Consider the following 60,948-nt stretch of genomic DNA (forward strand, 5'->3'; position numbering starts at 1 on the left):
TCCTGGCTTGTATGATGGTGATGCTCATTTACAAACCATCATGTGATGTCTAGACAAGAGTACACACAAATATGCACACACAGATTGTATGATGATTATGTGAGAATGTTAGTGAAACAAGGGTGCTGACTGCAGAGGACATAATGTAGGCTGGAGAGGAATGAAGGTAGTATGTTCCGTTGGATTTGCAACATCAGAGTGCATGACCGACAAAGCACAGCTGTGTTCAGAGAAAAGTTGGGCATAAGAGAAATTAAATGTGGTATGCAGGGGAGGAGAATGCATTGGTTTGGACATGTGATGTATATCAATGAAGACAGCTGTATACAGAAGTGTCTGTCGCTGAAAGTGGATGGTACCCGTGGAAGAAGAAGACACAGGAAGACATGGGATGAAGTGGTGAGGACTGATCTTAGGATGATCAGAGGAAATGACAGTGGACCGAGATGTTTGGTGATATGAGGTTCTAGAGAAGACCTGTCCACAAAACTAGGTGCTGGAAGAGTTGTGTCCCACCCACATGTAACAACACATTTTCACCCACTCTACCTTAAAAAATCGAATTACAATTCCTCTTCTAACTGTATCTTTCTTTTCCTTGCATTTCCTCTTCATAAATTATGATTGATTTTCAATCCCCTTTCTTGCCCTCACTGCCCTGTTCACTCTATCGCTGCTCCATACACCCCCAACACCCACACTCACACCTATTTTTCTAACCAGGTTCTAAGCACATATTCTTGTTGGTTGTGAGTATACCCTAGAACTACATCATCTCTCTTCTACTCTCTCTTACATTTTTGCCGTTTCTGACACACACTCTCTCTCTCCTTCTGTTTTTCCTCTGTCTAGGTATCCAAGTATCTCCTTTCCATCAGCATACTTATTTCTAGCCTCTTTCTTCTACCTCTCTCTCACTGGGTAACCATGTACCTCCTCTATAGCAAGACATCTATTTCTGCCTCTCTATTTCTCTGTTACACTCTAAACATTCATCACAGTGGATCACCTCTGATGCCCTCCCTGCTGTGACAAGACACCTGCTTCTGTCTCTGTGTCTTTGTTACACTCTAACCTTTCATCTTCTGACACAAGTTCCATTTCTCAAATGTCCTGCCCCTCTCATAATCCCTTATCTTGTGAGTTACTTGGTTACCCTGCCAGTGCTGGTGCCATGTTAAAAACATCCAGTCCACACTGTAATGTGGTTGGTGTTTGGAATGGCATCCAGCTGCAAAAATCATGCCAAAACTAACTTCACCTGTGCTAGTGTCACATAAAAAGCACTGAGTCCACTCTGCAGAGTGGTTAGTGTTAGGAAGGACATCCAGCCATAAAATCCCTGCCAAAACAGACACAATAGCCTGGGGTAGTTTTTCTACCTGGATGGCTCCTGTCATCTGTCCTACCCATGCATGCATGGAAGATGGATGTTAAACGATGATGATGATGACATATATATTATTTTGCATGGGTGTAGCAATACTAATAACCAGTTGTTAGAACTCACTATACTTATGCTTTTGAGTATAGTGTCATGTGAAAACAAGGCATAATATCAATGAATGACAAAAGAACAGGAGTTACGTAATCACCATTAGCTTACAGCTGTTTTTGCTACATGAAGTAGAGCTCTCAGAGCTGGGTGCTTATGCAACATCCTACACAGACACACACACACAAATAAACTCATCATTTTCTTTCAATTTCCATCTACCAAAGCCATTTGCAAAGCTGTGGTTGACCCAAGTCTATAGTAGATGACACTTCTCCAAAGTGCCATGCAGTTGGATTGAAGCAAGACCACATGGTTGAGAAGCAAGCTTTTTAACCACACATATGTGCTCAGCCAAGCCTCAGAACACACACACACATTTATTTATTTATTCCACTTGATGAAGAACCTATACACAGCTGTTGCTGAAAAATATTCAAATGTTTTATGATAATTTTAAAGAACAATCTTCTGTAATGGTATATGAATATAAACTCAGCAATTCAAAGCTGGCGTGCAGTGTAGAAACAAATGTTGTGTGATCTACTATTAAAGCCTGTTAACCTTCATCCTTGTGTTATTTTACCCTTTATATATATATATGCTCTTTCTAAAGTGGCTGCTATGAGGAGGGTATCCAGCTGTAGTAGAAATGCTCCCAAAAATAGAACATATAAGCAAGTTGGGGTTTCCCAACCTGTCTAGAAGGGCAGTAACTCCAAATGAGAACTGACTTGGACTTTGATATCCAATCCAACCTATATCAAAAATGGGAAGGGGACATAACTATGTTAAATTTTAATCTTTTCCTCACCTCAACAAGTAATTCAAGCTAACAAGAAACCTAATAAGCTATAGCTTAACCTGCTAGAAATAGTAGCCAAATGTCCTTCAAGTCAAACCCTACTATCCTGAAAAAGAAGACAATTGATAATTTAGTTCTAGACATTCCTAAGAGGGATGGTCATGGTTGGAATTCCTTTGCTTACAGGTCTATTCATTTAGAATGATCTGGAGTTAAATAAGCATCAAAATTATTTTAAACAGAAGTAATGATGTTTCTGCCCATTGGGAGGGTACGATTGATTAAATTAACTTGTGTTACTAGTATGTTATTTTAAATATGTCACAGGTCTTCATTACATCTGAAAAATCAACTTGTTCTTTGTCTAGAATACATAATTTAAAGCATATCCTTTCTTGAATCACAAAATTCCACATAGTCCATGCTTAAATTTAGTTTCTATAGTTGTAAGTGAATTTAAGATGAATTTACCTACTGGATAGAAAGCCAGTCTGTCACAAGTAATTCCCTACTATGGTACAGAATAAATAAAGGAAGAAAGATGGGAAAAAACCAAGACATTGTAAAATAAACTTTCTATTTAGAAATATCAAAGCATCTTTCATTTCTAACAATGAAGTTAATCATCATCATCACCATCATACCTCCATTTATTCTGGCATGGGTTGTTGGGTCTGTTCCAGCTTAGAATCAAGTCACATGTTCGTCCTGGTTCTTCCTCATTTGAGACAGGCAATACCAAACTAAAATATCAATCATTTGTTTTTACAGAAGACATACTTTTGTCATGGTTTATACTAGATATCTTCCCTATCACCAATCATTCCATAGTCCAAAACACTGCCCCATCATCATTTAACGTCCGCTTTCCATGTTAGCATGGATTGGACGATTTGACAGAGGACTGGTGAACCAGATGGCTGCGCCAGGCACCAATCTGATCTGGCAGAGTTTCTACAGCTGGATGCCCATCCTAACGCTAACCACTCCAAGAGTGTAGTGGGTGCTTTTACATGTCACCGGCACAAGGGCTAATGTTGTTACAAGTTCCGTGTCCCTTACAGTCTGTGGTCCTTACTCATCATCATCATCATCCTCATTTTAACATCTCTTTTTCAGTGCTAGAATGGGCTGAATGGAGTTTATTGTAAAATAAACTCCATTTCTATGACCAGATGCCCTTCATGTTGCCAATTCTCACCTAATTCCAAATAAAGACATGTTTTTGTAGCATGTTGGAAATGAATAACACTGCTAATATGCTAGTGACATGCATTAATAATTATCATGCAATATTAAGACGAGCAGAGACAAACATACACACACACACTCATCCACCATACATGCACACATACAGAGCTTTGGTCAGCTCAGGGCTATAGTGGAAGACACTTGCCCAAGGTTTCATGCAGTGGGACTGATCCTGAAACCATGAAGTCGGAAAGCAAACTTCTTACCTATCCAATCATGCCCATATCTACATTGATATAGAATAAAATTATCAAAGTCAGTTCCTGAGATGAACACCATTTCACCAATGTGACCCCATTGATTGATAATTTATATAATGAAGAAACCTAACTTACATTCTATACTGATGCCATCTGTTAGTCTAAGATTGATCTAGGATGATTTTTATAGTCTCTGTTGTCATGGCATTTTCTTACTGCAATAAAAAAAAAGAAAGAAAAAAAACAAAGATTGTTTCAGATATTATTATAATCAAACAGGCTGTGAGGAGGTTTTAAAGTGTTAGGTTACTGTACTTATGGGAATATGAGTTTAAATCAGATTACAATTTTCTACTAATGACTGGAACCTAGCAGTCTTGTACTTTAATCTCTCTACTAAGCAATTATAAACATATTCTTTTATTCTTTTACTCGTTTCAGTCATTTGACTGCAGCCATTAAAGGATTTTAGTCAAACAAATCAACTCCAGGACTTATTCTTTGTAAGCCTAGTACTTATTCTATCAGTCTCTTTTGCCGAACCACTAAGTTACAGAGACATAAACATACCAACATCAGTTGTCATGTGATGGCAGGGGTACAAACACAGACACACACATAAATATATACACACATATATGTACAACAGGCGTCTTTCAGTTTCTGTCTACCAATTCCACTCACGAGTCTTTGGTCGGTCCAAGGCTATAGTAGAATACACTTGCCTAAGGTGCCACACAGTGGATCCAAACATTAATGGCTCTAGTGTTAAATATGGCACCTTAACTTATCATAAAAAAAGAGATAATAATTGTTTCTAATTTAAGCACAATGCCAGCAGATTTGAGAAGGAAGAGGAGTAGTCAATACCAATACTTTACTACTTTATTTTATTGATCCCAGAAGGTTGAAAGGTAAAGTTGACCCCAGCAGAATTTGAACTCAGAATGTAATGAGTTGGGAGAAATACTAGTAACTATTTTATCTGACAAGCAAACACTTTTGCCAGGTCACTAACCTTATTAATATTAATTCTAAGGTGGCAAGCTCGTAAAACCATTACCATGCTGAGCAAAATGTTTAGCTGCATATCTTCTGGCATCATGTTCTGAACACAAATGCCACTGGGGTCAATTTTGCCTTTTGTACTTGTCAAATACTGGGGTCAATAGATATGACTTACTCCCGTCCTGAAATTACTGGCCTTGCACCAAAATTTGAAATCAAAGTTAATTCTTTCTAAAATGGGCAGAAGGCCTGAAATTTTAAGAGAGGGGGGGGCTAGTCAATTACATTGACCTCAGTGATCAACTGGTACTTATTTCATCAACTTGGAAAAGATGAAAGACAAATTCAAACTCGGGAGAATCAAAACTTGGGACATAAAGACAAACAAAATGCCACTAAAGCACAATGTCCAGCATGTTGACAATACGGCCAGCTCACCATCTCAGTAATGATAATAACCTTTTCTACTATAGGCACAAGGCCTGAATTCTAGAGGAGAAGGTCAGTCAATTACATCAACCCAGTGCTCAACTGGTACTTATTCTATTGACCCTGAAACAAAGAAAGGCAAAGTTGACTTCCATCAAATTTGAACTCATAATGTAAAGTTGGACAAAATGCTTACCAAATATTTTGTCAAACATGCTAATAATAATAATAATCCTTTCTACTGTAGGCAAAAGCCTGAAATTTGGGGGAGTGGGATCTAATTGATTGTATTGACTCTAGTATTCAGCTGGTACTTATTTCATTGAAGTTGAAATGATGAAAGGCAGTTGGCTCTAGTGAGATTTGAACTCTCAACATAACAAGTCAGAAGAAATGCCACCAGACCTGTATTTCATATGACACTAAAACAGTTCTGCCAGCTCACTGCTTTGATGATGATGATAATGATAACGATTTCAAATTTTTGTACAAGGCCAACAAGTTGGGGGAAAGGGTAAGTTGACTGCATCAACCCCAGCACTCAAGTGGTACATATTTTATCAACCCTGAAAGGGTGAAAGGCAAAGTCAGCCTTAATGGATTTTGAACTTAGAATGTAAAGGCAGATAAAATGCCACTAAGGCAGCGAGCTGGCAGAAACATTAGCACACCGGGCAAAATGCTAAGCAGTATTTCGTCTGTCTTTATGTTGAGTTCAACTTTGCCTTTCATCCTTTCAGGGTCGATCTAATCAACTGGCCCCTCCCCAAAAATTCTGGGCCTCGTGCCTAGAATAGAATGTACATTTTGAGGTGCAGGAGTGGCTGTGTTGTAAGTAGCTTGCTTACCAACCGCATGGTTCTGGGTTCAGTCCCACTGCGTGGCACCTTGGGCAAGTACCTTCTACTATAGCCTCGGGCCGACCAAAGCCTTGTGAGTGGATTTGGTAGACGGAAACTGAAAGAAGCCCGTTGTATATATGTATGTGTGTGTGTGTGTGCGTGTGTGTGTGTGTTTGTGTTTGTCCCCCCAACATCGCTTGACAACCAATGCTGGTGTGTTTACATCCCCGTAACTTAGCAGTTCAGCAAAAGAGACCGATAGAATAAGTACTAGACTTACAAAGAATAAGTCCTGGGGTCGATTTCCTTGACTAAAGGTGGTGCTCCAACATGGCCGCAGTCAAATGACTGAAACAAGTAAAAGAGTAAAAGAGAGAGAGTAAGCATTTTGCCCAGCATACTAATGATTCTTCCAGCTTGCCACTGTAATGATGATAATGATAATAAAAATCTTCAGTTTGTCATGAGTGTTTGAGTGCTATACTTTTAATGAATTTAACTATGGAAGAAAACCAAAGACATATTTAAATATAACTAACATAAGGAATCAGTGTTATGAAGGTTTATAAATTTATACAGCAAAATAGCAATAACAACGCTTACATAATGTGGAATTTCTACGGGTCCTGCTAATAATTATTGTAATGTTAATATAGCTACATTTCTAGGATGGTTTTAAAAGAGAAACGGTAAATGATATAGTTCTTATTAACAATTCCTAGGAGCAATGAACATACTCACACACACACAGAGGGAAGAATTTCCAAAATTACTTAATGGTAGGCGGGGCTAAGTAAAAATGAAAGTCAAAAGCTCAACAATCTATGAATGCAATTGGTCAAGGAGCAATGAAACAGATTAATCAAAAAAAGAAATATATATATATGGGTGGAGTTAAAATACATCCTTGATATTACTACTTAATAACTACTGTTATGAGGGCTGTTTATAGAGATGAAAGAATTTCCTTAAATACCAGATAGTTGTTTGTCAAGCACCAAACTGTAAGTTGACAGGAAACTAATAGACAAGAGAAGAAGGGTCGGGGTGAGGGAGTAGTAAATAGATTTATCATTTTTTTTTTTTACCCCTTGTTTACTTTTGTTTTTGTGTATTTAAAGCTGTAGTGAAACAATGAATTATTTATGTATCTCAATACAGGAAAAACTCAATTACAATATTACTTAATAGGTTTTGCACTTATAAACATACACCATAACACATAAAATGTCCCATATAGATGAGTTTTATATAAGGTGTGGTTGTGTATAAGAAGTTTGCTTTCCAACCACATGGTTACAGGTTCAGTCTCACTGCATGGTACCTTGGACAAATGTCTTCTACTATAGTTCCAGGCCAACCAAAGCTTAAGTGAGTGGATTTGCTAAAAGGAAACCAAAAGAACCATCATCATCATTGTTTAACCCTTCTGTTACCATAGGAGTGGCTGTGTGGTAAGTAGCTTGCTTACCAACCACATGGTTCCGGGTTCAGTCCCACTGCGTGGCACCTTGGGCAAGTGTCTTCTACTATAGCCTTGGGCCGACCAAAGCCTTGTGAGTGGATTTGGTAGACAGAAACTGGAAGAAGCCTGTCGTATATATGTATATATATATATATATATATATATGTATGTGTGTTTGTTTGTGTGTCTGTGTTTGTCCCCCTAGCATTGCTTGACAACCGATGCTGGTGTGTTTACGTCCTCGTAACTTAGCGGTTCAGCAAAAGAGACTGATAGAATAAGTACTAGGCTTACAAAGAATAAGTCCTGGGGTCGATTTACTCAACTAGAAGGCGGTGCTCCAGCATGGCCGCAGTCAAATGACTGAAACAAGTAAAAGAGAGAAAAAAGAGAGATATGTTGCCTGTTTCAATTAATTTTTTAAATAATGAAGAATTTAATAAAATACCTTTATAATTATTAAGCTTGGGTCTGGAACAAATTACCATAAAATTTTGATAAAAAATTATAATTGAGACCACTTTAAAATGTAAGTTTATGCCACAGAACCCGAGAGGCCTCATGTGGGTTGGCATCTAAAGGGTTAACATTCACTTTTCCATGCTTATATTGGTCAGACAGAATTTGTTGAGGCAATTTTTTTTACAACTGGATGCCTTTCCTGTTGCCAACCTTTGCCTGTTTCCAAGGTAATATTCCTTATAACCAGACATTTTTATGGGAGATTAGAAACAAAGGGCACCATGATATTTGTTCCACTAATGAAGCTTTGGTTGGATAATGGTTATAGTAGAAGATGTGTACCCATGGTGACAGACAGTGGGACTGAATCTTGTGTATGTGTGTCCTTGTTTTGAAATTGCATGACGGTTGTAAATGAGAGCCACTGTCATACGAACAGTGTCATTCATTTCTGCTATTCTACAGAAACATGTCTGGTCATGGTGAAATATTACCTTGCTTGGAAACAGGAAGGGCATCTGTCTGTAGAAAATCTGTTTCAATAAATTCTATCCATGCAAGTATGGAAAAATGGATGTTAAAACGATGGTGAATTCACCTAATATTGAAGTTTGGGAACAATGTATAAGCATAGGAATGATTGTGATTAAAAATTTCAGTTCCAAACCACATATTTTTTGATTCCGCACCATAGTGTAGCACATTGATCAAATTTCTTCTATTAGCACCCAGAACCGCACACATACATACATCCACATCTGTGTGTGATCATCATCATTTAACATCTATCTTCCATACTGGCATGAGTTGGACTGTTTGACAGGAGCTGGAATACCTAGGAATGTGCCAAACTCCACCGTCAGTTTTGGCACGGTTTTTATAGCTGGATGCCCTTCCTAATACCAACTATGTTATAGAATGGAGTGGGAACTTTTTATGTTACACCAGCACTGGTGAGGTCTCCTTTAGCATGGATTTATGGTTGGATGGCTTTCCTAATGCCAACCACTTTAGAGTGGACTGGGTGCTTTTTACAAGGTACAGGTACTAGTGAGGTCATCACATAACTTGAAAGACAAAGATCCCTAGACTAAGGGGTGGGAGTGGTACTGAAGGAAGTGGCTTAGTGCCAGGTGATGAAAGGTTAAACTACGATAGAGGAGCAGAAATAGGCACCTTGCAGTAGAGAAGATACATGATTATCCTAGTCAGAAGGAGAGAAAGGGAGAGCAAGAGTAAGAGAGAGTTAAGGAAATGGTGGTGATGTGCCAGGACATACTTTCAAGGTACCAGTCGTAGAAGTAGTGTGGGGGAATGTGCTGCAACAGTATGCAACTACCATTTGTTAATCATTACCTACTCCTGGTGGATGACACCTTTGCACCACTCAGGGGACAACCCCAAAACCCATGGGTCTGTTTGTGTAGTTGTTGCTGGTGGTGGCGTTTATGAGGTTAGAGTGCAAATTCTACCGCAGTTTCTCTTAGCTGCCTTCTATGACAAGCGAAGGAAATGTTGCATCTATTCTTTAACATACTGGTCCTTACACAGTATTAGAGTAATGTGAAATGAAGTGTTTTGCTCAAGAACACAACATGCCACCTGGTCCAGGAATTGAACCCATGATCTAGTGAATATGAGTACAACACTCTAATCACTAGGCCACATGCCTTCACAGGGTACAACGATGTGAATATAAATGGAACAGTAGAAGATTATTCAGGGTGCATGAGTAGGGAGTCGAAGAAGGTGCAAAAAGGGAAGAGGGGAGGGAAAGTGGGAAATACAGTGAGTTATGAAACATGAGTATGTAAAGGATAACAATGATACTATTGGCAGAGAGAGAAAGAGAGAGAGAGAGAGAGATAAAAGAGCAGCTTTGGGCTGCAGAAGTGCAGAGAGAGAGAGAAAAGTATAGTGCATGATGTTTGTGCCTCTCTTGACATCATGCAAATAGTTGTAATTGAGTGCTACCATCAAACAAGCAGTGTCCTCCATATTCAGTCTTCTGTGAAAACATATCAAGCCGGAAATATTGCCTTGTTTGCAAACAGGTGAAGGTTATCCACAGGAAGAGCATCTGACTGCAGAAAATCTGCTTCAAGGAAGTCCATCTGATCCATGTAAGTGAATATCAAAATGATGATGATGATGGCGACATATTTGGAGAAGTAAACATTAAAAATGGTGATGATGGATCATAACTGGCACTCGGTTATGATGACAACGAAACAGTCCGCTCATGAAATTAATGTGCAAGTGGTTGAGCACCCCAAAGACATGTGTACCCTTGATATAGTTCTCAGGGAGATTCAGTATAACACAAAATGTGACAAGGCTGGCCCTTTGATATACAAGTACTACTCATTTTTGCCAGCTGAATGAACAGGAAAAACATGAAGTGAAGGGTCTTGCTCGGGGACATGATGCACCACTGGGAATCGAACTCACAACCTTATGATCATGAGTTGAATGTCCTAACCACTAAGCTATGCACCTTCACTAATGAAACACACCTCCAGTCATAATTATATAGTCTAGCTATAAAAACCAGCAACAACCTATTAACTGTGCATTTAAGAGGTTCGTTTCATAATCACACAGTTTGAAGTTCAATCCCCCTGTACAGCGCCTCAAGTGCCTCCTATTACAGATGGCAACTGTATGGGAGCCCATCAAAGGAATTCTTCCTTTTCTTGGGTGCTAGATACCACTTGGTCCACGGGCTAGAATTCCTGTTTGAGGGTAATTTTCTTCTTTACTTCCATGCCTGTAATCCTTTAGACCCTGTTCCTCCCTTGATGAAGCCATTAAAAATATAACCATTTTTTTTTTCAGTGAAAAGTCCAACTCATTTACTGTTGTAAAGTTAGAAAAATAGGTTTTCTATATTTGTTTTTAGCTTTACAACTATAGTTCAATGTTTATAAATATGAAACAGTATATTTATTAGAGCAAGGTATTTTACATCTGGATAGAGACCATTCCTGCTGCTAGCCATTCAACTATGAAATATGAGTGAACTGGTGAGCCATACTATGCTGTAGTTTGACTTGCGAGAAATAGTAATCAAACATCCTTCCAGTTACTCACTACCATCTTAAATAAAAAGAGGTAATATTTATCCCTATTTAAACATGGATGTTCCGTTAGAACAAACAATACTGCAGTAGATACCATGAAAGAAGTTCTCATATTGGCTTTATAGTGCACAATGCACTCGTTTATATCTCTAGCAGGGGGAGATAAATCCCTGCCATTTCCAGCACCAAGAACACGTGATTTCAACCTTTTTTTATCTCCTCAGTGATGGACAATGGTGATGTCGATCATCATGTCTCATATCTTAGTATCTGGTCTCCCTTAATAAAGAAGGGTACATTGGACAATATATCCATTTGTTGCAGTCTTTCATGAAATCCAGCATTCTGAGATCAAACCTAATCACTTCTTTTCATATATCTATGCGTGTGTGTATGTCTTTGTGTGTTTCTTATATTTGTGTTCCTCTGAAAAATCACTGACGTACATGTGGCAGTGTTGCCATTTCACCTGCGAGTAAACAATTTGTTGATTTTGTACCTTTGAAAATATGTGGAATAAGAGATCCATTACTTGAAAAAACAGGTAAGGGTAAGTGACACGAAGGTCATCCAGCTGTAAAACAATGCCTCAACAATATATTTGTCTAACTCAAGCTAACATGATAAACAAACTAATCAAGTATACATGAAGGATCTCCATATAGTTTCTTATTTCTTTATTGCCCACAAAGGGCTAAACATAGAGGGGACAAACAAAGACAGATTACATCAACCCCAGTGCATAACTGGTACTTAATTTATCAACCCCAAAAAGATGAAAAGAAAAGTTGACCTCGGCGCAATTTCAACCCAGAACATAACAGCAGATGAAATAATGCTAAGCATTTCACCTGGCGTACTAACGTTTCTGCCAGCTTGCGTCATACAGTTTCTGTTTACCAATACCACCTAAAAGGTATTGGTGAACTCAAAGGTATAGTTGAAGATACTTGTCAAGAAGTGAGCTGGAACTCATACCTTTCACCAATATTAAGAAGGGAAGTTTTATATCAGGAAAAGATGTAAGCATCAGTGGAAATTTGGTGCTCTTTGAACATAGTTCATGGAGATATAGGAGTTTCCTTGTAACTGTTGATGTTAGATATAAGTGAATTTGGAAACTGGTCAGAAACCTGTATCAAATGACACTATTGTTTACAATTGCATGGAAGGAAAGTGGAAAGCAAAGAATAGAATTGGAAACTTTTGCAAGTGTCAATGGGAGTGCAGAATGGTACAGGCTGTGGTGTGGTGAGCCTTTTTTTATTGTTGAAGCCATCATGTACTCTTTGTGTTAGGTTTGTAAGTAGCATGGTTGTTAAGTGAAGTGGTTTCAATTCCTGTTGTGATTTGGAGACAGGATGTTGGTGTTGGTGAAGTTCATCATATTATTTTTGATCTTTTACTTGTTTCAGTCATTTGACTGTGATCATACTGGAGCACCACCTTAAAGGGTTTCAGTCGAACAATTTGACCCCAGGACTTTTTTTTAAACTCTTGCCAAACTGCTAAGTTACAGGGATGTAAACACACCAATGCCAGTCGTCAAGCAGTGGGGAGGACGCAAACACAGACACAAAGATACACATACACACACATATATGACAGGCTTCTTTCAATTTCTGTCTACTAAATCCACTCACAAGGCTTTGGTTGGCCCAAAGCTATAGTAGAAGACACTTGCTCAAGGTGCCACGCAATGGAACTGTATATACATGTATACATATATGTATCATCATCATTTCACCTCTGTTTTCCATAATGGCAAGTCAGAAATATGAGTCTTGCAGTAAATGAGATACATGGCTATATCAGTAGGAGAGAGCACAGAGAGAGCTATATATATATATACAAATTGAGATAGGGGTTGTAAATGCAACCCTCTATGGGATAACGTATATCCAATATACTGCTAGTGAAGTACCCAACAAAGTTAATACATAAATGTTAATGATTGCGATGCAATCAATTCATTTACTGTATTATATGGGCAAAGGTAAAATGATTTACCACAAATTATTAATACAAGATAAGAAAATGGAGAAATACATCTAAATCAAATATCAATTACCAGATAATACTCAATCACATACTTTATTAAACCACCACATAAGAGACTGTAGGATTAAATATAAAAAGCAGAACAAATCAGGGGAGCAAAAGAGAGAGAGTCAATTGATAAGACTCAGAGATTTTCAATATAGAAAATACTTAGTAGTGCACAAATGATTTGAACTTACACTCTGAAACCTTCCCCTATTGGTTGCATATCCTTGACCTTTTGTGAACATCTACCAACATTATGAAGTAATTCTGAGACCCCCAGAAGCAGATGTCGGACCTGTAACACCATACCTTCTCCCCTTAATTTTCTGTGTCTTTGTGTAAGTTTGCTCTGTTAACATATAAATATCTATATATTTATACATAAATATTCATCATCTGAATATTTTCAGTCTTTGCTTTCTCTCTATTTGCATGTATATATGAATGCCTATTTTGCATATATAGCCCAAGTAGTTTTATTTGCATCACTCTCTCTCTCATATATATATATATCAGCAGCATTTAACATCTGCTTTCTATGCTGGCATTGTATGTATGTATATATATAAAGCTGAAGTTGTCTGTGTATGGCAGGTTTGGTAGCCTTCAACTAACATTATCTCCTCCGAGACCCTGTGGCGCAAGTTGAACAAAATTGAGAGTATGATAGAAGAAGAAAAAAATTCAAATCGGATCATGTTAACACCAAAAATTATTTACATCAAAAAGGTGCTTTTTTTCTATGGAAATCCCTATTTTTTAATGATTTTTGACTGCTGTCACCATTTTTCGGTGAATTTCAACCAGAAAAATGTTCACTTAAAGAGAATAACAAGCTACATAATGCAAAATTTTTACTTTTCAAAAATTCCAATTCTAAAGGGTCAAAACAAACTTGAGCAACGTTGGGCGATACTGCTAGTATATATATATATGTTAGCAGCGTTTAACATGTTTTCTATGCTGGCATGGACTGGATGGTTCAACAGGGGCTGGCAAGCCAGATGACTGCATAAGCTCTACTGTCCGCTTTGGCATGACTTTTATGGCTGGATGCTGTTCCTAATCTCAACCACCTCACAGAGTGTACTAGGTACGTTTTTCATGACACAAGCACCACTTCGATTAGCAACTATACGAGGAACCAGAGTATTGTCCTGCAAACAGCAGTGTACACAAGAGAAACTTGGAAAAGGATTGCCAAGATCACTTCCAGGGACAGAATCACAATCTCTGGAGTCATGAGAAGAGTCAATCAGCACAGCCTGCAGGAGGTTGTGGAGGAAATAAAAGTGAAACTTGTAGGTCATATTTTCCAACTGCCAGAAGAATGAATATCCTATTTCTTTACTATCCACAAGGGGCTAAAACACAGAGAGGAATATCCAAAACAGCTATACTATGGGTAGCAATAGAAGGATGAAGGAAGAAAGGGAGACCCAAGAAAACATGGTGTGCCACCTTCAAAGAAGATCTGAAGTAGCTATACTCAAAATCAGAATGATTGTAGATGTCTTACTGCTTGATGTACAAGCTAACTATAGGCAAGGAACTAAGGCTACACAGTAGATGCAGACATGGCATAGGAGCAGACATGGTTATAAAGTTGAGAAGTTTTTCCTTAACCTTATGGTTTTGGGTTCAGTCCCATTGCACGGCACCTTGGGCAAGTGTCATCTACTATAGACCCAGGCTAACCAAAGTCTCATAAGTGGATTTAGGTAACACAGACTGAAAGAAGTCTGTCATATGTATATGTATATGTATGTGCATATAAAATTTTTTACTTTTTAGTTCTTTCAGTCAGCAAACTGTGACCATGCTGGTGCACTGTTTTGATGGATGTATTCTTTTATTCTTTTACGTGTTTCAGTGATTTGATTGCAGCCATGCTGGAGCACTGCCTTAAAGGGTTTTAGTTGAACAGATTACCTCCAGAACTTATTCTTTGTAAGCCTAGTGCTTATTCTATCAGTCTTTTTTGCTGAACTGCTAAATTACGGGAACATAAACACACCAACACCTGTTGTCAAGCAACGGTGGGAGTTGGGGTGGGGCAAACACAGACACAAATTCTTATATATATATATATTAATTGTTATCGCCATATTAATATGGCATTCTTATAGATATAAGAATAAACGCTGCCGCTGATTAGCTCCATGAGGCCATCGCCTTAAGATAGCTATTGATACACAATCTGTATCCATTATAACCTTCGAACAAGACGTCAGTGGCGACACCTGCTAGGTCTGACTACGCTACATTGACAAGGGGCAAATACCCTGAAACGCGTCTGTAGCTGTCGGACTGGCAGTGTGAAGCGGCTGACCTCCCTTGTTCGAAGGTTATAATGGATACAGATTGTGTATCAATAGCTATCTTAAGGCGATGGCCTCATGGAGCTAATCAGCGGCAGCGTTTATTCTTATATCTATAAGAATGCCATATTAATATGGTGATAACAATTAATTTCCAGTAACGCTGCCGTAATCTCTTTTATAGAGACTTAGTAATTTTAATATTTCTATTATTGAAAACAAGTGGATGTATTCCACTGAAACTAGGTAAATAGAAACCTTTGAACAGAGACGTCAGTGGCGACACCTGCTAGGTCTGACTATGCTACATTGACAAGGGGCAAATACCCTGAAACGCGTCTGTAGCTGTCAGACTGGCAGTGTGAAGCGGCTGACCTCCCTTGTTCGAAGGTTATAATGGATACAGATCGTGTATCAATAGCTATCTTAAGGCGATGGCCTCATGGAGCTAATCAGCGGCAGCGTTTATTCTTATATCTATAAGAATGCCATATTAATATGGCGATAACAATTAATTTCCAGAAACGCTGGCGTAATCTCTTTTATAGAGACTTAGTAATTTTAATATTTCTATTATATATATATATATATATATATATATATATATATGTATATATACATACACACACACAATGGGCTTCTTTCAGTTTCCATCTACCAAATCCACTCACAAGGCTTTGGTTAGCCTGAGGCTATAGTAGAAGACACTTGCCTAAGATGATATGCAGTGGGATTGAACCTGGAGCCATTCAGTTGGGAGGCAAGCTTCTTACCACACAGCCACACCTGCACCTATAACAAAAAAAAGAAATGGAAAAGAGACCCCAGTACTTTTTGTAAGCTTAGTACTTATTCTATTTTGAAGAACTGCTAGGTTACAGGGACATGAACAAATCAACACTAGTTGTTAAGTAGTGGTGAGCAAACACAAACACAACAGGCTTCCACAAAGTTTCCATCAACCAAATTCATTCACTAGACATTGGTTGGTTCAGGTTATACAAGTAGTAGTTGACATTTGTCCAAGATGTCAACCAGTAGGCCTGTACCTGAAACCTCATGGTTGCAAAGTGAGATTCTTAACCACACATGCATGCTTTTGTCTCGAGATGTGCCGAAGATTTTCTATTTTGGATATATTTGGGGTACTTAGGTCTGCTCAAAACTTAGTGCTTGCTTTTTCCATGGGTATGAGTAAGTATTTCACTTATATCTCACGTATTTATCGCTGAAGAGGGGAAAATTCTTATGAATTAACCCCGAAATTGAGACCAATACGGTAATAACGGATTTTTTAGAAATTTCTATCGGTTTGTTTCGAGACGCATAAATTATAATGGTTATAGACAATTTTTGTCTTTTTTTCAGCATATTTGGCATTAGAATTTTTCTTTTGCCCTTATCTTGTATATATATATATATATATATATATATATATATATATATATATATATATATATATATATATATTTATCATAAGAGATATATACACACACCCAGCATACACTCTAAAGTAGTTGGCATTAGGAAGGGAACCCAACCACAGAAACCAAGCCAAAGGCAGTGAGTTGGCAGAAACATTAGCATACCGGGCGAAATACTTAGCGGTATTTCGTCTGCCGCTACGTTCTGAGTCCAAATTCCGCCAAGGTTGACTTTGCCTTTCATCCTTTCAAGGTCGATTAAATAAGTATCAGTTATGCACTGGAGTCGATGATTTCAACTTAATCTGTTTGTCTGTCTTTGTTTGACCCCTCCGTGTGTAGCCCCTTGTGGGCAGTAAAGAAATAAGAAACCAAGCCAAATCAGATTACTGAATTAGGTGCAGATCTCTGGCTTGCCAGCTCCAGTCAAACCATCCAACCCATGCCAGCATGGAAAACAGACATTAAAGGATGATGATGACATGTAAGACAATTACAATGAATATGGAGATAAGTACATTTGCATTTTTTTTTTCCTACAGTCGATTATACAGCATATTTGATTTAAATTTGTCCAATGCATATTTCTGCTGCATAGGCAACTAACAATTGCATTTGCATCCAGTTACTTATGACTGGTTATTAGTCTATACAACTTTAATCAAAGTCAGCACACCATAAATTCTTGATTTAACAAAATTATTTCCTCCTCTGGAGGATATGCCATAATTATCAGAGACCAGCTCATGAGAAGGGAGATAATCGCTTGACTCACTCCAAAGTTGACATGACATGACATGAAAAGCACAGGTTATTGTCTGGACATAAAAGGACAGCCCTTGACACATATTTCCGGCTCAAACGCCATCACCAGCATAAAAATTGTCCAACCTTATTTCTAGTAGCTAAGGGACGTGCGTGAGTGCGTTAGTGTACCCTGGTCTCGATTTCGCATGATAGCTGTAAACGAGTATCACAGTCATACAAATGGTGTCCTTTACTTGCAACCTTCCGTGAAAACGTATATGGCCACGGGGAAACCCTGCTTACTTGGAAACAGGGGTGGGTTGATGACAGGAAGGGCATCTGGCTGTAGAAAACTTGTTGCTTCCACAAATTCCATCTAACCCATGCAAACATGGAAAAGTGGATTATTAAAAGTATTGTTTTACTTTCTTTACTGTTTTCTGTGTTGGGAATGTTATGGAAAAGGTGCAAGTATTTTTGCTGTGTGTGTATGTATGTGAGAGAGAGAGATTATTGTAATTTTCTGATGTTGATGGTAAGGAAGGGACATGAGGAAGCTACTAAGTGGTTGCTTGACATGCAAAAAATTGCTGCTAAACTCCCCTCAAACAGTAATTAACGGTCTTAAGATAGTTGACTATATTAAATATACAGGATAATCTGTGTCTGTGGAATATGGTTGAGACCAAAATAGAGGAAAGAAGTGACACAGGCAACTTGTAATTTCGAACTTATTTTAGGAGGACAGAGGCATGAAGGGAGAGAATAAACAAGTTACCAAAATACCACAGGAGAGAAACGAACACGTTCATTCACTTCACAGTAAACATAATTATTATTATATAAAAAACTGCTTCATATTTCATTTCCTCTATAGCATCAACCCAGCTTACTTGTACAATAGCTATCTAAATTACGATTTTAGTGTAGATTACATGTCTAAAATACGACACACGTGTACGTTAAAATATGGCACAGGTGTTGTCGTTTAGGTGTTTAAATAAGGATTCAGTTGTAATTTAGGTGTCTAAACTACGGGTCAGTATTAGTTTAGGTATGGAAAATACGATTAATGTGTATGTCTAAATGTACGAATACAGCTCGGGTATGTTTTAGTGTCTAAGTAACAACTCAATTGTAGTTTATACATTTAAAATGCGGTTCAGCGGTAATAAAGGTGTCTAAATCACAACAGAAGTGTACTTTATGTTTAAAATAGTGACAGCAGTTACAGTTAAAAATAACATAAATTAAACAAAGGTTTGGTTTTATCTCTATTTTAAAGTCTCCGGTGTTAATTTAATAAAGAACATAAATCTTGTGTTTTAAATTTACCAAACAACATGCTTCGATATTTCAAAACATAATTGGTTATGTTTTATTCAACTAATAAAGAAGTTGTTAGAAATTAATAACAGTCTAGCTCCTCATTCATTCATTTTTACCAAATCTGACTTCAACTTTCATTTCTTCCATTAAAAGCCGGTAAATATACTAATTAAATTTAATTAAACAAGACTAACAAATTTTCTGCTTTATATCAAGTTAGGGATAATGTTAACCAAAGTTAGAAATTTACTATTATTTTTCCTTGTATATTATTTAGAACAATAGAAACCCCACAAATTATTTTAGACACTATAACTACAGTTTAAAATAAGTAATTTGCTTTTAAACTGATGTACAAACAAAATTAATTTGTTTATATATTTGACAAACTTCTATGACGCGGTAAAACTCACGCTTCTTCAATTAACAAAATGTTACCTTCAAGAACTGGCCTTTCCCCTTTGTAGATCTTGTACTGTTTTCGAATCTTCCCAAGGTCGAGGCCCTCGAATGTTCTCCCAAGTATCAAGATCCTCCTTTTTCATTTCGTCGTAGATTTTCTCAAGTGTTACTGGTTCCTCTTTAGCTTCAATTCCTGTTTTTTCGGCGATTTCCTTAGCAGATGTGATTTCCGATTTCCTAAACTGATACCTCAAAGTTGCGTATTCTTTAAGTAAAAAGGAACCACCCACGATTAAAGTGATGAACGGAAGACCATGCCGTACAAAACGACTCTTGACAAGGAGACGGGAACGTCCCATAATATATCACAGACTTACAGCAGTAATAAAGACATTTATCTGTTCCGGGGAATTTATAGATTTCAATCACTTAGATTATGAAAGGAATTTTTGAGGGTAGGTGAAGAATTATCGATGGTTCTAAAGAATATGTATAGACAAGGTATATGAAAGATCACCAGCTGAAGGTTTTTACTTTGAAGTAGCAAGGGACGTAACTCTGAAAGACCGCTATTATTTGGAGAATTTAATGTTGGTGGAAGTTTTAGTGTTGGAAACTATAGAAGTTGCAATGTATTGTTCCAGCAACTTCTGGGAATAATAGAGATAAGGGAGAAGATTACAAAGGTGTAAATGAGAATGACAATGCGGTGAGAATGATGTCTGACACTTATATCAAGAACGAGAGGCTACACAGTGCTGAGGTTTAATTGAGAGTATATAATGTTGAGATTTAGCTATGGTCTGAGAGTGGACAGTGTTGAAGGTATTTAGTGTTGTTGCTTAGTGAGAGTATATAATGTCGACATTTATCTAAGGGTACGCGATATGAAGGTTTAGTGTTAAGCTGCCATGTATTGTTCTAGCAGCTTCTGAGAATCGTAATGATAAAGAAAATGATGACGAGGGTGACGATATGCTGAGAATTATCATCATCATCATCATTTAGCGTCCGTTTTCATGTTGATATAGGTTAAACTGATTGGAAGCGGTAAGCTGGGGAGCTGCACCAGACACCAGTCGGTTTTGGCTTGATGTATTGGGTATATTTTTCTTGCCACTGGCACAGGTGCCTTTAAGGTGTCATTAGTACAAGTACCTTTCATGTATCACCAGCACTGCCGATGACTACAATTTCACTTAGCATGACCATGTCTTCTCAAGCACTGTAAATCACCAAAAGTCTCTGTCACTTGTCATTGCCTCCAAGAGTCTCAACATCTATAAACCATATTTCACCACCTTGTCCTATATCTTCCTAGATCTACCTCTTTCACAGGTTCCCTCCACAGTTAGAGATTGGCACTTCTTTACGCATCTGTCTTTGTCCATACGCATTACATCACCATACCAGCACAGTCTTTGCTCTTGCACACTACATCTGATCTCTTACATTAATGTAAAGAATGAAAGGATATATATAGTGGATGGATTTGACTTTAACACTCATTTGCTGTGTAATTTGCTGATAGGAAGCAACAAATTAGATCATGGCAAGATTCAGACCCTAACCATAGAAAGACAGCATGAAATAGAGTTTCTAATTTAGACACAAAATTAGAATTTTAAGGGGAAGGAGGTAAGGGGATGATATCAATTCAGTATTTACTAGTACTTTATTCTCTCAACCCTGGGAGCTTGAAAAACAAAGTTGGCTTTGATGGGATTCAAACTCAGGAGGCAAAGAAACAGAGTAAATAATGCAAGGCCTTTTTTTACCAACAATCTAATGATTTACTAAAGCACTAGACATTTAGTCACTCATTTTACTAAACCTCTGGATCAGGTAAATATATAAAGAGGTGTCTAGAGCATTGAATAATATAAACATATAAGATAGGCATTAACATAAACACACACACATATGTATGTATGTACGTACGTACGTATGTATGTATGTATGTACATGAAGCCCAGTTACAACTACAGCCGGCTATTACCAGTAAAGGTTTTAGTTGCCAATTTTGTACAAGACATTGTAGATCTTTAGCTGGGCTAAAAAGTCACATTCGATCACAGCACCAGTAACAGTTAAGCTTCGTGCAATGGCCATACTCGATAACGAGGGGGCAGCCATAATAATGTATGTATGTATGTATCATCATTTAATGTCTGTTGTCCATACTGGCATGGGTTGTACAGTGTGACCAGAGCTGCAAACTGGAGGGCTGCACTAGACTCAAGTTTGATTTGGCATGGTTTCTATTGTTGGATGCCCTCCCTAATGCCAACCACTTTACAGTGTGTGCTGGGTGCTTTTATGTGGTACTGCATGGGCGCTTTTATGTGATGCTGCCATGAGTGCTCTACACCACCAGAAGGATCAGTCTTAACACTTCTGCTGTGGGGTAGAGGTCTTCTTGAGTATGGCCAGATGCCAGGTATCTTGTTCCTTTATTATCTCATCTGAAAGGTTCAATCTTCAGTACTTCATCTCAAGTCTTCCTGGGCCTCCTACTTCTACATGTTCCATCCAATTTGAGAGATTGGCACTTCCTTATAGAGTTATCAGTATCCATCTGCATCACATGACCAAATCAGTGCATATACACACACACATATATATATATATATCAACAATTGAGGGTAAAATTAATTAATCAATTTCACCAAGTGTTCAGTATGTAAAAGGACCATTTAAGGCGAATTCAAAATATTACATTATATAATTAGGGCTTAGTAAAATAAATTACTTTGCCACATACTGGACTTAGTAGAAATAGCAGCCAAAAAAAAATTTTTTTAGCCATTTCTACTACTTAAAGAAAATTTCTCTCAGATAATGTTTACTCCAGACAGCTCACGAAGGTTTGGAGGTAAATACAGAAAAATATCACAAGTACATAGATCGTTTGAGTACGTCAACGTTTCAAGATTAGCCAAATAAAATCAGCATTTCTTTCGTCAGCTCAAAATTTCTTAATTTGGATTTGGAAACACTAAAAAGAAGGAACTTTACCTCTTGGCGAACTTGTCGCTTCAAATGAACCAGCTCCAACTGCTAGTGCCAACAAATTCAAAATTTGTTGGCACTAGCAGTTGGAGCTGGTTCTTTGAAGCGACAAGTTCGCCAAGAGGTAAAGTTCCTTCTTTTTAGTGTTCCAAATCCAATTAAGAAATTTTGAGCTGACGAAAGAAATGCTGATTTTATTTGGCTAATCTTGAAACGTTGACGTACTCAAACGATCTATGTACTTGTGATATTTTTCTGTATTTACCTCCAAACCTTCGTGAGCTGTCTGGAGTAAACATTATCTGAGAGAATTTTCTTTAAGTAGTAGAAATGGCTAAAAAAATTTTTTTTTGGCTGCTATTTCTACTAAGTCCAGTATGTGGCAAAGTAATTTATTTTACTAAGCCCTAATTATATAATGTAATATTTTGAATTCGCCTTAAATGGTCCTTTTACATACTGAACACTTGGTGAAATTGATTAATTAATTTTACCCTCAATTATTGATACTATAATTCATTTCTCTCTGTCATACTGCCTTGGTTCTCACGGTTAAAATATAACATTTGCTAGATAGACCACGTGGGTGGAAAAGATTTGCAGAGATTTACGCCTGCGCATTTTGAATTTGTTGGCACTAGCAGTTGGAGCTGGTTCATTTGAAGCGACAAGTTCGCCAAGAGGTAAAGTTCCTTCTTTTTAGTGTTTCCAAATCCAAATTAAGAAATTTTGAGCTGACAAAAGAAATGGTGATTTTATTTGGCTAATCTTGAAACGTTGACGTACTCAAACGATCTATGTACTTGTGATATTTTTCTGTATTTACCTCCAAACCTTCGTGAGCTGTCTGGAGTAAACATTATCTGAGAGAAATTTTCTTTAAGTAGTAGAAATGGCTAAAAAAATTTTTTTTTGGCTGCTATTTCTACTAAGTCCAGTATGTGGCAAAGTAATTTATTTTACTAAGCCCTAATTATATAATGTAATATATATATATATATATATATATATATATATATATATATGTAGAGAGAGAGAGAGAGAGAGAGAGAGGGGTTATGAGAGGTAATAGTGTCAATAAGACCCAGAGGTGTCAAGTAATGCTGAATAAGTGCTATGGACAGACCATAGTTAAGCTCCAGGATCAGTGATTATGTGAATAAGGAGTCCAACGTAGGTCATATATCAGCATGTGTATATATAAAAAAACTTTTTTTCAGAATGAGATAAAAAAACCAAGGCTGTGAAGAATTTGAACATTTATAAATAGGTCTTACAGCTGTTTCCAGGATATTTTATATATCCCTTCATTGGAGACACTGTGAGAAAATGGTTAAGCAATAGTTAATTTGGATAAGATATGAAATAGAGAGTGAAGTGGAGGAATGAAAATAGATGTGAGATATGCAGGGATATTGCATTTGTAGATCCATTATTTAGGCAGAATGGTATACATATAAGATTCCAATACCTTGTGAGTAAATACTGACAATGGTAAGAAACCTACCTTTTGTCAGTTAAATACAGCATGATATGATCCGTTCAGATATTTTGTTGGATGGTCATTAACTGTTCAGGAGTTCCTCTGCACTTTGACAGGTCTTATTTTTCATCCCACACGGTGTCCAACAACACCCTCCTCACCAAGCAAGCCTGGTGGCGTTGCCAGTTTAGTCGCTGATGACCCAACCATGTGACAGGTTGTACTGGATTACATGCTACAAGTAGCATACAATGGGCTTCTTTCAGTTTCTGTCTAAATCCACTCACAAGGCTATCGTTGACCGAGACTATAGTAGAAGACATTTTCCCAGGGTGCCATGCAGTGGGACTGTACCTTGAACCATGTGGTTGGGAAGCAAGCTTCTTTATTTCAATATTTTTCCCATAAAGGCATTACATGCGGGGACATATAACAATAAAAAATATATAAAAATAAAATATATTATGAATGACACATGAAAATAAACATGAAAAACAAATTAAAATTATGATAACATGCGTGATAGTTGAAAATGAAAATATGAAGAGTGTGCTACTCACTCCACACTGAGCAACACTACTTGCTGCCTCTGAGTCCTCGTTTCCTTTTAGTCACTGTTCCAGTTCTGCTATCGCTCCATGACTGCACTCTCTCATAACCTTTTTCACTGGGGTAGGGGTCTTCTAAATCCTGAGGTGTCTGCTCTTTTTTCCTTTTTTACCTGTGGGAAATGGGGTGGGTGGGTTTGGGTTAGGGTTAGGGTTAGGGTGGTTCTGAGTGGTCTTGGGTGGGATGGAGTTGGATTGGGGTACCACATCACACTCAGTGTTTTTTTTTTTCTCTTCTTCCCTCTGCTCTTTGTTACTCTCCATTCTTCCTCCTTCTGTCTTTTCTTTTCCATCTCCAAAACTGTTTCTTCTGCTACTGACCTTTGTAGAGGACAGTATGCTCTAATATGGCCTGTTTGGCCACATTTAAAACAACGTGGTACTCTGCCCTCTACCCACACTCTCAGCACAATTTCTCCCAGCATCACCGTCTCTGCCAAACTCTCCAGTTGTCCCTCCTCTGCCTGTATAATTAGTTCTAGTGTCTTCGCTTTCCACCCTCCTTCTTCCATTTCTGTGGCTTGAAGGACAGCCCCCTTCTCCACACTTCCAATAAGGACAGCTGCCGCCACCCCAGCCACTTCTATATCAGGTGGGATTGCTTCTACCCTTACCTTGGAAGTCTTTCTTGCAAGGTGTGTGGGCAGAAGCACTACTTCCTCTGTTTTCACCACCACACTCGCCAGCCTCCTCACCTCCTCTACTGTCCAAAATTGTACGACCATTGTCCCATGTCTCCTTCCTTTAGTTATATATGTTATTTCCTTTGACCGCTCCCTTAGCGCCTTTTCCAGTTCAGCTTCCACCTGCTTGGCCTTTTTACCTTTTTACGAGAACACCTTATAGGTGATCATTTTCCTCTCCATAATTCTTTGGGGGCGGGGTGGGGGGAGCAACAACCTCATGTTGCCACCAACCTTCTGTACCATCTCATACTCCTTCAGACCAGCCAAGTCCAACTCCCTTTGCTTCATCCCCGTGGCCTCAGCAAAACTCCTTGTCTTCTCCAACACTCCGTCCATCTTTATGACTGCCCTTACCAGCTCCTCCTCTGCTGAAGACAACTCAGACTCGCTAAGGTCTGAATACATTTTCTAAGCAGCAAAAAAAAAACCGTCCAACTCTCAACAAATTCACACAGCAACTACTGGACAACGCATGTGCGGAAGCAAGCTTCTTAGCATACAGCCACTCCTATGCCTACATATATATATATATATACACACACATGATGGGCTTCTTTCAGTTTCTATCCACCAAATCTACTCACAAGGTTTTAGTTGGTCTGGAGCTATAGTAGAAGACACTTGCACAAGGAATCTTGCAGTGGGACTGAACCTGAGATCACATGGTTTCAAAGCAAACTTCTCAATCACAGTCATGCCTGAATTGTATTGAAATCTTTCACTGACATCCTTTTATAATTAACATGTTCTGTGAAGGCAAAAAGACAAAACACATACTCATGTGTGTGTGTGTGTGTGCGTGCGCGCATGCACATACATACACACATGCATACATACACATATACATACACACATGCATACATACATATATACATGCACACATACATATATACATGCACACATACATGCCTGTATGCATACATAGATACTTATATATATGCATACATACATATATGCATGCATACTTATATATATGCATACATACATATATGCATGCATGCATACATACATGAAGGGCTTCTTTCAGTTTCTGTCTACCAAATCCACTCACAAGGCTTTGGTTGGTCTGGGGCTGTAATACATCTCACTTGGCTAAGGTGCTGTAAAGTGGGACTGAACAGTCATGTAGTTGTGTAGCAAACTTCCCATCCAGCAGCTATATAAACACACACACACATCACAGCCATGTCATCTAGAGTTGTAAGATAGATACTGCCTAACCAGACTAACACTATAAATACTGAATATAATGAGTAAATCATTTTTTAATCCTTTATAAGTATGTTCATTTAATGCATAAATTCAGTGAATAAATAATAAATAAATAAATTTTTTAATCCAATTTACATGGAATATTTTTTTTATTGATTATAAGTAAAGATAAAAAAAGAATTTTTTTTTACAGAAATTGTATAAAAAATCAGATTAAGCCATTTGGCAGTTTGGCTGATTTGGGCAAGTTGGCAGGAGGTCAAAAAATAAAAAAATAAATAGGTCAGTAATTATAAAAAAAAAAGAAAGAAAAGAAACATCTTTTGCATGCAAGGCAGTTAAAAAGTCTGGAAATATGAAATATTGCAAATGTTATGAATATTATAGGTCTATAAAATAAAGTTTATAAATGAGTTTGGTTCAGCAGGTAGGTTTTTAGTGATTTTTTTGATATTAGACAAGCACAATCTCTCTGTGCCTTTTAATCTTAATATAGAGACCATTTAAACTATATTAGTTTCATGTCCTGTGAGATCACATCAAGAATGTATTAAATATGTTACCATAAGGGCAAAAAATCGTTCTACTTTTTAAGTACCATTACAGAGTGTGAAGTGTGTTCATGTTTGTTTGTTTTTGAAAATTTCACTAATTCTGAGAGATATGCATGCCTGTATGCATGCACACATGAACACATTCATATATATGTATGTTTGTACATACACTAGTCTATTTATGTCATACCTGCCATACATATCTTATTTCTACATGGAAAATGAACATTGAATTGACAGAATTATTTCGCCCTCAGAAATAATACTTTATGATTATTTTTTTAAGCATTTTACTTCTGAATGCCATTTCTACCAAGGTCAGTTTTGTTTTTCACTCCTCCTGGGTCAATAAAATAAAGCACCAGTTGAGTACTGTTTTGTTGATGGTATTAAAATAATAATAATAATGAAATTATTGTATACAGTGCTCAGGTGCACCACAACTTATCAAAAGTGCATATAAAGCATATGCAGTAATATACAAATGTCTGGAAAGAGAACAGTGTATGAGTCAGATACATGCTTGCGTGTGTATGGAGGGGAGAAAATCAGGTGTAGTGTTGACGAATCTCAGGAAGCATGGAAGTTTTGAAGGATGCAGTGCTCCGACAACTAACAACTGATGCTGGCAGTTTGTTCCATGCTTCAGCAACCCTTAGCATGAAAAAATGTTTCTGAAAGTCATGGGAGCTCTGCTGTCTTCTGACTTTGTAAACATGTTCACGGGTGTTAGACAGGTGGAGTTTGAAAAGGTGTTCAGAGTTATTGTTTGTAAGATGGTTAATAATTTTATGGGTGTCTGCCAAGTCAGCTGCCAGACGTTGGAATTTCAATGTATCCATGCCCAGGGAAGTAAGGCATTCAGAATATGGCAAATGCCTGATGGAGAGTATTCTCTTGGTTGCACGTCACTGAATGGTTTCCAGTTGATTAATATCCTGGGAAAGATAGGGGTTCCAGACCGGTGATGCAAATTCCAGGTGAGATCACACCATAGCTATATAAAGGCTCAGATAGATAGCTGGAGAGCGGCTCACAAAGGACTTGGTGAGTGATGCCAAGACACTCTCAGCCTTCTTGGCAATTTTAGCAATGTGTTTTGTCCAACGCAAATTGCTATTGACAATAATGCCCATGTCACGTTAACTAACACCCTTCTCTCAAAATTCCCAGCTTTGAGCCTAAAGTTGAAATAGTTATAAAAGGCTTTATGCTTATAAACTTGAAATTAGAGTGATAATCATATGTTGTTGTTGACATTGACCATCATCACAGTGTAGCTCAGCAGTATTAACATCATTCATTGTTGCATATCAAAAACTCTTAGCTATGCTCATGACCCATTGCCACTTTATGCATTTGGTGTTTACTATGGTATGTAGACCTTCTCTCCTTGGTCCAGTTTCATTAGGTAATACTAAAAAGAACTTTCATGAGTGGAAGCTAGGTTTAGAATCAATGTAGTAAAGACCAAAGTTCTAGTAAGTAGGAAGACGAACTCACCACACATCCCCTTAGGTAGGTGGCTCTGCTCGATCTGTAGAAAAGGTGTAGGTAGAAACTCCATATGATGTACCCAGTGTAAGCTATGGACACATAAGAGGTGCAGCAATATCAAAGGAAAATTAACCGAGAAGATAGCTTTCATGTGCGGCAGATGCACAGGGACAATAGACACCACGGATACTCAGAAAACAAATTCAATTACACTCCAGGGACAGACACTAGAAGTAGTTGATAGTTTCTGCTACCTAGGTGACCAAGTTAGTAGTGGGGGTGGATGCTCAGAGAGTGTTACCACTAGAATAAGAATAGCCTGGGCAAAGTTTAGAAAGCTCCTACCCCTACTGGTGACAAAGGGTCTCTCGCTCAGAGTGAAAGGTAGATTGTACGATGCATGTGTGCGAACCGCCATGCTTCACGGTAGTGAAACATGGGCTGTGACTGCGGAGGACATGCATAGGCTCAAAAGAAATAAGCTAGCATGATCCGCTGGATGTGTAATGTCAGTGTCCATGCACGACAGAGTGTAAGCACCCTGAGAGAAAAGTTGGACATAAGAAGCATCGAATGTGGCGTGCAGGAGAGACATTTGCGTTGGTATGGTCATGTACTATGTATGGATGTGGAGAGATGTTTGAAAAAGTGCTACTCCCAAACTGTTGAAGGAATCCAGGGTAGAGGTAGACCCAGGAAGACATGGGATAAGGTGGTCAAGCATGACCTTCGAACATTGGGCCTCACAGATGCTATGACGAAAGACTGAGACCTCTGGAGATATGCTGTGACTGCGAAGACCTGACAAATGAAGTGAGTTCATGGCTCGCAGGACGGCCTGCTGTGCTAACATTGGATCGTAGGGTGACCTGCTGTGCTTGATGAGACCTACTGAGTCAAGTATGTCAACATCAAAGTAAAAATCAAATGGATATCGTAGTTGTGATACCTATGTCAGTGGTACATTGGACCTCACAGAGGAAATGATGAAAGACTTTGACCTCTGGAGATATGCTGTGATTGCAAAGACCCAACAAATGAAGTAAGTTCATGGCTCGCAGGATGGCCTACTGTGCTAACCTTGGATCGTAGAGGAGACCTATTGAGTCAAGTACGTCAACACCAACATCAAAATAAAAATCAAATGGAAATTGTAGTTATGATACCGGTGCTGGTGGTACGTAAAAAGCACCATCCGAATGTGGCTGATGCCAGCGCTGCTTGACTGGTGTCCGTGTTGGTGACACGTAAAAGGCACCAACCGATCGTGGCCGTTTGCCAGCCTCCTCAGGCTCCTGTGCTGGTGGCACGTAAAAAGCACCCACTATACTCACGGAGTGGTTGGCGTTAGGAAGGGCATCCAGCTGTAGAAACACTGCCAGATCAGACTGGAGCCTGGCACAGCCTCTTGGCTTCCCAGACCCCGGTCGAACCGTCCAACCCATGCTAGCATGGAAAACAGACGTTAGATGATAATGATGATGATGATGATGATGTAATTAGTTTTGTAGAAAAAAGTTCTTGGGGGAAAAAAATAAAACGGTAACTAAAACAGCAGGAAGAAATATTTTTGATAATCATGCTGTGTTTTTTTACTTATTTTATCATAATTTTTCAGTTTAAGGTAGGGGAGTGGGCAGAATCAAAAGCATGCTGGGCAAAATGCTTGGCAGCATTTTATTCGTTTTTATGTTCTGATTTCAAATTCTGCTCAGATTATCTATGTCTTTCATCCTTTCAGGATTGATAAACTAAGTACCAGTCAAGTACTGGAGTTGATGTACCGTAATCGACTTCCCCCTCCCCTCCAAAACTATTGGCCTTGTTCCAAAATTTGAAACCATTATTATTGTTCATTTAGTTTTGTAAATTGAATGTAACCACTTATAGGAAGGTAATACAAATACATGGTTAATAGTTGTGAAAGATTTTACCCTCAATATTAAGGCTCTGGAAGGGAAATGCTTTATTTATACAATTCCTTACAAACTAAAAGTGGTAAACTATACCAGGAAGCAAGGAGAGTTTTTTGGGCACTGTTTACAGTCAAAATTATAATGGAATGATGAAAGCAAGGAGAACAATGATGAATTGTGAGAAAATGGTAAACATAACCTTTGTTGTTGGGAAAGGAACAAATGCCATGAGACATTCTATTTGATGTAATATGTTTGCTTTTAGGTGTTTGGGTTTAATTTACAAATATAAAAGTAAAATGAGACAAAAAATGTAGTATCATTATAAAAAAAGGCTTTCCTGCTGTTGTTGTCAGACATCTTGTCCAAGATTTTTTTTCTGCTGTACCATAGCAGAATAATTAAAATAATTAAAAGAACTAAAAATTCTCTCTTAGTATTTCTTGATGAACTTGGATTTAAGTGTATGGTCTTATATATTCATGGGCTTTATATGTCATCAAATTTGTAAAAAAGACTTTCAGTCTTTTGTGGGTGGGGGGTCAACTAATGCCAATACTTTTTTGCGATAATCCTTAAAAGTTTATTTTTGTGGATGCTTACCTTGACTAACTTAAAGTTAAAGAACCATTGTTATACAGTCACCTTTCATTTTACTGAGCTGTCAATACCAACTACTTTGAAACGTTTGTTGTAAGATACTCAAGTTTAACATGTTAGATTTCTCTAAAACATCTGTGCACAAGTTTGTGCAAGTCTGCAATTCTGGGGAGATTCCCTCTAGGAAGAAATTTCTTGAGTAGTAAATTTAGGGATTCTAATGACGAAATTGTGTTTTAGTAGAAAAATTCATTATTACAATTCACACCATTTTAGCTAAATTTAATTTCTTTATTGATTTTAAGGTTGTTTAATGTTAAATTAATATAAAGCAGATAATTCAATCCAATTAATTCTCTACAACGATTCATTGTAGACAGGACAACTTTTTTCTTATCATATGTAGGGAAAAACCAGGATAGTGAACTGGTCAAGGATTGAAATGCAGAAAAGTTGGTTAAGAAACAGTGATTTATGTGTATTTGTGCATCTATCTTGTTGCATTAAAGTAGGTATTTATTTACAGATAAGTGGTTAGATCTATGCAAAGAGATAAAAAGCATTAAATTTTTGGTCTGTGCAAATCTACTCTATATCTAAAATATTCATTGAAAGGAGATAAATTAATTCATACAACTGACAGCCATGAATTTCTTGTTGTTTAAAATATATCATCTTCCCGTTAATAAGTAATAACCTATGACACATAATTCAGCAACACTCATAATTAATTATAACAATTAAATGACACATACACACACAAAATTAATAAATACTTGGAATCCAGAAGCAGCAAGCATTATCTCCCTTGTTTACAAAGTTGCCAGGAGAGTTCCACACAGGTTTTGAACTGTTATGGCTAAGTAAATTCTAATTAATTTATTTAAAATCAACGACGGATATTTATATATATATTTATATAGATATACACTCACACACACATATATATATATACACGTATATGTATGTATGTGTGTTCGTACCTTAAAAAACGAACATGAGCGAACAAGAAAATTCCACGGTAACAATTATTTGTTTTATATATCATTGTTTGTAGCAATAATGCAAGTTTGAGACACCGAATTTATTAACCCAGCACTCCCGTTTCGGGTTTAACACAGATCACACATTTTTCTCTGTCTATTCAATAGACTATACATGTCACACAGAAACGCGTGTAGACGATTTCAGTGCCACTGCATATAAAAGTCACAAAAGACACACAAAAATTCGTGGCTTAGGTAGAGTCGTGTTTTTAGTGCGAGTATAAAAAGCTATTGGTATCTGCTGAAATGAGTATATACAAAAATTTGTAGTAATGTATACTCATGTACAGGAATGCATAAACACCTACATTCGCATATATTTGTATAGGTTATGATATTACATTTATATTTTGCCCAATGTCTTCCTAATTAAGGATGACGTTTAATAAGAAATCGAAAAGCGCATTCACTAATCGTTTCTTCATAGGTAGGAAAGTTGAAGATTAGCTTCCTTGTTGTTTGTTCTCGATTACACCATTTTCATTTTCGCAGTTAAAAGTAAAAACATGCCTAACAACCTCCTACGCACATACCACCACACAATCATTATCCTCCTTTAACGATGTTTGTTTGTGTGTGTATATATATATCTATACATACATACACATAAAGACAAAGATACTGTTTCCCATGTGAGCTCCTTTTTCACGTTTTATTTGTAGGTTTGTACGTTTGTTAGTTACTTCCCTTTACAAAACAAGCATGAATGTCACCTAATCACATTTACTTGTCTACTTATGATTTGTGGGTGATGGATGAGTTATCAAGGCTATATACTTAGCAATATTTACTTTCAACCTATTACATTCTGAGTTCTAATTCCTCCAGGGAAGCTTCCATAAAAGTACCAGTAATATACTGTAGAACATTCATTCAACTACAGTCGTCTCTTCCTTTATAATTATCATAATCATTAGTTATTATTTCTCTGTTTTTGCCAGTCTGTGTTTCTCTCGTCAACGTCCGTACCTCCTGCCCATGTACCATATATATTGATGAAGACGAAACACTTGATTTACGTCTTCGATATTTTCTCTGCTCGATAAACCACTGCTGTAGAGCTGATTATAGCGATGTATACTGTACTTGTCCAATAAAAATGCAACTAAATTCACTCCCTTTTTTTTTCACAGGCTTCTCAACTAACCATCTCCAAAATGAGGAGCACACATTAAAGTTCTTAGATATTGTTGAAAGTTACTAAATCCTGATGGAGTGTGCATTTATAAACACACGTAGCATCATCATTATCATTAACGTCCTTTTTTTCGTGCTGGCATGGGTTAAATGGTTTGACAAGAACAGACGAGCCAGAAGTCTCTGGCAGGTTCTGTCTGCTTTGGCATGGTTTCTGGATTCTCTTTCTAACGCCAACCACTTAACAGTGTACTGGGTGCTTTTTACATGGCACCAGCACCAATGAGGTTGCCAAGTATCCATAAGACCCATCAACTAAGCTGGGTATAGAACGGATAAGAAGCTATGATAGAGGAAGAGGAGCAGGTGTCTTGCTGAAGAGGTTAATACATGGCTTGTCCACCTGGAAAGTGAGAAAGAGATGTGAGGTCCAGGTACAACATGACTATAAGACAGAATAGGATAAAAGAGTGGAAAAGGTGGATGTGTAGGTAAGTGCACTGAGTGAAAGTAGTGTGACAGATGATTAGAGATAGAAGACATTTACACACAATCTTTCGCATTGGGAACGGATTCAAAGCAAATTACTTTACCCCATACTGTCACACCTGTACTTGTAATAAGCAATATATATTTTCTTATAAATTAGACATAACCATGTAGTTGAAAAATTTACTTCCCAACTGTAAAGTTTCGGGTTTAGATCCACTGTATGGTACCTTGAGCAGGTGTCTTCTACTATAGCCCCAGACTAACCAAAACCTTCTAAATGCATTTGGTAGATGGAAGCCTGAAGAAGCCCATCATGTATATATTTTTATTCTTTTACTTCTTTCAGTCATTTGACTGTAGCCATGCTGGAGCCTTGAAGGTTTTTAGCCAAACAAATCAACCTCAGGACTTATATTTTTTAAGCCTAGTACTTATTCTATCAGTCTCTTTTGCCAAACTGCTAAGTTATGGGGACATAAACACACCAATACCAGTTGTCAAACTGCATCTCATCTAAACTGACTCTCTCCCTAATTAGTTGGGTTATGACCGTCTCTGTGACCTTCATTACCTGATCCAATATATATTGTGTTATGCTAAAATGTCTTGAATGATACCAGAATTTTTGACTCAGGTCAAATGTAACAAATTACTCTAAAATGTTGTTAGAGAAGCTGCATAAGTAGAGTCTGGAATGGTTAATTTGTACTGACACTTTATTTCATGTTGCTCTGCGGGTGGGAGTGTGGCAAAATTGTTGGCATGTCGGCAGAAATGTGCTATGGTATACCTTCTGGCTCCTTACATTCTGAGTTCAAAACCCACCTGTCTGGAGAAGGTAATGAGAAACTACTCCAGTCTCCATCCCAAGTCTAGCCATAGAAGCCAAAAGTTCCAGTAATCTACTTAACAGTAGCAGTCGAAGGTAGGGGCACCCCAGGTTGTATGGAGAAAGTTCACATGCATAGTGCCTTTCCAAGGGCAGATCACCACTTGACTCTGTGTGTGTGTGTGTGTGTGTGTTGGCGTTTTGAAGGGCATCCAGCTGTAAAAACAATACCAAACAGAGGTCACCAGTGTTGGTGTCATGTAAGGTCATTGATATTGAGAAGAGCATATAAAAAACCATGCCCAAAACAGTCATTGAAGCCTGGTGCAGTCTTTTGCCTAACCAGCTTCTATCAAACCATCCAACTCATACCAGCATGGAAAACAGACATTAATGATGATGATGATGGACTGGGTTTTCATGACTGGAATGCCTTTGTATTATTTCCTTTTATTGTAGTTTTTTTTTAATACAAATAATATTTTAAGCAGTAAAAATACAATGTAACTCTGTTACAAATAATACTGACATTGTGTTTGAAATCATAAATTTATGCAGAAATTACCATGATTCTATCCAACAAAAATTGCCATCAACTAATACCATATTTCCTGGGAAATGTCAGATATCTTTCTAGTTTGTTCATTTTACACCTATTTCCAATGCTAATATGAGTTAGGTGAATATTTTATTGAGGTATTTTTTTAAAGCAGGATGTCCTTCTTGTTGCTAACTCTTGTTTTTCTAGTAAAGGATTTCTTGTTTCCACCCATTTTTGGAGGTGCAAGGCAAGTGGAGGATTTGTTGACAGGAAAAGTGACGACATTTGTAACCTGATAATAAGGATCAGCCTGCAAGAGCACTGTGCCAGTACCACATAAAAAGCACTATGGCTGGCGTCACATATAAAGCATTCATGTTGGTGCCATGTAAAAGCACTCATGCCAATGTCATGTTGGAAGTACTCAGCACACAGTGTAAAGTGGTTGGCATTAAGAAGGACATGCAGTTATAGGAACTAAGCCAAATCAGACTGGAACCTGGTGCAGCTTTCTGGCTTGTCAGCTCTGGCCACACCATCCAACCCTTGCCAGCATGGAAAATGGACATTAAAGGATGATGATGATATATATATTTATCAATATTAAAAATATACATATATTCATATTTTGAGTTCTATTTTCCCTGTTTCCATTAACACGCCTACACACACACACACACACACACACACACACACACACACACACACACACAAATACACATTGTGGGCTCCTTTCAGTTTCTGTTGACCAGATTCACTCATAAGAATTTGTCAACCTGGTACTATAATTGAAGATACTTGCTTCCCAACCACATGGTTCTGGGTTCAGTCCAACTGCATAGCACTTTTGGCAAGTATTTTCGATTATAACCTTGGGCTGACCAAGGCCTTGTGGGTGTATTTGGTTGACAGAAACTGAAAGAAGCCTATTGTGCATATACAGAGTGCAGTGAATAAATTGTCACCTAATTTACACAGAAATCAAAATAACACTGACATCTCATTTTAAGAGATATATTTACTAAAATTACTTAAAAATATCTTGAAATACTAAAGAGTAAATTTATTTAATAAAATCACGATCGGCTTCAACCATAGCCTCCGGACGACTTCGGAACCTTCTGTAACTCTGGTCTCCTTGTCTAAGTTGGTGAATGCTGCCATAATCTTTGCCTTCAGTTCATCTTTGGTGTTACAAGGAGTTTGGTTAGTTTCTTGCTCAACTGTGCCCCACGCATAATAATCAAAGAGGTTGCAGTCTGGGGAGTTAGGTGGCAAGATGTTAGGGGTGATGTCGTCACAGAAATTGTCTGACAGCCATGACTGAGTTCTCCTTGTGTAGTATGGTGCAGAGTCCTGTTGCCAGATATAGGGTCTTCCAGCAGCCACCCTCTTGACCCAGGGCAGCACTACATCCTGCAGGCACTTGATGTAGGCCTCTGCATTGAGTGTGAGGCTGTGTGGGAAGATGAATGGAAGCATAATGTCGCCATCATTAGTGATCACTCCAAACACCATGATGTTGACTGGATATTTGATTTTTATCACTCTTGGTACATGTTTTGGGAACATGGCAAGTCAGCGGTTGTTCTGTGTTCACCATCTGATCTTGGCAGAAACTAAAGCATGTTTGGTTGGAGGGGATGCTTGAGTTTGTTCAAAAGCTTCATAGCATGGTCTCTTCTCTTGTCCTTGATAGCTTGGGATAAAAATTGGCCCTTTCTCATCTTGTACGGGGAATAGTGAATGTCTTCATGCACTACCTGTCTGGTAAGAAACTCAGACACTCCCATGTCCCTGGCAATGGACCTGATTGACCTGGAGGGATCATTGTCAATCATAGCCTAGATCTCACCAACTAATTCAGGAGTTCTTTTCTTATCAGACCAATCAGAGTGAGTTTTCTGAGCTGCCATACTTTTGTAGTCGCCATTAGACCTATCCAACTCTTTCCAAATCCTCTGCACTGTCCTCAGGTTGACATCCAAACACTCTGAAATGTTCATATTGGAGCTTCTGGTGTGAATGCCAAGCAGTACAGCATGTTGTTTCCAAATTTCTGGCTGAGTGAATTGCGTCATGGTGTTGATTTTCTCACAGACGGTGCCCAACTGACCCTACTATACTGTGTAGTTGACAAAATCAAAAACAAAAAGTGCACATGCACGAAATTAAAAATATAAAATGGCGACAATTTACCCATCGTACCCTATATATATATGCATGCATGCAAGCATGGCTGTGTGGTAAGACGCTTGCTTCCCAACCACATGATTCTGAGTTTAGTCCCACTCCATGGCACCATGGGCATGTGTCTTCTACTATAGCCTTGGGCCAACCAAAGCCTCGTGAGTGGATCTGGTAGACGGAAATTGAAAGAAGCCCATCGTATATATATATATATATATATATATATATATGTATATGTTTGTGTGTCTGTGTTTGTTCCCCTCACCATCACTTGACAACCGATGTTGGTGTGTTTACATCCCTGTAACTTAGCAGTTTGGCAAAAGAGACCAATAAAATAAGTACTAAGCTTACAAGGAATAAGTCTTGAAGTTGATTCGTTCGACTAAAGGTGGTGCTCGAACATGGCCACAGTCAAATGCCTAAACCAAATAAAAGAATACATATATACATACATGTGTGTGTCTTTGTGTCTGTGTTTGTTCTCCAACACTGTTTGACTACAAGTATTGGTGTGTTTATGTTCCCATGACTTAGTGGTTTGGCAAAAGAGATGGAGAGAATAAGAACCAGGATAAAAAAAAAATATTCTTTCAACTAAAAATTCTTCAGGGCAGTGCACCAGCTTGGCCACAGTCTAATGACTGAAACAAGTAAAAGATAAAAGATATATATTGTCACCTTAGAAACATGTCTGAAACAATAATGTTCTCAGTCACTCCTTTACAAAGCAGTCAATATTTCTTATAAATGCAGCACCTGTTACTCTAATTGATTGCATTTGTATCATCTTCCAACATATACTTCACTTACCTGATTGCATGTGTACTGCCCATTGCCATGGAAACTAGTGCCGTCCTTTATACAAATATAATGTCTCTTTGTTTCATCTCATTGTTTATATTTATGACAGCCTAACAATTAACCTCCTAAAACAGGCATGGATATGTGGTTAAGGAGTTTGTTACATGTCTATATGACCATGAGTTCAATTCCATTGTGCAGTGTTAGGTCATCTATATAGCTTTGTTAGTGAAATTCAGGTGGGCTGTTTGTTCCTTGGTGGTAAGTTTCATGTGTAACACTACCTCTTGACTCTCAAGTGCTTTTAGCAAACTTTACTCTGTTGCAAGAATCCTAGCCTGCTCTCCAGTCTGAAGTGAACTCTATTTCCTTCTTTCCACCAGTCTTAGGGTCATGGATGGGGCGTCATGGATGTTGTCCTTCTCTTTCTAACTAAGCTATAGAAAAATAAAAAAGAAAAGAGATCAGAAAGGAACCACTGTACCAGGGGTTAACACCTGGTTCATAGGTATGGTGCAGGTTTATTTTTATATTCTCAGATGAATCCGGTGGTACCTTGCTAGAAATTGGGTATAATGAGATAATGGGTGGGTTTAGAGAGAGAGAGGAAAAGAACAGAGCTTAAAAGATGAGAGGTATGTACATTGGGGGAACTTAGAGGATGAGAGAGAAGCAGTTGCAAGTACATTAGGTAGAGAGAGAGAAGCAGTTGCAAGTACATTAGGTAGAGAGAGAGAGAGATTTTAAATGAAGGAGGGCAGGTATATTGGGTGGAGTTACAGAGAGAGAGGAGAGGTGGCAGGTACAGTGGATGGAGATAAAGAGAGATTAAAGAAGAGACAGGTGCATCCACCTAAAACACTTGAATACTTACTCCCACCCAAAATTTTTACCCCTATGTAATAACAGACATTGTAATTAAACTGAAAACAATTGTAAACAGCTTGATTAGTTTATGTATATTGTTTGTTTGTGAATGTAATTAAAATAAGAATAATTAATATAACAGACATTATTTATTGATATAATTAAAAAATATACTGTTTATTAACACAATTAAAATAAGAATAATGTGAATAAATAACCGGCCGTATCCGGCCCAAACCTGTTTTATACACAAACTGGTCGGATTTGGCTTCTCACATCTAATCTATATTGTTATGCTAAAAATATACAAGCACATCAAAATTTCAAAGCTATGAAATATTGTATGATTAATTCAAAACGTGAATAAGCAAAAATTACATTTGGCAGAGTAATCTGAATGCTAAAGAGTTAATGTAGCAGAATCATTTATTAATGTGATTTCTGTTATTGATGAATGACCAGCAGCAAGTTTTGTGGTATTTGGTTCCAACTTTGATATAAAGCCATAAAGGCATCCTAAATTTCCATGCTTCCCTACTTCCATCTGGTTTCAGTTTTTGGCTGTGTGGTAAGAAGCTTGCTTCCACACGGTACTGGGTTCAGTCCCACTGTGTGGAATCTTGGGCCAGCCAAAGCCTTGTGAGTGGATTTGGTGGATGGAAACTGAAAGAAGCATGTCATATATGTGTGTCTTTGTTTGTCCGCCACCACTGGTGTTGGTGTGTTTATGCCTTCATATCTTAGCAGTTTGCCAAAAGAGACCATCTAATAAGGTCCAGGCTTAAAAAAAAAGAGAAGTACTGGGGTTGATTCATTTGATTAAAAAAAAAATTCTTCAATGTGTTGCCCCAGCATGGCCACATTCTCACAACTGAAACAAGTAAAAGATGAAAGTTTGAACACAAATAGTTCAATGACCAGGCATGTTTTTATGGAAGATTGCAAATGAGTAACACATTTTTTAGTATGAATTGTGTACAACCAGTGTACAAATGTCAAGGCAAGGAGCCACACACAAACATGCATCCATCCATCGATTCATTCATTCACCCACACATCCGCTCCTGACCTCTTACAATTTCTGACCAAATATGGAAACCAGATGGTTGTAGAGCAGCTCAGAAATTTATGACTACTTTTATATCAAAGCTGAAACCCAAATATTTCAATACTTGTTGATAGTCATCAACAACAGGGAAATCACAGAAACAAGCATTAACCCTTTTGATACCAACTAGCCTGAGACCGTCCCACATTATATGACATAAACTTACTGTTTTGAAGTGGTCTAATCTTCCATCAAGATTTTATGCTAAGTTGACCCAAACCCTAACAAGAAAGTTATTTTATTAAATTCTTCATGTGGTAAGAAGCTTGCTTACCAACCACATGGTTCCGGGTTCAGTCCCACTGCGTGGCACCTTGGGCAAGTGTCTTTTACTATAGCCTCGGGCCGACCAAAGCCTTGTGAGTGGATTTGGTAGACAGAAACTGAAAGAAGCCCGTCGTATATATGTATATGTGTATGTATATATATATATATATATATTTGTGTGTCTGTGTTTGTCCCCCCAACATTGCTTGACAATCGATGCTGGTGTGTTTATGTCCCCGTAACTTAGCGGTTCGGCAAAAGAGACCGATAGAATAAGTACTAGGCTTACAAAGAACAAGTCCTAGGGTCGATTTCCTCGACTAAAGGTGGTGCTCCAGCATGGTCGCAGTCAAATGACTGAAACAAGTAAAAGAGTAAAGAGAGTATTTAAAAAATTAATTGAAACAAAGACTGCAAATGTTAAACAGGAATATGGTGACAAATGAGTTAATATCGCCAATGAACTCAGCCATGAAGTAGAAACATTTCAGAGGAAGTCTTTTTAATTTTTTGTTGATTCAGCCAAACTGACACAAACCAAATTATGACCCTTGCTGAGGGATAAAGTATAGTGACTGTATTAGAATTAGAACTGGCAACCATATGGTTAGTAGCTTAGCATCATAACCTCCTGGGTCATGTTCCTCACATTGTCTTTCATAATAATAAATGTAATCTTTTCTCTTTTGTTTTCATTACAGTCCAAGCATCATGGCATCATTTTGAAAGGCCAAGAGATCATTTTGGACATATGTACAGCTGAGAACTGCTGCAATGGGAAGATCCATTGCCCCTTCTGTGATATCAATCACTTCAAACCTACAAAATCACACCGGGTCAGAGATCACCTAGAGTTGCTACATCTCTCCTATGCAGTACAAGCTGAAGGTGGGTACTCAAAGATTTCTTCTTACATAATTCAAGAACTTCTGAGATGGAAGGGATTATTGCTGCTGTTGATGCTCATCGCAATTTCCTCTTCCCTCTCTCCTTCCTCCCCTTTCCTCTTCCTCTTTCCTCCACAACTCTTCCTCCTCTCCCATCCTTTCCTCCATTACTCCTCATACTCCTACTTCTCTCTTTGACCTCTTCCCTTTACTCCTCTCCTTCCTTCCCTTCCCTACTTCTCCCCTCCTATTCCCTTCCTTCTCCCTTCCTGTTCTTCATTCTCCCCTCCTTGTTCCCCTTCCTCCATCTCCCTCGCCTTCTCCCCCTCTCCCCGTGGGTAACCATGGGGATTCCAGATGGGATGCATTGGCATGGAGTAGGGGTATGGTGGAGGGAAGAAATTGAGTTGGAAAATTTTAAGACTACAAAATTGAAATTGGTGTTAAGATGGTGTGCAGTTGCATTGTTGATTGTAAAATCATTTCCATATCAGGGACTTGAAACCAAGTAATTTTCTTTACTGATTTCAGATGTAACTATAGTGAAATGTTTCTGGTCTTGTGGTCAGATAGCTGGACATTATCATTGCCCTTACTGTCCTTCAAAATTGCTGAAGCGCTATGCCTTTACTCTGCACCTACATTCGCATATGAAGAAAATGGTATGTAAGTCTTTAAATATTCATTTTAAATTCTATGCTTATATTATGTTTAACCCCTTTGATACCAACCTACTTGAGACTGCCCTGGTTCTACGATATAAACTTCCTATTTTAAAACAATCTAAATTAAAACCTTTCTTGTGAATTTATGCTCTCAACTTAATAACGACAAAGCCATTTTGCTAAATTCTTTATTAATTGAAACATAGGTAGTGCATTTCAATTTGGTTATGAAAGAGTTAAATGTCTTGAGATGAGTCATTGTTTTATATAGTTGTAGTTTTGTGTACTCCTCATGCCTGTGGCCTAGTAGATAAAAGTGTTACTTTTAGTTTAGAAACTAAGGCTTTGACTTCAAATCCAGTTTGATATTAATCAAAATATAAAATGTTGATTTAAAAGTTTTTTAATTTTTCATATCTAAAGAGGAGGTTGATAGTCTGAATTGTTAAAGCATTATATGGAATTCCTCATGGCATTTGTTCCAGCTCCCTGCATTCTTAGTTTAAATTAGTAGCAGCAGCAGCTAATAATAATAATAATAATAATAATAATAATGATAATTATTATTATTATACTACACCTTAACTGTATTCAACTTTCCCCATAAACTTGTCTGCTCATCCAACAGTTCATACACAATTCTTTACACACTGATTGTTAAAGATTCATCTGTATTCACAGACTGTATATCTGTATTGCTGCCAGCTATCTCACCACATACTACATACAGATAAAGGGTAAAGACCCACTTTGGTCATGAAAGACTATGGTATTGCACCTAGAAAGTTCCCCTCCAAGATACAAGTCTGGGAAAATTTGTTTATAGAAGACCAGCAGTCACCCATGCATACCAGCCTCCCCTCTCCACACCACCAATATTATCCAAGGGAAAGGTAAAGGCTGATACAGCTTGGCACTAGTGACATCGCAACTCATCTCTACAGATGAGTGAACGGGAGCAATGTGAAATGAAGTGTCTTGCGCAAGAACACAAAACACAGTCCAGTCCAGGAATCAAACACATTACCGCATGAATGTGGGCCCGATGCTCTAACCACTGAGCCATGCACATACACACACATAGAGCAGACTATGTGATATTGTCTGTCTTGTACCAGAGATAGAGAGACTGTTCATTTATAAAGGATCTTGTATCTAGGAGAAAAAAATATATATTGACTGAAGGCACAGGCATAGCTTACATATATCAGTATAATAAGAAGTATGCTTCCCAACCACATGGATTTAGGTTCAGTCCCACCGTACAGTACCTAGGACAAATGTCTACTGTTATAGCCATACCCATGCTTAAATACACATGTATTTATACAAACACACACACACAAACATATGCATGTGTATGTGTGTGTATATATACATATGTGTATGTGTGTGATTGTATTGATTTTTGTGCTTTGACTTAGCATGATAGTTGTGAGCAAGTGTCACTGTCATGCAAGCAGTGACTTCTGTTTTCAATCTTCTATGAAAATATCCTTGGTCATGGGCGAAAATATTACCTTAAAGGTGCAGGTGTGGCTGTGCGGTAAGAAGCTTGCTTCCCAACCAAAAGGTTCTGGGTTCAGCCCCACTGCATGGCACCTTGGGCAAGTGTTTTCTACTATAGTCTTGTGAGTGGATTTGGTAGACAGAAACTGGAAGAAGCTCATCATGTGTGTGTGCAGGTCTTTGTGACAACCAGTTTTGGTGTGTTTACGTCCTTGTAACTTCACAGTTCAGCAAAAGGGAGTGATAGAATAAGTGTCAGGCTTTAAAAAAGCAAAAAAGAAACAAGTACTGGGGTTTGATTCATTCAATTAAAAATTCTTCAAGGTAGTGCCTTGGCATGGCCACAGTCTAATGACTGAAACAAATAAAGGATAAAGATTATTCAGAAACAGGTGAGGGCTGGTGACAGAAAAGGCATCCAGTCATAGAAAATCAACCTCAGCAATTCTGTCCAACCCATGCAAGCATAGAAAAGTGGATAGTAAATGATGATTATGATGATATTTTACATTGAGATGATACTAATGTTTGAATACAATATTTCATTTAAGGGCAAGGATAAGAGCTGTATCTCTGTGCCAGATCCAAAATATCCAAATACTATCAAAGGATATGGTAAGATTTTATTATTATTATTATTATTATTATTATTGAGTGAGAGCAATGCATGCCATCAAAGTGACTCTGGGGTACAAATATACAATGTCCAGTATACCCATCATGACTACCCATCTGATAAGGGTACATCAGGCACATGCATCACAACCATATGTGCACAACATGGCGATCTCATATCAAGATAAACAGCACATAACTTTGCAGGTGGGGCCCAGTTAGAATTCTCTTCACATCAAGTAGCCCATCCTGCCCAAAAGGTTCTTGAATAAGGGTTGTTTTGAGGTTGATGAATGAAACACCCATGTTTCCATAGATAAATTACTCAAACCCCAAAGAATTCCTCTCAACATCCTCTATGATACTTTCCCACTACTCCTGCTGATAATCAAAGATGCACTTATCATCAGCTACTAAAAGACATGCTCAACTGGTTAGGGTCAAGCAACTGACAAGTAAGTATGTGGTACTGAGCAGAATATTTGCTGTAGTCCATCTTTAATACCAAGACAAAACACTTCCAATCAGTTAAGATCAACAGCCATGAGAGCCACTACCAGATACTGCATCAGGGCATTTTATTATTATTGTTACTGTCTTTATGTATTTTTCCCTTTGTTTGTTTTTACATCTGTTTTTACATAAGCTAGATCAGTGGTCCTCAACTGGGATCCATATAAGATTTTTGGTGGTTCACACAAGATACTAGTAAATTGCGGAACTACACAACAAAATAATAAATTGGGAATCCACAATATTATTTTAAGGGCCCCTGAAAAATTTTTTGCTATAAAGATATGTATTACTATGTATTGCAGGAAACATTTAGATTTCTTTCTCTAACATTTTATGTAGTTCAACCTACACAAGGAAATGTGTGGAAAGCAAAATAGGAATTTGAAAGAAATTTCTATAAAACTAATTTTTAAACATTGATTGGTTATGGTGGGGAGGAGGTCCACCAGAATAAAACAGTAAAAGGGTCAATAAATAAAAAATGGTTGAGAACTCCTGGGCTAGATGAATATATTATAGAGAAATTGTTTCATGGCCGAATATCCTTCTTGCTGCTAACCCTGTCCTATTTTCTTTAATGGGTTATCTTATTCTGCACATCTTTGAGACATAAAGCTGGTGAGAGGGAGAAATGATAGCAAGTCAGTACTCATAGCTGAGTGGTTTTTGGGAGAAGTGTAAATATAAATAAATGCTCAGACATACACATCACACATCACATGCACACATACATGCACACACACGCACACACAGAGGCAGAGGCACAGGTATGAATGTATGGTTCAGTTCACTTTCCAATTATGCACATTCAGTCCCACTGTGTAACACCTTGGGTAAGGTGTCCCACTGCGCAGTAACAAAGACAAATGTCTACTGTTAGAGCCATAAAGCTAGCAGTTCATTCAGTGACAAGAAGTGACAGCAATTCACTGCTTATGGCTGAGTGATTTTGGAGAATTAAATATAAACGAATGCAAACACACACATACACACACTGTCTAGCCATCTCTCATTCTCCCCACACTCTCTTCTATTTACCTTGTGCATTGCAGGCACACTCTGACTCTTTACAGTGCTTTGTCTCTATTTCCAGCTCCACCCTGATTATTCCAACTCATCATCATGATACGTCCATATTCCATAGGTGACGGTTTGATAGGAGCTACCCAGCTGAAGAGCTGCCTGGTCTCCAAGTCTGCTTTGGCATGGTTTCTACAGCTGGATGCCCTTCCTAATGCCAATCACTTTACAGAGTATATAGGGTGCTTTTATGCAGCACCAGCACAGGTGCTTTTACATGATACTAGTACAGATGCTTTTATGTGGCACCAGCACTTGTGCTTTTTATGTGATACCAGCACCCATGAACTCATATAAACAATTATCTGTCTATCTATCTGTCTGACTGTCTCTGTCTCTCTCTACATCTATCTAAATGTCATCATCATCATCTAATGTATGTTTTCCATGTTGGCGTGGGTTGAACTGTTTGACAGGGGCTGGCCAACTGAAGAGCTCCTCAGGTTCCATGTCTGTTTTGGCATGGTTTCTACAGTTGGATGCCCCTTCCTAATGCCAACCACTTCCAGTTTACAGAATGTACTGGGTGCTTTTATGCAGCATTGGCATGGGTGGTTTCACATGGCACCAGCACCCACAGGCCTGCAAGATGAGGATCACTCAGTTGAAGAGGGATGCAGGGACATGTCTGTATGCAAGGTCAACTGCAATTTTACTTAGCTTGACGTGTCTTCTCAAGTACAGCAAATTGCCAGAAGTCTTGGTCCCTTGCCATCCCTGCTGTGAACCCAATGTCAGAAGATCCTTTCTCATCACTGTGTCCCATGTCTAATGCAAGATAACCATGTATCTCCTCTACAGCAAAATACCTGTTCCTGTCCCTCTCAACACCTAGCATAAAAGCCACATCCTTCTCAACCAAACTTTCACTCAGTTGAGAGGTCTCTTTAGTCTTGTGAGTTACTTGGTAACCCTTATTAGTGCTAATAACACGGAAAAAAAAAGGCATCCAGCTGTAGAAATCATGCTAAAACAAACAAATGGAGCTCAGGCAGGGCAGCTCCAGCTGGCTGGCTCTTGTCAACCGTCCAACCAATGCCAGCATGGAGAATGGAATTTACATGACGATGATGATAGTGTATAGTAGATACAATAAAGAAATAGCAGAAGAAAGCACAGGTCCTGCAAAAGCCATGTACAAGGGGAGATGTATGCCATTTTAAAGTTAGTAGTTTGCAGAGAACCAAGACTTGATATGTAATGCATAATTAGGAGTGGGTAATAGCAGAAACAACTTACACTAAATTTCATAAGCCATTCAGATGACTCACCAGATGTAAATGATACTTGCTCTTATCTTAGTGACTTAAATTAGAGCTGAATGGAGATGTCGTGAAAGCAGAGTAGCTAGAGTAGCAGTGGTAGTTGTTAAGGAATTCTTGCCAAGAGTTCCTCTATTGATGCAAAAAGCAGACTGCCTGTGTACGAAGTGTGATGCAGCATTGTAGTATGATGTGAAACTGAATGTGTAAGATCTATGGAGACAGGAGAAGAATGAGGTTAGTATGATCTGTAGGAAAGGCTGACTATATAAATGAACTGAAATAGTGACAGCATATTAAAGCCATCAATACATAGGAGATCTAATTATATTGGTATGGATATGTGAAATGAATAGATGGTGAATATTGGAGTGAAAGTACTCTCTTTGTTCATCAGTAGGGAACATTTGCGGAAGGAGGACACTTAGGAGGAAGTGGGACACCAGATCTCAGGAAACTGGGCACTGCATATCTTCTGATGAAAGACTAAAATGAGATGTGATAAATTGTAGTGCGGACCTATGACACTGTGAAAGAACAGATCCTAAAATCTTGATGATGATGAGGATGCTGATGTGTAAGGATAAACAATTAAGTATTTAGCGATCCTCTAGCTGGTCTAGGGGAGCAGTAACTTCAGAAAATAATTGACTTGGGCTGTGATGATTCATCCACTTCATACAACTGTGGAAAGTGGGTATAAAACAGGAATGATGATGATTATCGTAAATGATAGATATATTTGGTTCTTGACTTTTTGATGTTCAGGGAGAAGATATGTTACTCTAGCTAAATGATATCTCAATATCTGTGAAATGGTGATAAGCTTTATTAACCTCATGAGCTTAGGGCAATAGACGTTGTAAAGATCATGTTTCTTCCAACTGTCTTTAATGGACTAAGTACTTTGGTCTTTCACTCTTTTTGACGATTTGAGAAAAAAAATTTCCATCTTTGTTCAGGTAAAGAAATCCATCTTTGTAAGAATGAATCATGTTATAAAACTGCAAATGTGAAAACTACTTCGGATGCAGCGACCCCTGCTGATGGGGAGAAGGCTTCAGAATCTTCAGCTGATACTTCTACAGTTGATGTACAAAGATCTGGACCACATTATCATTGCCCACTTTGCAATGTTCTGCGAAACCGACGGAGTCCACTCATTAACCATCTATGGCGCTGCATGGAACAGCCTCGCAATTCCAAAGCACTGACAGACAATTGGAAAAAGGCTACAATACTTTTGGAAAAAGATTTTGAGAAAGTTCCTCATCCTCGTGATGTTGAAGGTTTAAAGGTAAGCTAACCAATGTCCTTGCTTTGTTTCTCATTAAATCCTTTACTTTTATGTAGTGGCTCATTAAAAATGGATGAAGATTTAGTAGATTTAGTGCAGTTAATTTCTCCATTTGTTGCAGCTATATGTATGGTGCTTAATTTATAAATCTCTCCAGAAGGATGATCAACAAGGCCAACCCTCTTGTTGGATTTGAATCCAAAATTTTGATAAATATAAACTAAATATTGTAATTAGTCCAATTCAATATCATTTTGCTGTAGAATGTCAGATATCATTTAACTTAGAATGTAGTGTCCACCAATCTGTTGTATGTACCCTAATAACAAATTGCATTTATATTTCATGTAGTAATGTAACCTCAGTCTATGTCTCTATTATTTTCTAGTATCACCAGTCCATTGTACGTACCCTGAATGATCTACCCATGGAAAAGTGCTATGCTCCTGACTGTAACTGTGGCCATAAGTACCATTGTCCCTTGTGTACAAAAGAGAAATTCAAACCCAATTTCTTGCAACACCTTCAGTACCATTACTATGCTCACTGGAAGAGACGGATCCAATATAAAGGTACAGAGATAACCCACTTGTACTCACTGGTGGTCTGTCTCACTATATCTCATTAGTACTCTAGTCTACTGTATCTCACTAGTACTTTATTCTACTAAATCTCACTGGTACACTATTCCACTATATCATACTAGTGCTTTATTTCACTAAATTTCATTGGTACTCTGTCTCCTATCTTACTTGTACTCATTGATACTCTGTTCTACTAATCTCACTAGTACTTTATTCCACTAAATCTCACTTGTACTCACTGATACTCTTCCTCTAATGATCACTGATAACTTTCTCTCACTGATACTCTATTCCACTATATCTCACTCGTACTCTATTTATATGCATTGATACTTTATCCTAATATACCTCGGATACTCTATTCCATTACATCCCACTGATACTCACTGGTACTCTGTCTCACTGACTCTTGGTCCTACTGTATCTTGTTGATACTCTATCTTATTTAACGATGACTAGGTCACTTATGACAGGCATTGATGCATAGTAGTAAATAATATGATTACAAAATAAAAGTGAATATAATTGGAAATTTGTTTTTTAAATTCCAATCATAGCTCTGCTATGATGCAATATCAGAAACAGGTTTTGGAAAGTATACAATTATATTACATATGGGCACAATACTTTTACATTTCTCTTCATTGTTTAAGTTGAGGGTGTCTTTATATATATATATATGCATTGTACACTTGTAAAGGTTTCCTCTGTACATATATAGAAATGGAAAAGTATATATTTTATCTTTTATCTCTTGTTTCAGTTATTGGATTGTGGCCATGTCGAAGTACTACCTTAAAGTGTTTAATTGAACGATTTGACACTAATACTTATTTTTAAAGCCTAGTACTTAATCTGTCAGTCTCTTTTACTGAACCACTAAGTTAGTGGGATGTAAACAAACCAAAACTGGTTGTCAAGCAGTGGCAGGACACGCATACACACACGTATATGTGTATGTATGTATGTATATGTATATATATGTGTGTATGTGTGTGTACATATGACATGTTACTTCACAGTTTGTTTACCAAATTTGTTCATACATATAGTCGAAATCACTTGCTCAGAGTGTCACAGTGGGACTGAACCTGAAACCATATGGTTGGTTGCAAATCAAGCTTCTTAACTACACAGCCATGATTACTCCTAATTATATATTTTATTTTTATTCTATTTTACAGAATACTCAGTGCTCCTCTGTAACGGACGTTGTGAGCTTGAGAAAGGTTGTAATAAAATCCGCTATCACTTTCACTGCCCCATTTGTGGATCGACCCGCCGGCGGCGCAAAAGCTTTGCTCGTCATTTAAAAATCTGTCCTGGGTCTGTCTGTATGAAAGTCTTGAAGCAGAACGAGTCGAGTGTAACAGCAATAGAGAATTTTTCTATCAATGGAGAATCTGGGCAGAAACTAGAACAGGAAAAGACGAATGCTGATGTGGACCTGTCGCCTTCATTTCTTGTGGCTGAAAACGGTAACATTGGAGGGAATGAGCAAACTGGGGAACCACCATCTGAAGTAACATGTGATGATAAGGATGTTGAGGAAGGTGAAGTGTTATGTGAACCAAAATCCTTGGAAGATTTTCAGGTATCTCCTTTACTATTTATTCTACACATATTGCACCTGTGATTTCATGTTCAGTCCAACTCCGCTGCACCATAAGCAAGTGTTTTGTGCTATAGCTCTGGGTTGCTTGTGTGAGTGGATGAGATAGATGGAAGTTGAAAGAAACCCATTGTGTGTATGCATGTATGTACATGTGTGTAAATGTATGTGGGTATATACAGGGGTTGGACAAAATAATGGAAACACCTTAAAATTTCAAACAAATTTATTTTAATATGGGGTAGGACTTCCTTTGGCAGTAATTACAGCTTGAATTCTACGAGGTATGGTCTCATACAAAGTTTGAATTGTTTCTAAAGGAATTTTTGCCCGTTCTTCAGCTAAAACAGTCTCCAGTTCTTGTAGTGATGATGGTGGAGGACATCGACTCCTTACTTGTTTTTCTAAAATGCACCATAAATGTTCAATAATATTGAGATCTGGGAACTGTGGTGGCCAGATAAGCTGTTCAACTTCACTAGAATGTTCCTCGTGCTATTCAGTAACAACTTTAGCTGTGTGAATTGGTGCATTATCAATCCTGCAAGATTGTGATTCCCTCTGGAAACAGTTCCACAACAATTGGTTGAATTTGATCAGATAAAATTCTCAAATATTCTTGACTATTAATTCTGCCATGAAGGGGAACTATTGGGCCAGTGGATTTCCAAGATATAGCTCCCCAGATCATCACAGATTCTTCTCCATGTTTAATAGAAGGCTGGGCAAAGTTCAGAGAGCTCCTACCTCTACTGGCAACAAAGGGCCTCTCAGAGTGAAAAGCAGATTGTATGATGCCTGTGTGTGAACAGCTATGCTACATGGCAGTGAAACATGGGCTGTGACAACCAAGGACACGCGTAGACTTGAAAGAAATGAAGCTAGTATGCTTTGCTGAATGTGCAATGTCTGCGTGCATGTTTGTCAGAGTGCAAGCATCTTGAGAGAAAAGTTGGGCATAAGAGGCATCAGATGTGGTGTACAAAAGAGACGACTGCACTAGTATGGTTATGTGATGTGTATGGAAAAGGACAGCTGTGTAAAGAAGTGCTGATCTCTAACTGGAGGGAACCTGTGGTAGAGGTAGACCCAGGAACACAAGGGACGAGATGGTGAAGCATCATCTTTGAACTTTGGGCCTCACAGAGGCAATGACTAGTGACCAAGACGTTTGGTGATTTGCTGTGCTTGAGAGGACCTGTCAAGCAAGTGAAATCATAGTCTTGGCTGATGCTGGTGTCACATTATTGGTACCTGTGCTAGTGGCACATAAAAATCACCTTTTGAGCATTAGGCCTCATGGAGACAAAGTAGCTGAACTCCTTTCAAGTGTTTGGCCTCATGGAAGCAATGACAGACCTTTGGCCTTATGTCGTGCTTGAGAAGACCCATCAAGCCAAGTGAAGTCCCAGTCGTGGCAGATACTGGTGTCACACAAATGGCACCTGTGCTGGTAGCATGTAAAAGCACCCATTACACTCTTGGAGTGGTTGGTGTTAGGAAGGGCATCCAAAGGTAGAAACCATGCCAAATCAGACTAGAGTCTGGTGCAGCCTTCCAGCTTGCCAGCCCTGGTCAAGCTGTCCAACCCATGCCAGCATGGACAATGGATATTAAATGATGATGAATTAGATAAGGACAATAACTCAAAAGGGACCAGTGACATGAATTTAGTTAATTATTATTAATTGTTAAGCTATAAGGTTATTTAGACAATTAAGTTAATGGTTGGGCAACAAACCTGTGTGTCAGCTGTTTCTTATGATAGTTGAAGGAATGATTAACAGGGAAAGAAAGCGTTTAACCTATGTGGACAATTTGTTTCAGGACAGCAGAATGGCAAAAGTTAACAAATTAAAAACCTGCTTGGCGGACCACGATGGATGGTGTGCTCACATAAAATTATTGATGTGTCTGGGAGGACAGCCAAACTAACTAACTGGGCAATGAATTCTTATTTTATAGAATTTTCCCATTCATATCTTCATTTTTGGTTTTCTCTAAGTTAAGGGAGATAATTTCCTTAGGTGAATAAATTATCATCCATTCCACTTCCATTCCTCAAAAGCAACATGTCAGGAGAATACAAAGCGTGAAATAGCTGGCCTGAATCTATGTAACTGTGTTGTAGTTTCACAAAACATCTTGTAGCCATATGAGATCTTAAGTACTAATTGCACACACATCTTTTATCTTTTACTTGTTTCACTCACTGGACTGTGGCCATACTGGAGCACTGCCTTCAAAGATGCACATATCTTTAGTTTAAGATCACAAAATCAACCCTGAAGCAATGAAAATGCTTGTTGTCTAAGTGATTGTACTTAACTTTTTTTTAAGCCTGGTACTTATTCTGTAGGTAACTTTTGGCCAAAGTGCTAAGTTACGGGGACATAAACAAACCAACACTGGTTATCAAGCATTAGTTAGGAACAAACACAAATATAAATACAAAACACACACACACTCACAGGGCTTTGGTTGGCCTGGGGCTATAGTAGACGATGCATGCCCAAGGTGCCACGCAGTGGGACTGAACCCAGAACTATTTGGCTGGAAAGCAAACTTCTTACCACACAGTCATGACACACACACACACACACACACACACACATTCTCTCTCTCTCTTTCTCTCATGCTAATGTGTATCTGATAAAGAATTGTAAATCTCTAAAAATACATAAGCCATGTCCTAAGTATGTAAGAAAGGAGAATAATAAAGAACTTTTGTATTTGTCAAGTTATATAACAAACATTCATTCATTCTTAAATATTTTGTTAACCAGATCCGAACCCTTTTATTTAATCATTTCTTTTACAGTAGGCCAGGGCCCTCATTATTTCCTTAGTGAATTCATCTTTCCTGTTTTAAACATGTAATAAATTAATTCCCTCCCGTTTTCTCCTCTTTATTTTTGCAGGTCTATGAACATGTGATTGCCAAGTTGTCTAATAAATGTCTCGATGCTCTTCGGGATAAAGGCAACATTGAGGAGATCTTTTCTGATATTGCCCTACGTACTGGTGCTGAATTGATTTGGAGCGAAGGAGAACTGGGAAGTCTTCCTGTACATGAATTAGTTGGAAATCTGAAAGTTCTAGAAATGTCAAAAGACTTGGTGTTAAAAGTAAGAATTTCACTTCTAGCTTTGCAGAGAAAAATCAAAGATTTAAAAATGACAAAACAAGAAAAAAAAAACCCAGACAAGAGTCAATAATGATTTCAGAAATTTTTGTTTGATTTTTCATTAGCTAATACATAGTCTAATACTGGGGCATTTAAGCCTGTGACTGAAAAAGAAATGGGTATAAGTACACAGGAATTTAGCCCACACCTCTTATTTTACAATATATTTTGCACTCTTATCACAAAAATAAGAGGGAGGTGTGGGTTTGATTCCCACTCATTCTAATAATCATTTTTTCCATTGGGGGCTTATATGCCCCTATATAACACCATTTTCTTTAGCCAATACATAGTAAACGCTTATAAGCTTAAAGCTTAAAATAATTATTTGCAGAATATATAAATAAGCATTGCTGTCATACAAATTATGTCTTTGGTTTCCAATCTTCTATGTATTTCATCACATCGTCCCACTGTCATCTCACTACACCTCTTGTGCATTTACAGACTCTATTATTTCCCTGTCACTTTTACTCATAAGCATCAACTACTACTTCTTTGTATGGGATCTTTCATCTTTCATACATTCTTTCTCCAGATTGTCCTCTTGTCTTTGAGTCTATCCTGCCCTTACTCTGAGGTCAGTGATCACTAGTTTATTTGAGTGTTTTATATATATATATATATATCATCATCATCATCATCATCATCATCGTTTAACGTCCGCTTTCCATGCTAGCATGGGTTGGACGGTTCAACTGGAGTCTGGCAAGCCCGAAGGCTGCACCAGGCCAGTCAGATCTGGCAGTGTTTCTACAGCTGGATGCCCTTCCTAACGCCAACCACTCCGAGAGTGTAGTAAGAGTATATATATATATATATATATATATATATATATATATATATACACATGTTACTTTCTTTACTGTATACTCATATTTTCTCTAAACACACATTGTAACTTTTATATATATATATATATATATATATATATACTAGCAGTATCGCCCGGCGTTGCTTGGGTTTGTAAGGGAAATAACTATATAAGCATTTTTAGAGAGTTACTTCCTTTATAGATGCCAATTCGGGCTTTCTTAGCCATTTCTGTTTTGGTGTCTTCAAGCCATGAAGTCGTTGTTCTAAAAGAACGCTGGTCTCCTTGACAACGCATTACGACGTTGATTTCCTTAAACTCCCTTCCCCACAGCTTCACGAGGGAGGGAAGAAGGGGGAGAAGCAAACAGGTGCAGGTGTGAGCGTGGACGCCAACTCCGCTGCCATTGACACACGAAAAATTATGCATTAAAATGGAATAAAAAATGATGTTAAATTATTTTTTAAATCGTAGACTCATCGTAGATGCGCGCTAATAGCCAGACAGGCTCGATATGAATTACGACTATAAGATACCCGAATTTGGTTAAACTGCACCGCAAAATGTGGGAGGAGTTAGGAATCTAAATCGTAGGAGACAGACACTCACACAACTACAGTTTTATATATATAGATATATATACATATTACTGTATTTTCCAGCATAGAAGTTGGTGTAGTATATAGCACAAACATGTGCTGGTGCCATGTAAAAAGCACCCAGCACACACTGTAAGGTGGTTGGCATTAGGATGTGCAGCCGGCCACAGGAACCAAGCCAAATAGACTGGATCCTGGTGCAGCTCTCTGGCTTGCCAGCATTGGTCCAACTGCCCACCTCAAGCCAACATGAAAAATGGATGTTAAATATTGATGATAATGATCATGATGATGATGTAGTGTAAACATTTGTTCATCATCTCTATCTTTTAAAATCCTGCAGCATTTCATCTCGGTGTATATGACCTATCTTTTTTGTCTGTAAATTTTGAAAAATTTGACTTGTATGCCAAAAAGTATGTTATTTTCTCTATGTACAGTGTGGTTTCTCTAAATGCAAGCTGTGACATTTTCTATACATGTTTTTCATGTTTGGCCTAATCATCTTTACTGTTTTCTTTTCAGGCCATTATTGGAGATCTGAATACAGAACAAGTTATTCCCACAAAACAATATGAAGAGAAAAATACTCAGACTGATGAAGGTCAGTAAACTATTTTCTTAACGGCCATATGAAGCATGTAGTCTAAAGTCAGAACCCCACTCCCCAATGACCGACTACATTTGAAAGAGAATTAACAAATGTTATGTCCAGGAATGTGGCACAAGTGAATCAAAGGACCCAGTCTTCAATGGTGTCAGATTGGAATTGTTTTCCATACAACATGTATATTTTTTGCATAAGCAAGATGGTTTATTTCTTATCATAATTATTTTTATAGCTAGGTGAATATTCCTTACTACTAACCACTCAGCTGTAAAGTAGAGAGTGGAGTATACTAGTTAATACTCCTTATTATTACCTGTTCAACTGTGAAGTAGAGTGTAGATATGCTGGATAGTATACCTTCTTACCATTAACCGATTGAGAAGTAAAGAGTAGAGATATGTTGGATGCTATTCTTTCCTACTGCTGTCCGGTCGACCGTGAAGTAGGGAGTAGATTATACTAGATGATACTCCTCCCTATCTTTGACTAATCAGTTGAGAGGTAGAGAGTAAAATTTTTGCTTTTCTCAGCCAGGTAGAATAAACAGTATAAGGTGATGTACTCCGGATGGGGAGGAGACTTATCAATACCATCAACACCAGTATTTGATAGGTATTATAATGGTTACAGTAGATCGGCTTGAGCTACTAACCATTTGGTCAATAGGTCTGTAGTCCAGCATCTTAAATACACAATCAACATTCCATTAATATTTGCAAGGAAATGGTTGGCAGATTGGCATTAGTGTGTTGGCCCAAACCCCTTATGATATTTACTTCTCTTTGTGTTCTTGCCCAGGGGATTGGCAAAATTGTGTTGGACAAAATGCCTTGTTGTTCTTTTGGCTCTTTACATCATGAGTTCAGCTGTAAAATAGGGAGTGGAGACATACTTCGGTCAGCTTTATCTTTTATTCTTTCAGGGTTGATAAAATAAAGTACCAGTTACAGGACTTGATGTAATTGACTGTTCCCTTACCCTAAACTTGCTCACTTTGTGCCTTAATTAGAATCAATTATTATATGAGGGTGGTGGAATAGTAGAACTGTTAAAACATTAGAAAAAATGTTTTGTGATATTTTTCCAACTCTTTACATTTTGAGTTCAATTCTTACTGAGACCAACTTTGCTTTTTATCCCTCTAGGGATGATGAGATATAATACCTATCAAATACTGGAGTTGATGGTATTGACTAGTCCCCCTCTCTTAAAATTGCTGGCCTTGTGTCTAAATCAAAATGCCATAAAGGCAGCAAACTAGCAGAATTGCTAGAATGTCAGAAAAAGTACTTTGTGGTGTTTGTCTGTAGCTCTTTACATTGTGAGTTCAAATCCTGTTGAATCAACTTTGCCTTTCATCCTTTCGGTGGGATCGATAAATTAAAGCTCTATTTAAGTTTGGGGTTGATTGTATTGACCACTCTCCATCCCTCAAAATTGCTGGCCTTGTACTTTAATCAGAAACCATTATTATTATTTTTTTTTTTTTTTCAGATTTGTACCCAAAGAATTGTATGGATGCTAGCATACAAGTTGAAGTCAGCCTGCTGTCAGAACAGAGAATTCCACCTTCACTTGAAATGAATCCCTCCAACACAGTTAATGGTGATAAAACGCCAGAAAACACCTATTCTAACCAGTCTTCAAAGCAACTGAACAAACGGGCATTAAATAATTCTGACAAAGATACAAGAGTTACTTTGAAAGAATACAGCTCCAAAAGATCTAAAGACAATGGTGAGAAACATCCTGAGAGTCCAGCAGCTAGTTTGGTGGCCTCACCATCTTCTCCCAGAAAACGTGGGCGGCCTCGAAAGCTAAACAACTGTTTGAACCCAAGCAATATTAAAGTTCGAAAAGTTGACTCAACCATAGAAGATTTACAAAGTCCAGGTGCTAAAACAATCAAAAGGAAAAGAGGAAGGCCAAGGAAAGAGATTAGCAATAAAGTTAATGCTTCTGAAGAAACTGTTTATGAAAAAGATCTTGATGATGCCGATGACATGACCCCAGATGCTGATAGTCACCTGTTAAATAGCAAACGCTATTCTACCCGTGGGAAGAAAATTGATTTCTCATTCCTCGTGGGAAAACCCAAGAAAAGCGAACTCTTTAAAATGAACTCTGAAAATGGTTTAAATGATTCAAGTGATGAAGACTCTCCATCTTCAGAAACAGTTGGTGCCAGTTGTTCAGACAGTGGTAAACCTGATGAGGCTATGTTAATTGATGACAGTTCTGAAACTAATAAACTCACAAATGATGAGAGTAACACTAGTAGTAGTATTAATGATAATAATAAGAACAATGATAATGATAAAGTAACTGTTCAAAGTGATACTGTTAGTCAGAAGAATTCTAAAGCATCTTCAACTAGTGCTAATCCTTCGAAATCAAAAGATTCTAGCAAAAAACCTAAATCCCGTGTTTTCAAGCCATTAGTAATGTCAGATGTTGCTGTATTACCTACCATCCGGGATTTATTCACTTCCAAAAAAAGGCAAAGACAGAGAAATAGGAATGATTTGAAGTCTGAATTAGCTGCAGCTGGTATAAGTGGTCGGGGACCATCATCATCCTTATCATCATCATCTACTAGTGAAGTAAATTCCAGGTATGCTGGGAACACCTTTAATCAAACTCCTAAAACTACAGAATCAAAACAGCTTTCATCTCACACTTATGACCTGCTTTGTCACTTGTGTGGCTTACAGGATAATCAATTTGATATAATTACCGAACATTTAAGGCAAGAACACAACATAGAAAACCCATTGCGTTGTGATGTCTGTCAAAGAACTTTCGATCGATTGTTTGACTTAAAGAGTCATCTGTCTCGTAAACATGGACCATTTCCCCAGTTAGCTATTGTTCACTGTTCTGTGTGTGGCAAAAGCTTTCAGGGTACTGCCAAACTGAATTGGCACATGAGTTTTATGCACAAAATTACTAAGGAACCCGATCCCAAAAAGACTTCTATGAAATGTAATCAATGCAGTTTTGTGGCTCCGAACTATTCTGCTTTGATTAATCACAAAGAAACTCATGTAGATGATTCTAAGTTGTGCAATTTATGTGGGAAACTCTTTTCAAAAGGGAACCATTTAATTACTCATATTCAGGCTGTTCACACAAAAGAGAAAGCAGCTCAGTGTAAGCAGTGTGGTAAACAGTTCAATCATATACGTTACCTCCGCACTCACATGAAACGACATGAAGGCATTAAGAAACATGAATGCAACTTATGTGGCTGGCGTTTCTTTGAAAGCAATACTCTTAAAGACCATTTAGAAACTCACAAAGACGTTAGCAAACGAAAATATCGTTTTACTTGTGACTATTGTGGTCAGAAACACATCAGTAAAGCTAATTTCAATGATCATCTTAACAAACACACCGGCAACAAACCTCACAAATGTCAGCTGTGTGGCAAAGGGTTTGCTTTCCGCACAATGTTGATGAAACATCAGATTCATATCCACACTACAGAGAAACCATTTAAGTGTACATGTTGTGATCGAGCATTTAAATTTAAGTCGAAACTTATTCAACACATGGTCATTCATACTGGAATCAGTAAATATGTATGTCAGAACTGTAACAAACCATTTTCATGTTCAGCTACACTGAAACACCACCAACCTCGTTGTAAAGGAGATAAATCATGGCAGCAGAGCAGAACGGTTATCAGTGATGGAATGACATTAACAGTTGATGGACTTCAACTGGAACAACAGCAGGTAGAGTCTGGTGAAAACATTGCCATTCCAGTGGGGGATCAAAACGACATTGTCATCGATATGTCAAACCTATCTGGTATCCCAGAAGGCAACATTCTGCAGGCTGCTGCACAGGCTGCTCAGCTGATGGAGATGCCAGAAGTGTTTATGTGTAGTGAGTGTAATGCTGTCTTCTCTTCTCTAGCACATGCTGAGAGCCATGTAACCACATGTCGTATTGATGTTGCTACTATCGACACACCAAACATTGAAATAAAGGTGTTAGACGACCAACAGAATACAAGCTTTGTTGAAACAGCAATTTCTGTTGATAATACCTCCACCATTGCTGTTGATAATTCCACCACAATTGCTGTTGATAATTCTGCCGCAATTGCTGTTGATAATTCCTCCACGATTGCTGTTGATAATTCCTCCACGATTGCTGTTGATAATTCTTCCACAATTGCCATTGATAATTCCTCCAACTGATCACATGTCAGTGGGGCATTATATTATTGAATAAAGAGTTTAAAAGTTCAAATCACATCACCAGCTCTGCTCTGCATGTTGTCCATAACGAAGACTTGGTTATAACTGGCTCAGTCCACCAAACTGTAAATAGGTACCATAGTGTAAATATACGACATTGCTGTATTTGGTAAGAACTCTAACATAAGCAAGTGATTTGTTAGCTTGCAATTTTTAAGTTCAAATCCTTGTGTGGGGTCTGGATAAGGTAATAAGAAGCACACTCCTGTGCATTCTTCCCTGAAATATTTTGTAGATATTTTATATACAGGGAATTACCAGAATCTTCTTTGATTTGGTAGCCAAGGTTTTTTTTTTCTTTTTAATTTAAAGAGATTATTAATGTAAATATGGTATAGTATTTACTGGGATTTTACTATTTACAGAATAAGGAACAATCTCAATTCTTAGTTTTTGTTAACGTTAGAAAGCTATCTTTGAATGTTCAGTTAGAGAGTTGTACAGAAATAAAAAACCTTGCAATGTTGTACAGACAAAAAAAACAACAAATTAAAAAAAAAATGCAAGAAAAACATATACTGATGCAGGTGAAGTAATCTTCTGAAAGGCACTAAGGAACACTCACTAAATATTTCATTAAAGATCATTATAAATGCACTGAGATCAAGCTTTGAGCTCCCAAGATGTAACCACATGTATTCTTTGTCCAATTGTCTCATATTTTATCTCTTCAAGGTATTGATGTTGGGATTCTTGTTAAAGGGAGTGGAATTCGATTTCTTTGTACTGTTGAGTTATTCTTCATAAAGAACCTTACTTTGAATTTCATGACAATCAGAAATGTTGTTTTAAATTGATTAAGGTATATTAATGATGATTTGTGAAAATGAAATCCTTGGTGAGTCCTGCTTAATATTGGTGTCATAATATTTATTTTCACTTTAGTGTATGTATTTTGGCCTTATTAAACTATACAACTTTTTTGTGATTGTAACCATATTTCTCAGAAAAGATTCATTCAATAGATTCTGTTTTTTTTTGTTGTTTTTCTTTTCATCTTATTCATTCTGTGATCTGTTTCTGTGATTATATAACAACCAGTTTTAACATAACAAACAGCTATGCCTCTCCCAACACACATGCACACACATACACATTGACATTTCCTTGTCAAGGTTGTTTCCAAAGTTTCTTCATCAATGCTGAAGATTACCATTTTTAACAGCTGTGCTTTCTAAAGTTTAAGATCGCAAAATCAACCCTGAAGCGATGAAAATGCTTTTTGTCTAAGTGATTGTTGTTGGGTACCTTCCTCTCGTTCATTTCTTTTCCTTGCTCTCCT

General features: G+C 37.8%; 2 protein-coding genes and 1 long non-coding RNA gene across 3 annotated transcripts in view; 1 reads left to right on the forward strand and 2 right to left on the reverse strand.

The window, feature by feature from the left end:
* LOC118765661 overlaps positions 1–13,406 on the reverse strand; it is a 17,084-nt gene extending 3,678 nt beyond the window's left edge. Inside the window, exons 1-2 of the long non-coding RNA XR_005001529.1 lie at positions 13,281–13,406; positions 3,887–3,966 (exon numbers count right to left, since the gene is read on the reverse strand). This is a non-coding gene — a long non-coding RNA (uncharacterized LOC118765661). The remainder of the gene's footprint in view (positions 1–3,886; positions 3,967–13,280) is intronic.
* Positions 13,407–19,347: 5,941 nt separating this feature from the next.
* On the reverse strand, positions 19,348–19,668 carry LOC115217940 (cytochrome c oxidase assembly protein COX16 homolog, mitochondrial). Its single transcript, XM_029787658.1, has one exon. The coding sequence runs from the start codon at positions 19,666–19,668 to the stop codon at positions 19,348–19,350; it is 321 nt and encodes a 106-aa protein (XP_029643518.1).
* Positions 19,669–31,702: 12,034 nt separating this feature from the next.
* Positions 31,703–60,167, forward strand: LOC115217962. Its single transcript, XM_029787683.2, has 10 exons — positions 31,703–31,898; positions 40,860–41,046; positions 41,577–41,707; positions 43,771–43,834; positions 47,655–47,989; positions 48,378–48,561; positions 49,758–50,167; positions 53,107–53,313; positions 55,311–55,389; positions 56,890–60,167. Exons 1-10 carry the CDS (start codon positions 31,875–31,877, stop codon positions 59,604–59,606), a joined length of 4,338 nt encoding a protein of 1,445 aa, XP_029643543.1. The 5' UTR covers positions 31,703–31,874; the 3' UTR covers positions 59,607–60,167.
* Positions 60,168–60,948: the final 781 nt, after the last annotated feature.

The sequence above is a fragment of the Octopus sinensis genome, linkage group LG12 (assembly GCF_006345805.1).
Source record: "Octopus sinensis linkage group LG12, ASM634580v1, whole genome shotgun sequence".
Classification (NCBI taxonomy): Eukaryota; Metazoa; Mollusca; class Cephalopoda; order Octopoda; family Octopodidae; genus Octopus; species Octopus sinensis.

Coding starts and splice junctions, on each gene's coding strand:
- LOC115217940 (XM_029787658.1), bottom strand. CDS start 19,668: ATGGGACGTTCCCGTCTCCTTGTCAAGAGTCGTTTTGTACGGCATGGT.
- LOC115217962 (XM_029787683.2), top strand. CDS start 31,875: ATGAGCGAACAAGAAAATTCCACG. Junction 43,835..47,654: donor AAATACTATCAAAGGATATG/GTAAGATTTTAT, acceptor ATCTTTGTTCAG/GTAAAGAAATCCATCTTTGT. Junction 53,314..55,310: donor CAAAAGACTTGGTGTTAAAA/GTAAGAATTTCA, acceptor TTTTCTTTTCAG/GCCATTATTGGAGATCTGAA.